The 62,254-nt window shown below is 54.1% G+C and overlaps 1 protein-coding gene across 4 annotated transcripts; it reads right to left on the bottom strand.

Moving 5' to 3' along the window:
• Positions 1–36,809: 36,809 nt before the first annotated feature.
• On the bottom strand, positions 36,810–61,158 carry CSF2RB (colony stimulating factor 2 receptor subunit beta). Of its 4 annotated transcripts, none has more exons than XM_030320545.1 (14): positions 61,061–61,158; positions 54,370–54,613; positions 53,074–53,197; positions 50,046–50,239; positions 46,685–46,836; positions 46,434–46,602; positions 45,707–45,842; positions 45,375–45,532; positions 44,087–44,226; positions 42,932–43,094; positions 41,751–41,871; positions 41,487–41,544; positions 40,497–40,600; positions 36,810–39,897 (listed from the first exon to the last, which is right to left on the bottom strand). In XM_030320545.1, the coding sequence occupies exons 2-14, from the start codon at positions 54,443–54,445 to the stop codon at positions 38,793–38,795; spliced, it is 2,700 nt and encodes an 899-aa protein (XP_030176405.1). In that variant the 5' UTR covers positions 54,446–54,613; positions 61,061–61,158; the 3' UTR covers positions 36,810–38,792. The 4 variants fall into 4 exon arrangements, with proteins under 4 accessions (XP_030176405.1, XP_030176407.1, XP_030176406.1 ...); XM_030320547.1 differs by having other exon boundaries at positions 41,751–41,841; positions 61,061–61,157; XM_030320546.1 differs by lacking the exon at positions 61,061–61,158 and adding an exon at positions 56,407–58,704.
• Positions 61,159–62,254: the final 1,096 nt, after the last annotated feature.

Here is a 62,254-nt window from a genome sequence, read left to right as displayed (position 1 = left end):
TGCCGCGTGCTGGGAATGTCCAGGCTCCAGGCACATCTGTCCTCCCCATGCAGACGACCCATCCCAGTTGGCAAACAGTCCCTCACTCCCTCTGACGCCTCCTGTGTCCTAATCTGGTCACAGTGCCGACAATATCGGGCTTCCTAGGTTCAAAGCTCAGCTCTGCCACTCCCTGGGTGTGGCCTCAGGCAAGATCCTTCACCTCTCTCGGCCTCGGTCACCTCTTTGGCACCGTGGGGATAATAATGATGCTGTGGCCCTCAGTGGGTCAGTGACAGGATTCTGAAGTGCCGCGTGAAGCCGCTTGGCCTGGGGCTCCAAGTGAGTAGCTGGTAGGCCATTAGTTTTCCTTCCAGCGCGGGTGGTGGCAGCACCAGGGGGACAGGGTCGGTTGGAGATCCGGACATCTTACAGGGCTGCTAAGGGACAGCCACAGTCATGTCTGTTTGGGGGCAAGAACTATTAGCTCATTTCACAGGTGCATTGGAAAGTTTGCCCAAGACCTCTCAGTACAGGAGGTAGATCAGAGCTCACACCCACGGTTTTCTTCTGCCTCCAAAGCCCCAGTCTTTCAGGTCCCCTCCCCACCGGGACCCTGTTCCCAAGGGCTAACGGATTGCTCAGATGAGGGTCCGCTCCACGGCCATCGTGCAGGGGGCTTCTCTCTGCCCCCACGTTCGAGTTCGGCCTCACTGCCACAGACCTCTGTCTGGCCCTCTTCTTTCCTCCCTCTGTCACGCCAGGCCCTCTCCAGCGTCCCCAGGGCCTGGCAGACCTCCTCACTTGGCTCCGATCCCTGTCACCCAAGGAACCAGACAGCCACTGGAAGCCTTCCTGGCTTTTTCTTTGAGCCTGGAGGAGGGGTGGTGCTGGGGGAGGGAGAGAGAATACAGCTCAGCTTGTCCTCTGCTCCAGATCTCAGGGTCCCTGCCTTCCATTCGTCTCTGTAACAATAATCACCCATCGGCACACACACCCTTGTGGGGTAATGTCCACACAAAGGGAAAAGAATAGTATAAAAAGCCTCCGGGCGCCCATCACCAGCCCGAGAGACACAGCCTTGGCAGGGCTTGTGCTGGAGCCGCTCCCACCAGCTTGCACCAGCTCACAAGAGTCCCTTGTTAAATTTCCCTTAACTGATTGGCATCGCAGTGCTATTTTACTATTTTATTTATCTATACTCCGGAAATTGGCTAGGGCCGTCCAGTTGGGCTTCACCTTCAGCACCAACTCCCGGTGAGCTTTGCCCGTGTGTCCCTTTCGTTTCCACTCACTCTGTCTGCCTTACGCTAGCTGTTCCAAGTTGTGGTTGAACAAGAGCGAGGGAGAGGAGGGGGCGCCCGGCTGGCTCGTTCAGTTAAGCGCCCGGCTCTTGATTTCAGCTCAGGTCATGATCTCACGGTTCGTGGGTTCGAGCCCCGCATCGAGCTCTGTGCTGACCGTGAGGAGCCTGCTTGGGATTCTCTCTCTCTGTCCCTCCACCACTCATGCTTTCTCTCTCAAAATAAATAAATAAATAAACTCAAGAGAGAGAGAGAGAGAGAGGACGTCAGAAAGGCAAAGAGCTGGGTGGGGAAGGCCGCCAGAAAGTCTTTCCTCTTGAGGGGTTGGGAAGCCAGGGGAGGGTCTCAAGCAGGAGAATGGCATGTTTTGACTTAGGTTGAAGGACCATTCTAGTTGCTGTTGAGAACTGTGGCAGGGTTGCTGGGGCAGAAACAGGGAGACCGGTGAGGAATTGACTATAAAGATCCAGGTGGGGCAGATGATGGTGGCTTGGTCGAGGGAGTAGGGCTGGGACCCTGCACAACTCGGGAGGCACCATTGTGCAATATGGCGGCCCAGGGAGGCCAGGCTGAAGGTGGCCTGATGTACTAGGTGCCTGGGTATCTGTGCAAGCTAGAGCATGCGGAATATGTCAATAAATGGATTTGGGGTGTAGGAGAGAGGAATGAAGGTGGATTCCAAGGTTTTTGATCTGAAAAGCTGGGAGGATGGAATTACTATTTCCTGAGAGATAGAGTTCCAGAAAGACTGGGTTGAAGACATCCTACCCCGTGTGAGTCTTAAAGAAAATCTCTTACAGAGTCTTCTAAAATATTTAGTTTTGCTTTTCACACTTGGGTCCCTAATCCCCCTGGAGTTGATTTCTGTTGTCAGTGAGAAGTAGGGATTCCTGCTTAATTCTTCCTTTATGTGGATTACCAATTCTCCCAATACCTTTTACTGAATAGTCCCGCCTTTCCCCCCCAGTGACCCACAGTGGTTCCACTGGTGTCCACCAAGCTTCCACATGTGCAGGGGTCAGTTTCCAGGCCCTCCGTCCTGCCCACTGTCCAATGTTATGCTTTTAATGACCAAGGATGAGAGGTATTCCGGTATCTGGTTGGGCAGGTATCAGCCCCCCTCTCCATCACGACTACCAGGATTAAAGCCTTGGCTAGTCTAGGTCCTTGATTCCTCCACAGAGATTTTAGAAGCAGCTTGTCTATTTCTACAAAAAACAAACAAAACAAAAGCCCTTTTGAGATCTTAGCTGGAAGTATGTCGAATCTATAGCCTCAAATTAGGGGCAATCATCTGCTTTATGATAAGGTTCCCCCACTCTGTGCTGCATTCTAGTTAATTTCCTTGTCTATATCTTCCCACTGGCCATTTTGTCTTAGCTGCATTTAATCTACTATTTTCCCTGTCCCCTGAATGTGCCTTTAAACATTCAGATGCTAATTTTCAAACTTAGAAGAAGAGAGAACAATGAAATGGCTACATGTCGCACTCAGAACCCAGCTTTGACAATTCTTAACACGTGGCCAATATTGTTCCATTGTTTCTCCCACCCACCCGTCGGCCTGCCCTGCGTTATTTCAAAGCTAATCCCAGACCTCTTGTCATCCACTGAACTTAATTTTCAATTACTATGTTTCATTTTCTGAGGTCCCATTTGCTTCTTTTCCTAATCTATTCTTTCTGGGTAGTTTCTTATTCTTTGCTTATTCTTTTTGTCTCTCGTGACTTGAAACATTAAATTCATGTATTTCCCATCCTGTGACCGATCATTTGAATCCTTGCTATCTTTGGGATTTGGTCCTCTGTTTGGTGTTTCTGCTGACTTTTGATCATGGTAACTTATTTCTTTTGTGTGTGTGTGTGGTTTAACTGTACGCATAGAAATACATTTTCTGAAAAATGGACATATTGATTGCCCCATGCCAGATGCTCCAATGAATCTCCAGTAATGTGTTCTTCCCAATCTTGCAGGAAAATGTTATTCCTTTGGATAGAGGAAGAGGCCAAAGCTCTGAGAGGTTAAACACTGGCCTGAAGTCACACTCCATGAATGGCAGAGCTGGTGTTTGAACCCAGGCCTGCCTCCTCACACCCCTACCTTCCACAGTCCACCATCCACTGGGGAAACTGACATCCAGGTATGAAACCCTGAGTGCCTGACCTCCGTTGACTTGAGGCTTCTGGGGATTTCTTTATGGGGTTCCACAGGGGCCTCCAAGGAGACGACGAGCCTTATGAAGGCCTCCTACACCCCAGAGGTGATTGAGAAATCAGTGAGGGACATAGATCACAGGCATGGCAGGAAGACGGATGATCTGGGTATGTGCGGGGCTGCGGTGAGGGAGGCGGGCGCTCCCCTACCTGGGCAGGGTGTGTTGGCCCCAAGGTTGGGAGAGAAGCCACAGCAACAGGTAGAGCTCTGGGGCGGGCCTGGAAGAGGCATGGATCACCGCTGGGGCCCCGGGGCACTCCAGAGATCTTCTGGATGATCTGAGCTGGCTCCTTCCCTGCTCTCTGCAGGCCGGTGGCACCAGAAAAATGCTATGAATATGAACTTACAGAAAGCACTGGATGAGAAATACGGAGAGAAGGGCAAAAGCAGAAGCTCAAAGTACTAGATACAACCGAGAAGAGGTGCCTTCCACTCCGAGAAATGGCAAAGAATAAAGAAAGGCACCCGTCTGAATGTTCTCTTTGTGATGCCTCCCTTTCATGTTGGGGTGGGGGCTGATGTGCGGTGCTGGAGAGGCCAGCTGAGGGAGGAGAGAAGCCCGGAGGGCCCAAACTCACCCCAGACCTTCCCCTTAGACAGGCACCCCTTCCCTCCTAATTCCCGGGCAGGATGTGGGAGCCGAGCGGTAGGCACCCATACCCTGTGGGAGGGGCCTCACAGTGGTCCCTGCGGGAACTGAACCTTGGATTGCATCCCTAGCTGAACCCCGATTACTTCCAGACACCCATTCCTCCCCCAGGAGCCCCTGGACTTGAGAAGAATCAGACATGCCCCTCCTCCGAGGCAGGGGTGGGTTTGATTGATCTCAGGGTAAGTCTTACCCCTCCCCCTACACACACAAACTGATTGGTTCAGAAATGGGCGTATGACTCAGTTTGGGCCAATGAGAAGCAAGGAGAGGCGGGAGCGCCCGGAGCCCTCTGGGAAATTCTTTTCTCAGCCCCGGGAGAGCTGGGGGAGCATCCCTCTCTCGCGCTGCCGTGTAGAGGGAGGAAGACGCAGGGCAGACCGCAGCTGGCAGACAGTCTGGGAGCGGGGTGGGGGGGAATCGAAGACGCCGCGGCACAATGTGGGTTGTCCGCGATCTCGCTGAGCTGCCCCATCCCCCTGGCCGGAAGCCGCCGCCTCTGGGCTTCTTACCGTTGGAGCCTGGGCAACTTTGCATTGTTTAAGCCAAAGTCATCCTTAACCAGTCACGATCCCCGGAGGACCTGAATTGGGTTCCCAAGGAAGAGTCCCCCCCCCCCCCCGAGATGGGGTTGCAGGTTAGACAGTCACGTCTGCCAGCTGATCCTGAAGTTTTTTTTTTTTGTTTGTTTGTTTTTTTTTTTTTTTTACCTGGTGGGTCCCCAAGCCAGCAGCTCACCCCACCCCGCCTGTCACTAACGTGCACTCTCTACACCTGTCCCACTGGGCCATTACTTGCTGTGTTCCAGACCACCCTCAAACCTAGAGGCTTAAAACGACAAGGCTCATCTGTTTGCTTGGGATTGTGCAGTTTGGCTCATTTCTGCTCCGCGTGGCACCTGCTGCGAGATGGCGGTTTCTCTCCCGAGCCTGGGGCCTCAGCAGGGATGGGCGCCGTCGCTGGGGGCCACCCTCCTTGTGGCCAGCTTCGGCTTCCTCTTGACATGGTGACTGCGTTCCAAGCAGCAGCCTTCCAAGAAGACAAGACCCTGATGTGTAAGAGCTTATCGCGTCTTGCACAGGCTTGTTAAGGTCCCTGTGGTCAAAAGGACATATGGTCCAGCCCAGACTCGTAGTAGGAGACTGTGCAGGAGTATTGGTATAGACAGGAGAGGTTCAGGGGGATTCACCACGATACCAGACTGCCTCAGTGATCGTCATGCTTTGGACGAATGCAAAGCAGATCCCTGCCAGGAGGAGCGGGGCCGCAAAAGGGAGAGACTTCTTCAGGATCAGATTGGACCAAGGTGTTGTACCGAAAGTGAACTTGACTTGATTTAATATGATTGGGTACCTAATGATGTGCGCGGTGCTGGGTTCGGCTCAACCTCTTTGCCGGGTACCGAATTTCTACAAGGCACTGCTCTCGTGCTGGAAAACCAGACTTCGTTTTTACTGAGTCGCGACTATCTGCCCACCACATGTGGCAGCTGAAAAATACGAGCCATCCCGAGTGTTGCGACGATAGCGGACCCCATACGATTTTGACAGAGAAATTATGACGTGCCAGGTGCCTATGATTATATGTCAAGTGTTTTACACACATGATCTTTTTCATCCCGACACCAGTCCTCAGAGCGATCATCTTTATGAAAAAAGGAGGCTTGGAGAGGCCAAGTAAATTGTCTGAACTCAACAGGAAGCTGGAGACAGACACGTTAGTATATGGACGCTTAGCAGTTTTACACAGGGCAGCAAGAAGTCCATACGGGGCAGAGGAAGCACAAAGGAGAGCTTGGGATGGGATGGGGCTGGTGGTCACGGAGGGCTTCACAGAGGAGGTAGCTCTTGAGTCTTGGCACATGAACAGGTACGTTAAGGTGGACTGGAAGAGGGGCGCCTGGGTGGCTCAGTCGGTTGGGCGGCTGACTTCCGCTCAGGTCACGATCTCGCGGTTTGTGAGTTCGAGCCCGGCGTTGGGCTCTGTGCTGACAGCTCGGAGCCTGGAGCCTGCTTCGCATTCTGTGTCTTCCTCTCTCTCTCTCTCTGCCCCTCCCCCACTCATGTTCTGTCTGTCTGTCTGTCTCTCTCAAAAATAAACATTAAAAAAATTTTTTTTAAATAAAAAAAGGTGGACTGGAAGAACCACAGGGTTCGAGACAGAGGGCACAGTGTGAATAGAAACCCAGCACGGCGTACTGGGTCGCCCACACACGCTGGGTGTCTTATTAACCTTGGACAGTAGGGCTCCCAAGGTGGGGCACAGAGGCCAGATGGGAAAGGCAGACGGAGAAATCTGTGCCCGGATGGGGTTGTGCCCTGGGGGGAGGGGGGCTCGGATGTGAGACCCAGCCCCTTCCTCCATTAGCTCACAGTCTAGCCAGGTCAGAAGGGTTAATAATGACTGAAGAAACCAGACAGAAGAATATCGCCAGGGATCAGAGAGATACGCACAAAAAGTCCTTGGGTTGGCAAATATTAAAAAGCAAGTGTAGGGGCGCCTGGGTGTCTCGGTTGGTTGAGTGACCGACTGAGTCTTGATTTGGGCCCAGGTCATGATCCCAGGGTTGTGGGATTGAGCCCCGCATTGGGCGCCACACTGAGTGTGGAGCCTGCTTAAGATTCTCTCTCTCTCTCTCTCTCTCTCTCTCTCTCCCATAAATAAAATAAAATAAAATAAAATAAAATAAAATAAAATAAAATAAAAAGCAAGTGTAGGTGAGGTGGGACCCCTCATACACGCAATGAATTGTGAGCACAGAACAGCAAGGAAGAATTTAGCAACATTGAAGTTCTATCTTACAGCCTAGAAACTCCCATTTCTGTGTAGCCTGGAGAAGCTCTTACATGCACACAAGGAGCCCCACACAAAGACACCCATTGCTGCGTTGTGTGCACATTACATGTGCGCCAGCAGGAGAAATGGACAGATGGGGGGATCCATAGCAGGGGAAAGACATGACCCAGGTCGTCATACGCCAGCGTGGAAAGATCTCCCAGTATGTCTCCGTGGGTTTTGGAAACGACGGTCTGCAGGACGAGCCCTTCAGTATGACATACATCATTTGTGCGACCTTCAAAAGGTACACGCGGAACCGTGTGAGTCCTTGCGGACGGACTCAGCGAAGAGCAGGGGAGGTGGGTTGGAAGGATGCTGCGACTTTAGCTTCACATGGCATTGATTCAGCGCTTTTCAGATGCTTCGCTTTCTGGATAGCTTAACATTTTTTAAGCTTATTTTTCAGTAATCTCGACACCTGAGATGGGGCTCGAACTCACAACCCTGAGATCAACTGAGCCGGGCCAGGCACCCAGTTTTGCCTTCTGTAATTGCAAGAGACACCCTCCAAGAGAACGCACACGCTAGAAAGTGTGGCGGAGTAACTTAATGCTGGGGAGCTGATTTAAAGTCAAGCTGGCAATTTCAGTTTGGACACAAGCGAGACATTGTAACAGATTTCATGACCTTGCCTCAGTTAAAGATTTCACCTCAGATCAGGAAGAGGAACTCTTTGAAATTAAACATGGAATATTCTGGAGACAGAGAAGCTGTAATACCGGCAAGATCAGACATGCATGGGTTTTCTTAATTTTTTAAAAATTTATTTTTTACCTAAGGCATTTATCCCACTGGTGCTGTTTCCAACACTGCTCTTTGTGCTTCTGAGGCCCCTAGACGGTGGAATTCACAGTGATTCTTTAAAAAAGAATTTTTTTTTAATGTTTATTTATTTTTTGAGAGAGAGACGGAGCATGAGCGAGGGAGGGGCAGAGAGAGAGGGAGACACAGAATCCAAAGCAGGCTCCAGCTCTGAGCTCTCAGCACAGAGCCCGACGCGGGGCTCGAACCCATGAACTGTGAGATCATGACCCGAGCGAAGTCGGATGCTTAACTGACTGAGCCACCCAGTGTCCCCCATTCACAATGATTCTTAAGTTTCAAGGAGGTACGGGGACCAGGACTTACATTGCATTAATTCACATGGCGGAAAAGTTATCCATTCTCTAATCCTTGCCGTCTCATTTGCTCAGAGGGATTCAGAACCATCTTCATAATTTCTGTTCTATCCAAGTACAACCTGAAGGAGGACCTAAAAAAGCAAATTCTGAGGCTCTTCACTCCAGAGCCAGTCCAAGACCTCGTAGAGCTATTTTCTTAGTCCCGCCCGCCCCCTGGTGGCAGTTTCTCTAAATTGCAAGCCGAGTCCTTAGGCTTCATAAATCCAGGAACCTAGAGATCATCAAGTTTCTTCCATCTTTCTAACCACGCCTCTTTTGCCCCTACCCACAGCTCCATTCGCAGATGAGGAAACTGAGGCCCCGTTGAGTGGATATATGTCCAATCTGAAAGCGAGCCGTCCATGTGGCCAGCTTTGCAAATCCAAACCGTCAGAGGCGGCGCGGGGTGGCAGACAGAACCTTTCCCTTTCTCCCTCTGGGATTCACGGCCTCTGCGGCAAAGGAGGAGCCAGCAGGGACTGCGGCAAATGCAGAGGAAAATCCAAATGCGGGTTTGTAGTCCAGAGGCGACAAGAGACTTTGCAGCCGAGGTCTGTGTAAAGATCACCCGAGAAAATGCACGCCCAGGACGTGGCGTGTAATCAATGCTCGCTCTTTTCTTTCCATCAGGTTCAGGTTTTGGGGAACACAGCACCATGCTGATAGGTGTTCTGTAAAAAGTGTCCCCTTGTCACATGAGTTTGGGTTATGCTGGTTTAAATAACGCTAAACAGGTTTCTTTTGTGCAAGACTTCTTAGAACCTGGAATGCGCTAGAATTCATTGCGTCGCTCCAAATTACTGCAGGCAGGGTTCCCTGTTCCCCCTGGTGCCCGGCACAGAAGGAGCAAGCCACCGACACCTGTGACGATAATAATGATTTTATTAAAATTGCAGGTTCAGAAACCCGGGAAGTCAGCCCGGAAAGAGTAACCCTGTTTTGGGGGGGGGGGGGTGGTGGCGGTAAATGGACCGATGTGTGAACCGAGACGCTCATTGTCAAGGTTCCTGGAGAACTGTGGCCGCCTGTTCCGTCTGGCCAACCTTGCAGGCATCCGACCTGTCATCAGGTAATCAGTGGGAGACTGTCCTCGGGACAAGGGGGACGAGTTTTACGACCGGTGCTGCACAAGGCGGCTGAGTGAGGGCTAGCCCAGCCTTCTGCTCACTGGTCTGTATTGCTACCTTCCCTGGTTTACAAGGAAAAGGATGGTCCACCGCAGGCAATGGCCGGGAGGGAGGCCTGGGCCTCTCCTATTCCCAATCTCCTTCCAGTGGGCTGGTATTTGCTGAACACCTACTATGTGCCAGGTGTGTGGCACCATGGGAGAAACGGCTATGAGTTGTCCTTTGTGCAGAGGGCTCCCAGGCTGAGGTGTGATAATGGGGGACACAGATGAACCTATCAGCAGGGAGGGAGAGGGTCAGGACAGGACGAGGGGAGAAGGCGCAGCACGGGCGGGCCCCCAGGAGCTGTGATGTCCTGCTCCAGGCCACAGGACACTTAGGGTGAATATCGCTGGAGCCCTGGAGGAGGGGGTGAGGGTCCTGGTGGGGCAGAACATTCCAGATCTGAGGGAAGGGGATTTGTGACTGCCGGCCTTGCGGAGGTCCGAAGTGAAGGGTTCCACTGCTGCTTATTTGCCTCTGTTAAAAAGAAAACGCCAGGCCCAAAATGGAGTCACTTACGCCAAGTCACCAAGGGGGGAGGGGGAGGGGACGCTTCATACTTCACTTAACGCCGTTCCAGCCTCCCCCGGGGGCTCTTCTGGTCAGCACCGATGAGGTCATCAGTCATAGGGCCTCTCCATCCCCCGGAAGGAAGATGTCATCTGCGCACCTGCTCTGCTCCCTCAGGGAAGGTGACCTTGTCTGAACTTTTCTTTCTCTTTTGCCAATTGCCCCCGCCCTGTTTCCGCCTATAAAGCCCTTCCGTTTTGTACAGCTCGCCAGAGCTCCCCTCCATCCGGGATGCCGGCTGATCTGTGAATAAAGCCAATGAGATCTTGAGATTTACTCAGCTGAAATTTTGTGAGGTTTATTTATTTATTTTTGAGAGATAGGAAGAGAGAGAGAGAGAGAGAGCAGGGGAGGGGCAGAGAGAGAGAGAGGGAGACAGAGGATCTGAAGCGGGCTCCGGGCTGTCAGCACAGAGTCCGACGCGGGGCTTGAACTCACGAACCGTGAGAGCATGACCTCTTCGGACGCTTACCTGGCTGAGCCATCCAGGCGCCCCTCATTTTGTTTTTTAACAGGCCCCAGCTCAGTCCCAGAGCTCGTTCCCTCTGGTTCTCTAGGCTCTCAAGCCCTTGTGATTGTACGGTTCTTCCTTCGCTTTCTCTCCACCTCTGGCTCCTAATGGATTTCCCCTAGGTTCTGTTTTGCCTTTCAGTTGAGTCTGTTTCACCCCAGTACCCAGGGTAACTCCCCATTCCCTGGCCCCTTTGCAAATGTCCAGCACAGAGAAGTTGAGTCACTGGGGAGACCGTATCTCCCCCGACTGGAGACTCACACCGCAGGTGGCTCCACTGGGAATAGTAACCGGCACTGATGGCTTTCCTTGTGTTGACTCCCTCACGGCACCCCTGCAGCCTACGTAGGGGCCTTTACTGTCCCCATTTTACAGATCCAGAAGTGGAGGCACAGAGAGGTCCAGTGATTCGCCCCAGGTCACACAGCGAGTAAGTGCCAGAGCTGAGATTTGAATCCGGGTGGTCTAAGCCTGAAGTCGATGCCCTTGGCCACTAGGGCACAGGGCCCGACTCAGTGCTCTGAGCAAGGGTAAACAGTGGCTTTCTCAGAATGAGTACGAGGCTTCCGGAGTGTGCGTATAAGGAATCCAGACGAGGAAGTTCACGCAGAGATTTTCAGTATTTGCTGCTGGTCTCTAAATTCTTCCCGACAGTGACGTGCCAGCGATGTTTTAAAGCTGGGGAAGGAGGAGGAAAACTTGAAGAGCCTGTGGTTTGAGCGAGCGCCAGGCAGTGTCTGCGAAGAAAACTCACCCTGGGGGGGGCGTTTGGGGGCGACCAGACTGTGAACTGGGAGTCTCTAGACCACGGGCTCCCTCCCTAAACAAGAGCATGGGGCACGAAGTCTGGAAGCCGTCGAGGGACCCCGTGCCTTCTTATTTAACGCATCGGGAAACTGAGGCACACAATAGCCAGTGAAGTGGTATCTCAGTGACCTCGTGACTCTTGCCCGCTCGGCTCGGGTCTGGCAGCGCTGGGACCCGGGTCTCAGGGGTCTCCCTCCAGGTGCCGGCTCAGCCACCGAATGGCTGTGAGGTGCTGGGCAAGCTACTTAAACCTGCTCCCGGTCTTGGGGTCCTCATCTGTGATGGGACAGAGAGCCTCCCGCCCAGGGCGGCTGTAAGGGTCAGAAGTGTCCCTGAGTGTGGCGCCCTGTGGTCGCGCCTGGCACAGAGGAGGCGCCCGATAAATGCTGTTGTCTTATTCTTGCCCACATGCCCTTGCTCCCCAGAAATCATTAAAGACGAAAGAAGCGGGGCCCCTGGGTGGCTCAGTCGGTTGGGCGTCTGACTCCGGCTCAGGTCATGATCCCGCGGTCCGTGGCTTCGAGCCCCGCGTCGGGCCCTGTGCTGACAGCTCGGAGCCTGGAGCCTGTTCCAGATTCCGTGACTTCCTCTCTCTCTCTGCCCCTCCCCTGCTCGCCCTCTGTCTCTGTCTCTCTCTCTCTCTCAAAAATAAAGAAACATTAAAAAAATTTTTTTTTAAAAAAAAGAAGCAAAGAAAGGAGAAAAGGAAGAAACCCTTTCAGTTGGGAAGCAGAAAAGCCAAGAGAGAGGACGGGAAGGATGCCCGTAGGGTCAGAAATCGGATCCCCAGGCCCCCTTTCTCTGGAGTGTGAACCAGGCTTTGCCTACAGGAGACACATAAACACATTACCCACATACCGGGCAGTCCTCGTCCGTCGTCAGCTGGCCGAGCAGAGAGACATTGGAAACAAACAAAAAACCCAACACAAAACACCTCAAGAACAGTCCCTGGGAGCAGAGCCCTGATGGCGGGCATGAGCCTTGGAGGCGGCCTCAGAGTTTGGGGCGAGGATCTTACGAAGCCCCTTCCCGGGAGAGGCCGGTGGGGAAGGGAGAGAGAAGGAAGCCAATGAACAAAGTGTATGTTATCTGGTAAGTTACGGCTCCGACGACTGGAAGGAGCTTCATTCTCCCCAAGGAGCTCTGGATGCCGTGTGGACCCCAGACGTCAGAATCATCCCACCAGAGGTCGTGGGATGGGAGCCCTTCCCAGGGCGCAGGCTCCCTGGCACTTGCAGCCTTCGGCAGGTCCCTGGGAGGCCACGCAGACCTGGGGGCGGAAGTCAGGTCAAGGGCCCGGAATGGGAAAGGGGGCGGGGGTGTGGCGTCAGAGGTGAACAAAGCCAGACATCAGTTAACAGGGGAAAACACAGACTTTGAAAGGGAGATCGGGGGTGTAGGGAAGAGCTCAAATGACAAGTTACAAAGGGCTGGTCAGCGTAAATGCCACCAGGCCAGCTTGTCTGCTGGGAAGATGGGATCCGGTCCTCCCACAGAGACTCGGGGGACAGAGGCTTCTCCTTCCAGATGACTGCATTTCAAAGGAATGGCTTTCAGGTCCCAGAGAAAGACACTCTTGGGCCATAAGAGATCCAGAGAGGTATCCAAGGGGCCACAGAAAGACCTACAAGTCCAAGTTCTTTTTAGTGAATGCCCCGAGAAAATGAGCAGAGGGCCCTATGGTCAGGTGTTGGCTAGAACAGTAAGTTCTGGCGGCCCTGAGCTTGCCCGGGCTGGCATTTCGGTGGGAGCCTGGGCTCAGCCTGGGGACACGGACTGATGCTGCTAGAAGCCACGTGAGAGCTTGGTCAGGTCTCCTAGTGCAGGGGTTTGGATGGAGTTGTTATATGCTGCGAGTTCTTTCTGTTCTAGAACACCTGTTAGGGGTCGTGTCATGGATGTTCCCCCGGCAGCCTCAGCTGGAGACCTGAGGCTCTCGTGACCCAGAACACAAAATCCTGCTCTCTCTCTCTCTGTCACACACACACACACACACACACACACACACACACCATGCTCAAACGTACACAGAATCACCTAAGAAAACGTGTACTTGCATCACACACACGCTTGTACAGGCAGGTACCCATCAACACGATGCATAGTGCAAATGCACATAGTTGTGCACACACACACGCAAATGCACGGCATACGAAAGCATCGCTAACATGCGCACATCCAAATACAAGTGTGCAAGCAGGGGTGGCTTCTTGGGGACACAACCTAGAATCGGAAGGGCCCCACCCCTGGGGTAGGGCTCCACGGGTCTGGTTTTGAAACGCTTTACCAATGCACACACAGGGGTTCTGTCTTGCTCCGTCCTCCGGTCTGGTCTTTTCACAGGAATTTCCCACAAAGTTCCATCCTCAGCCCCGAAACCAGTTGTCATAAAATGAAACCCGAACACTGAAGCTGGAGGGGCCGTCCCCGCAGATCTGGGTTGAGGTGATGTCCGTCATTGGCCTCAGGGTGGCAGCACCGAGCTGTCAGGAAGGAAGAGGTGTCTGCGTGGGGGTGGTGGGGACAGCAAGGGAGCGGGGTGTCCCTGGGGACGCTCCCAGCATCTGCCCTTCTCCAGAGAGCACGGACGGTTCCCGAAGCAACCCCTATTTTCATCCAATTCACGTCTTCCCCTTGATTGTAAAGATTTTTTTTTTCTTTTTTTGTGGTCCCTCAAAACTTTCTGATTACAAATGCAACACGTTTTATTACAGAAAATAACACACACGCAAAAGCAAACATCACGCATAGCCTGAAACCCTTTGGTTCTTCCTGTTTTAAGGCTGTGAAAGGAAGTGACAGTAACTCATAACCTGTGAGATCGTGGCCTGAGCCGAAAGCATGAGTCGGACCCTTAACCCACTGAGCCACCAGGGGGCCCCATGAGGCGGATTTATTTTCTCCCATGGTGGCATCCTCATGAGCTATGTGGTCTCTCCCCTTCACATCCCTTAACGATGTCTTGGGCAAATTCTCTAGACCTCTGTCATTTAAAAAAGTTTTTTAACGTTTATTTATTTTTGAGACACAGAGAGAGACAGAGCACGAGCAGGGGAGGGGCAGAGAGAGAGGGAGACACAGAATCTGAAACAGGCTCCAGGCTCCGAGCTGTCAGCACAGGGCCCGACGCGGGGCTTGAACTCACGGACCGTGAGATCATGACCTGAGCCGAAGTCAGATGCCCAACCGACTGAGCCACCCAGGCGCCCCTCGCTGTCTGTTATTTAAAGGCCACGTCTGCCCAGTCTTATTCTTGCTCCCTGAAGGCTCGAACCCTTGCAGGGAGAACCAGACAGGGAGGGTCTTGGTCCCTTGGTTCCCCTCACCGCTCTCCTCACGCTTCCAGCTTCTCTGACCTCTTAGGGTGGGAGGGCCGGAGAAGGGTGTACCTCTTTACCGGTGTGTGGGGTACACAGACGGATGGTTGGTCTCTGGGACTCGTGGCTGCTTCTCGGGCCGGCCCTGACCCGCTGTTGGGGCCCTCTCTTGGAGTAGGGGTGCATGCTCTGTGGGTACATCTCCACGACACGGGGTCCCGCCGAGAGGATACAAGGGACTCAGTGAGTCCCCATCCCACCTCTGGTCCCGTCCTCTCTCTTAGAATACCCCAGGGCCTCTGCCTGCTGGGGCGTCCTCACCCAGTGGTCTGCCCCCGTGGGTGGGTTCTGGGTGGCCACCTCAATCCCTTCCTAGAGTCTAGGTGGACGTTATCCACCAGACAGGGGGTACAGACAGCCCCACTGCACCCACCACCGTCTCTGGTTCTCTTTCCTCCTTGTTGGCGGTTCAGAAGGCAGAGCCGCAAGGTCCCCACCATCTAACTGGGGTGCGACACGTCAGTCTCCCTGTCCCGCAGGCACCCCCAGCCTCAACCAGTGGCTCTCCTGGAGGCATCCTCAGCCGGCTTGCAGTGGTGGGAAGCAACCCCCCTTCCCCACAGGGAGAGAGGGGGGAAGAGCCACAGCTTTTCCAGGTGGCCAAGCACTCCCCCCATGACGATCTTTCCATCCCCCCCCCCCGGTGTTTCTGGGAGGAGGGCGGCAGGCGGGGGAGGGGATGCCAGAGTGCATCGCGTCGCGGATGATTTGGAGTTGCAGAACCCAGAGAGGACATCTGGCCGCCATCGCTGGTGACTCTTTTCGGATGTGAGGTCCTTGATATCTCTCTGTCTACATTTGGGGGAACGAGATGGGATCATATACGAGAGTCAACTTGAAACAGACTGAAGACTTAAATGTGAGACCTGAAATTAGAAAACTGGAAGAAAACATAAAGGAAAAGCGCTTGACGTCGGTTGTGGCGACCATTTTTTGGATCTGATACCAGAAGCACAGGAAACAGAAGCAAAACTAAACGGGGGGGGGGTGCCCGGGGGGCTCAGTTGGTTGAGAGCCTGACTCAGGTCATGATCTCACCCCACTGAGCATAGAGGCTGCTTCAGATTCCCTCTCTCTCTCTCTCTGCTTCTCTCCCTCTCCCCCTCTCGTGCGCTCTCTCTAAAATAAAATAAATACAAAATAAAATAAATAAAAATAAACAGGTGGGACTACATCAAACTGAAAAGCTTCTGCACAGCAAAGGAAACCGTCAACAGAATGAAAACACAACCCACAAATGGGAGAGGATGTTTGCAAATTTTGCAGCTGATAAGGGACTAATATCCAACATATATAAGGAACTGTTACAACTCGGGAGCAAAGCCAAACAAACAAAAAACCAAAACACCCTCCCCCCCCCAAATAACCCAATATAAATAACAAAAACCAATATATAGATTTCACTCCATATATGTTCCAATAAGTAATTATACATGTGAGTGTGTGTGAAAAGGAAAAAGAAGGAAACAAAAAGAAGGAAATTCTGCCATTTTTGATTATGGGATTATGCTGCCAGGAGGACATTATGCTATGCGACATAAGCCAGAAGACGCAGAAAGACAAGTATTCTATGATCTTGCTCATACGTGGAGTCTACAAGAGCGGAACTTCTAGAACCAGAGGGGAGAGCGGTGGCCAGGAGCTGAGGGGTCAGGGCGGGGAGTGGGGGGGGGAACGAAGAGAGATACAAACTTGTCAAAGAGTACAAACTTGCAGTTAGAAGAGGACTAAGGTCTGGGCACCCAATGAATAGGACGGTGATTGTAGTTAGTAACACTTTCTTGTAGACCTGAAATTTGCTAAGAGCGTAAATCACAGTGTTCTCACCACAGGCAGGCGCACCCACACACAGAAACTACACGAGGCCACGGATGTGTTAACGAACCCGATTGTGGTGATCATTCCATCATGGGCACACATATTGAAGCATCAGTATTTCCACACCTTAAAGACCACCGTGTGCAAGCTGATTCGGTGCGTTTCTTATTTGTCAGTCACAGGTTAATCAAGCTGGGGCAGGACGCAGACGTTGGTGTGATGAGACGCGGCGAGGCTTCCTGAGGATGGAAAAGCCCGATCCCGGCAGTCATCTGGGGGCACGGAGCTGTAGCACGGATGTGCAGCTGCACAAGACGAAAATATTATCTCATGAGCACGCAGAGTGCTCAGAGAGGAGACGTCTTTAGAACAAGTTCCTAACAGGACGTAATTTGCGATGATGTGCCGCGCTTGGGAACTGACAACACCAGCTGGAGCTTTCAGGTGACCCCTCCCCCCCCACCTCCCGCAACCTCCGTAGAGACGCTGGGGGGGGGGGTCAGGGGCAGGTGCAATTCACCGTTGGAGGACAGAAGCTACGAGACGCTTGGCATCAGCAGCCCCAGAACCCCTTGTTCTCTTTCGTCTGTCTCTGTCGTTTTCCATCAAACAAACCACGTGCTGTAGAGACCCCTGGAAATGTCATTCCTGCTTCGGTGGTGAGAGGGACCCCAGCCTCCTTGAAAGGCTCCGTAGTGGTTCTTCTCTGCAGGCCGGGGACCACAGTGGAAGATGCCGTCTTGGAGATACGCTCCCTGCATTCAGTAGGGGTGGGGGCGGGGAGGGACGGTGGGACTCAGGTGCAGTGGAGGCCGAGAGAAAGAACTTGAAAGGTGGCTGTGGTCAGCACGATGGGAAGCGGAGATGAAACATGAAAAGCATGGCGTGGCCTAAGCGATCTTTAGCAGGAGTTAATGGTGCACTTAGGACTGATACAGCTGGGCGACTCTCAGGGTTTTCGTCTGCATAAGTGACAAAATTCTTAGCGGACAGAGATGGCACGTGGGCCACGTCTCTAGGATGTCCTGCTCCTTTGACCAGTTCCTAGAAGCGAGCCAGCTCACGGACCCAGAGCCCCTCGAGGAAGGACTCTGCCACATTGCCAAAAATGCATATGGTGAGAGCTTTTCCTTGCCTTCTCCACAGGCACTGTGCGCTGGGGAAAGGGAGGTACCCAGACATTCTGAAGGTTACCTGCTCCAGAAACAAGGCTACAGTTGGGGCTGCCCTGTCGTACTGGCCCCAAAACTCCGTTCCTGTCCCTGCAGCGTTGGGCTTTGCTGGCTTAGAGATCGTAGTTCCCAGGAGAAGAATGGTTCTAACGGGAAATCAAACAGGGGTTCTGTCGACCCGGAAGCGGAGACTGCCACCTGGCCTTTCGGGGGGAATCTCATACCAACTGAACCCACAGGCAAGAAGGCAGGCACTGTCCCCTCGGAGTGATTGGTGGTGATACCAGGGGGAAGAAGATTGTTATCACACAATGCAGACCGGAAGAGGAGGGACCCAGGGTATTGTCCACAATGCCCCTCAATGTTACACGCCCAGGGTGGCTCAGTCGGTTAAGCGTCCGACTTCGGCTCAGGTCACGATCTCACGGTCTGTGAGTTCGAGCCCCGCGTCGGGCTCTGGGCTGACGGCTCGGAGCCTGGAGCCTGCTTCGGATTCTGTGTCTCCCCTTCTCTCTGCCCCTCCCTGCTCACGCTCTGTCTCTCTCTGTCTCTCAATAACAAATAAACGTTAAAAAATTAAAAAAAAAAGAGAGAGAGAGAGAGAACGGCTTGGGGTCACCCTGCTAGGTGAAGAACCGTGTGCCCAAAGGGCTGGCCGAGAGCAAGGAAAACACAGAATGGGTGATGGAAAAGCAAACGGACGTTACTAATTCCCGTTATGCTCACATGGCCAGTTGCAGAAAGGAGGACTGTGCAGCCGTTTTTCAGTCCCCCCTCCCCCCTTTTTAAAGGAAACGATACTTCATTTTATTGCTCATGGAAATACTAAGACAGAGTGTTCTGATATGCACCTGCAGGCACAAATGCAAGTCAGTTTTGATTGACATGCATTTCTTTTTAAGGGATTCCCCAGGGACAGCTTCAGTTCCAACGAAACACTTGCCTCGTTCAGGGGGAGGCGGCTCTTAAAACATTGGCGCCTTGCTGTTGGAAGTGTTTTTCTCTTTTAAAAAAAAAATCTTTCCTTTTTCCGCTCCTCTCTGTCTAACACAAAGTATTTTTGATCCCACATTTATGTGATTGGATATTTAAGGGAGTTGTGACTGAGCTAAGAAAGGATCCGGGATAAATGGGACTTTGGGGGAGAGAGTGAGCGCGGCTCCGTTGGATCGACAGACCGTTGGCTCCTGGTACGTGGAGGCATGACGTCCTCACTGCCTGTTTTTGGAAGTGAAACACGGGTAAAAAGGATATGTGTGGACCCAGGCGGACTGTGCCCGGCCGTCTGAATCACCTTGGCGTCACCTCCAATGCCACTGAGGTGTCTTGCTCCGGCTAGAGAGGTCAGGAACTACAACTCCCAGAATCCCTTTCTCGGGGGTGGGGTCAGGTTTGCCCCTGAGCCACACGAGATTGAAGACAAGGCCTTGCTCTTTGGAAGCAGATGTGAGTCACAGTTTCCGGGAGAACTCTCAGAAGCCATCCCCTTGGTGTTTGAGGCTGGGATCTTCGGTTATAGCTTCTGTGACCATCGCTGTCTCTGCTCTTGCATAAAGTATAAAAGCCTCCAATTCTTGTATTTAATCTTTCACGCTCAAAATGCATATTTTGGGTTCCGTTTTCCTGACTGGACCCCGGAAAGCTTGCTCGTACTGAATACCTACCATAGCATAACTTCGTGTGCTTTTATGCTAAAGATAATCTTTTTTTTTCAAGATTTTTTTTAAATGTTTTATTTATTTTTGAGAGAGAGAGAGAGAGAGAGAGAGAGTGAGAGCAGGGGAGGGGCAGAGAGAGAGGGAGACACAGACTCAGAAGCAGGCTCCACATTCCGAGCCATCAGCACAGAGCCCGATGCGGGGCTTGAACCCACGAACTACGAGACCGTGCCCTGAGCCAAAGTCTGATGCTTAACCGACTGAGCCACCCAGGCACGCCTTTGCTAAAGATATTCTTTGATTGGCTGTAAATCTTCTCCTCCCCAGCAGTGAGGTGGTCAAGGAAAGAAGGTGGAGGCAGGGGAAAAAAAAAAACCAAAAAACCTCTCAATCTGCTACGTTTTTATCAGCCTTTTGTATTTCTTCTGTAAGTTGCCTGCTCATCTATTGTCTTCTAGATTTTTGCCCTTAAAAAACAAAGATTTTATTTTTAAGTAATCTCTACATGCAACTCAGGACTCGAATTCAGATCCCTGAGATCAAGAGTCATTCGCTCTACCAACTGAGCCAGCCGGGCCCTCCTAGATTTTTTTCCCTTTTGTTTTTAAATTTATTTTGTATTCTTTTATTAAAACATTTTTAACCTTATTTATTTATTTTGAGAGAGTGAGAGAGAGAGAGAGAGAGAGGTAGGGAAGGGCAGAGAGAGAGGGAGATAGAATCCCAAGCAAGTTCCGCATTGTCGATACAGAGCCCGGTGCAGGGCTCGAACTCAAAAACCGTGAGATTGTGACCTGAGCAGGAAGTCAGGAGTCAGACGCTTAACCAACGGAGCCACTCGGGCTCCCTGATGTTTTTCCTTTTTAATTTTATATTGCTTCTTTATTGTTTTGTGGGGATCCTTTCGATAACGTAATTGTGATCTTTTGTGGGCCACATCTATCGTGGAACATCGGGAAGGGGGATCCCCCTCCCCCAACACACACACACACACACACACACGCACACCCACTCTCTCACACACCCGCTCTCATCCACTGACACACTCACACCCACACTCATCCACTCAGGCACACTCACCTTCACTCACACACTTACTGTCACTCTCTCGCACACTCTAATTCACTCTCATGCTCACACACTCGCTCTCGTCCCCTCACACTCACTCGCACACTCACTCGCTGTCTCACACACATCTCGCTCACACATATACACTCCCTGATGTCCAGGGAGGAGAGGAATCCTAACCCCTCTCCCCGTCATCTCCCTCCATTCGCTCTTTTTCCCTGGGGAAGAAACGACGCAGAGTTCAGGGGAGCCCACGGAGGCCTCCAGTTCCCTGGGGACACCTGAAGCCCCAACTCCCCCAGGGATCTGTTCACGCGGTACAGAGTCCGGGTTCAGGGAAAGAGACGACTAGACCTCCCTTTCTATCTACCGTGTGTCATCAGAAGTTTTTCCATTTGCGTTATTGACCAACTTCCGGTCCTTCGCGAGGCTAACGCTTTGCTCTCCACTTGTCCGGATTCTTCATGCTGCCTTTGCTTTTTGGTTTTGTTTTAACTTCCTTCTCAGTGTCCTCCCCCACGACACACGATCGCGTTGGGGCAAAACTGGCCCAAAGCTGTTTTCTCTTAGGGTTTGGGTTTTTTTTTTTCCTTCAGCCTTTTTTCAACAAGCATTATTTAACCATTCGCAACATGTCGGAGAGAGTTTCTAGCACTGGGATACAATCATGTAACACCCCCACACGGATTCCCTTCCCTCGTGAACTGGACACACCAGTCATATTTAGAAGGACATCCCCATCGGAGGTTATAAAAACAGTTGCCCAGGTGGCCCGGTCGGTGAAGCGTCTGACTTCAGCTCAGGTCATGATCTCGGGGTTCGTGAGTACGAGCCCCGCGTCGGGCTCCGGGCGGACAGCTCGGAGCCTGGAGCCTGCTTCCGATTCTGGGTCTCCCTCTCTCTCTGACCCTCTTGCGCGCGCTCTCTCTCAAAAAGATAAGTAAAGATTAAAAATTAAAAAAAAAAATTAAAAACAGTTGTCTGTATTTTCTTCTAGTATTTTCACGGGGTTCCATATTTTTAGATTTTTAGCCGATTTGGAAATTATTTTTGCAGCTGCCGAGGCAGGAAACCTAACTTCCAAATGAGAGCTGACCATCTCAACAATTTGTGTGTGTGTGTACAATCGGTCTTTTCACTAGGATATGAAATGACATCCATTGTCTTATAGTCACTCCCCACGTACGCCTGGTTCTGTTCCAGACTCTGGCGGGAGGCGGCCTTCTAAAACGGTTCCCCGGGATGCCTGCCTCCTGCTGTTCCTGCCCTTGTGTGACCCCCTCCCCTGGAGGCTGGGCGGCGCCTGGGGACTTGCTTCCCACCCACAGAACACTGCACAAGTGGACAGGGTGTCCCTTCCGAGATTAGGTGATAAAAGGCCGCGACTTCCTCCCACCGGCTCTCTCTTGTTCTCTCTCAACTTGATAACTTTGGTGAAGCCGGCTAAGAAACGAATAGGTGGCCGGGTGGCCGGGTTCTGGCCAATAGTCCGGCAGGAACGGGGGCTCTGGGTCCAACAGTCCGCGGGGAGCTGAATTCCACCAGCAACCACTGAGTGACTTTGAAGGAAATCCTGGCTCGGTTGAATCTTAAGGTGACTGTGACCCCAGCTGACGCTTGACCGTGACCTTGCCTGAGCTGGAGGCTCTGGCTGAGCCATATCTGGTCTGACTCCGAGACCATGAGATAACAAATAACGCTGTCATAAGCCAGACATCCCCAGACTGTCCCCTGTCCTCTGCTCTAAGGGGGGGTTCTTCAATATCCGGGGCAGTCTTAGAGCCTGACTTTGTACCCCTTCTCCTCGGGATGATGGCAGCACCTGGGGTGGGCCCAGGAGACCCCCTGAGACAGCCAGATGGCGCGGTTCCCAGGCCCCATGTGACAGGCAATCACAAGTTTCTGCCATCTCACTTGAGATAATAACGTCAGCACTTCCCTTGTGTTTTTTTCCCCAGTTTTTTAAAAAAAAATTTTTTTAAGTTTATTTATTTTTGAGAGAGCGAGAGAGACAGAGCATGAGCAAAGGAAGGGCAGAGAGAGGGAGACACAGAATCAGAAGTGGCCTCCAGGCTCCGAACTGTCAGCACAGAGCCCGACGCGGGGCTCGAACCCACGAACCGTGAGATCATGACCTGAGCCGAAGTCGGATGCCCATCTGCCTGAGCCACCCAGGCGCCCCCCTACTTAATTATGTTTTATGTGCCCTCTTACCCTCATGCACGATCAATCATTAACTTTGCCTTTTTAGCCTTACTTTCTGTTTGCCCGCTGCTGGTAGAAACCTAATGGGGACAGGGCCGTAACATTTGTCTTGATCTATTGGATCCTAGCAGGTCCCCAATAGCGCCTCACTGTCTGGAAGAATACTTACATACAGACTATTTCAAGCCCCCCCACTGGAGTTTCAAGAAACCCTCCTCTTGAGTATTCACCTCCCTCCCCAAACATACATAAGCTGTCCCTCGGTTCAACAGGGCAAGGCAGCTTCTCACTGGGCGGCCCTTCGGGTAATAAAGCTTTCTTTGCTTCGAAACAGGTGTCTCAGCTATTGGCTTCCTGCACGTCTGAGTTCTGTAACCCTTCCTTCTTTTCCCTCCTTCCCTTCCCTTCCTTCCTTTGCTTTTCTTTCTTTAGCCCTTGTCTGTTTTTCTTAAGCGGCCGACGCCACGGGCTTCGCGTTCTTCCAGGAAAAGCTTGCTCATTTCCAAAGAAGGAGTTGTTACATCCTGTCTGCAAGTTGCTCACAGTTGTTTTCTCAAAATGATGTTTCAAGAGACTCTCTGTGGTTGGAATTCTGCTTACTTGCTGTTTCTATATGTGTATGCTTCTCCTAACCGTGAGCGGTATAAGAAAGTTAAGAGAGGAGATCCTAAGAGTTCTCATCACAAGGAGAATTTCCCCCCTTGTTTCTTTCCTTCTTCCTTCTTATTGTATCTGTATAAGAAATGGGTGTTCCCCGACCCTACTACCATGGTGATCGTTTCATGCTATGTGTAAATCAAGCCATCCTGTCGTTCACCTTAAACTTACACGGTGAAGTGTGTCAATTATTTCTTCTTAAAACTGGGGAAAACTGGGGAAAGGGGCGCCTGGGTGGCTCAGTCAGTTGAGCGTCTGATTATAAAAATAACCTATAAAAAATCTTTAAAAAAAAACATAAGTAGGGAACAAAACACAGCATGGAGGTAAGTTAATAATGCAACCAACACAACTATAGTTCTGTTTCAAAATACGTCCGGGAACCAACTGTCTTGCCTTGGAAGGAAGAAGGATTCACCTCTTCCCACCAGAAGAACAGAGTCCTGATACTTCGGTATCATGAAGTCTTCTTAGGTTCCATGCAGAGAGTTTTCCCAAGAAAACCTGGAAATGATCCACAAGATGGAATGTTAATGTGGATGAAGTCGTAACTAGGACTCTTTCGGCTTCCATCTTAGACAACATTTTGCACTGAGGATATGAAGGATTTCATGTATTACATAAAGATTATATCAATCATTTTATCCCGAGTGTTTAGAAGCTTTCGTGCTGATCTTGCCCATTTCACGTATTTAAAAGAGAAAACAACAGCATCTAATGTCCAAATGAGAAAAGTAGATGCCATCATGGGGATAGATAGAGAGAAAATTAATAGAATTATAAGAAATATTATGTGCAAATTTATGCCAATAGTTTGGAAAATCTCGCCGAAAGGCACAGCTATCGTGTAAAATATGCCACAACCAAGGGCGCTTGGGTGGCTCAGTCTGTTAAGCGTCCGACTTTGGGCTCAGGTCATGATCTCACGGTTCGTGGGTTCGAGCCCCGTGTCGGGCACTGTGCCGACAGCCCAGAGCCTGGAGCCTGCTTTGGATTCTGTGTCTCCCTCTCTCTCTGCCCCTCCCCCACTCATGCTCTGTTTCTCTCTGTCTCAAAAATAAATAAACATGAAAAAAACAATTTTTTAAAAATAAAATATACCACAACCAATTCAAGGAGAAATAGAAATGCTAGTGGAAAAGAGAAAAGAGAAAAATCTTTCTGATGCCCGTGTTCACTAGATGCTTGAATTCATACTCTGTTGCAGAAGCAGAAAACGTTAATACTCTGCCGCAGAAGACAGACACAGCTTTTGCTCTGGACACAGATGCTTGAGACGTGAATGCCAGGTGTCATTCAGGGAAAGAACGTATTTTTGAGGCACCTGGGTGGCTCTGTCAATTGAACATCCAACTCTTTCTTTTTTTTTTTTAGTTTTTTTTTTTTTAATGTTTACGTATTTACTTTTGAGAGAGAGAGAGAGAACACAAGCAGGGGAGGGACAGACAGAGGGAGGGAGATACAGAATCAGAAGCAGCCTGCAGGCTCTGAGCTGTCGGCACAGAGCTAGCGCAGGGCTTGAACCCAACGAACTGTGAGATCATGACCTGAGCTGAAGTCAGACGCTGAACCGACTGAGCCACCCAGGTGCCCCTTGAGCGTCTGGCTCTTGATTTCGCTTCAGGTCACGATCTCAGGGTTGTGGGATCAAGCCCCGTGTTGGGTTCAGTGCTGAGGGTGGAGCCTGCTTAAGATTCTCTCTCTCTCTTTCTCTCTCTCTCTGTCTCTCTCTCTCTCTCTCTCTCAAAAAAAGTATTTTTCAAAAACCAACATCTCCTTTTAAATGGTAAGGTACTAAAAACCAGAATCATGGTAGAAAAAAAGGGAAAAGCACACTTAATAATGAACCACGTATAAACCCATCAGCCCAGACACTTCAACACCCAAGTTCATTTGTGTTTTTAAGTTCTTTTAAGGCAAGTCACTTGTAAGCAATGGTTGATCCTTATGTTATTTAGCTGATCCTGGAGGAAGGGGCAAAGATAGAATGAATGCGTCCCCATTCATTCGGAGAAACTATCACATTCCTAAAATGTGGGGAGAGACCATACAAGCCCCACTTTGGACACCACACCTCGGATGGGGGAAGATCCTTTTCAGAATGCAGGTGTGTTAACCGTTAATCAAAAACAGGCTGACAGGCCAGGGTTTAAAACCAAGGAAAAACCCTCAAAGCCATTTTTGCTCTCCCTGAACTCAGTCCTGCCTCCCAGGAACAAATGAGAGCCTCTGATGCCAATAAGCATGTTCGTTTACTCTTTGTTCTTCATATTCAGCCCCTCTGAATAATTTCACTGTTTCTGATGCTGGTGAAACATTGCTCAGGCTAAATTATATAATTCCTGAAAATTGATGATGATTCAAAAATTATGTCGGTAGGCATAAAGGATTCAACCGCAGGCTCAGCAAATTTCTTAAAGAAGCACGAAATTCAGAGACTACGGAGCCTCAATGGATGATTGCAGCATTAAGGGAGGCATCCCTCCATTCCCTTTCTCCTGCCACAGAATTTTAAACTACGTGCTATTTGACAGCTTTTTTTTATACTGAAATCCAAAGTTTAAAGCCATGCTTGTTCATTACTATCCTTTAAAACTTTTTCTTCCATGTCCCCGGAATCTGATAAAGCCAGCACAAAAAAAGATCTGTAGATTAGCCTCACTTATAAATGCAGACACAAAATCATCAATAAGATATCGGCATATCAGGTATAGAAATGTTTTAAAGGAATATCTGACCGAGCAGAATTCATTCCAATAAAGCAGTGACAGTGCCCATCAGAAATCAATCAGCACAAAAAATTAAAGCAGGGACCCAAGTGAGTCCTGTGACACTAGAAGTCAGCCCATAATCCAGGGCCATCGTCTCCCTGGTGGGTTTGGGGTTCCGAGGGACTGTCCCACCACTGTGGCTCCCACGTCACCAAGCTGGGAATTGTCAAAGCAAAAATTGTACCAGGCGAAGTTAAACAGACACGGGCGACTTTATTCAAGATTGTTGTAATAGGGAGGAGAGACTAACACTGAGTCAGCACTGAACTCAGTGTTGGTTCTACTGAACCAAGAGCAGTGGTGGTTGGGGGGAGCTGTGTATTAGTGCTGGTGGGAGAGGGAGACCATTAGGCCATCTGTGCTTGCCAATTGGCTTTACCCAAAGGAAAAGCAGACTTGCTTCTATCTTGATGGCAGGAAGTGGTATTACAACTCAGAGCAAGGCGCCCGCCCAAGGTAGGCTCCGACCTTCAACAGAGATGGTGAGAGTGAGACGCCATCTTCCTTGATGATTACCCTTCAAGGCATAATCTCCCAGGCCCTTAAAAAAGACAGTTCTATGCTGTAAAACTGGAGTCTTTTTAAAAAGATCTACATATATCTCAAAGGGGCAGAGAAAGAATTTCCACGTTTTCTAGAGAAAACTCTCTAAGGAAAGGAAGGCGAGAGCCTAGAGTCAAGAAGAAGCCGGTCTAGGGTTTAGTCGAGACGAGGGGAGTGATGAAAAGTTCTCTAATCTGGAAGCGAAAAGAGTGCTAGCCATGACTTTATCCACATTAACATTCCACCCTGGTGGGTCATTATCAGGTTCTCTTGGGAAACCTCTACATGGAACCTAAGACCTCAGGGTACCAAAGTATCAAGACATTCTCTGCTGGTGGGAAGAGGCCAATCTCTCTCCCTCTCTCCCTTCCTTTTTGTCCTTCTGTCCTTCTTTCAACTGTTGTCTGCTTTTCTTTTTTTTTTTTAATTTTTTTTTAACGTTTATTTATTTTTGAGACAGAGAGAGACAGAGCATGAAGGGGGGAGGGGCAGAGAGAGAAGGAGACACAGAATCGGAAGCAGGCTCCAGGCTCCGAGCCATCAGCCCAGAGCCTGACGCGGGGCTCGAACTCACAGACCGCGAGATCGTGACCTGGCTGAAGTCGGACGCTTAACCGACTGCGCCACCCAGGCGCCCCTGTTGTCTGCTTTTCTTAAGCAGCCCCTGCCCAGGGCTCCACATCCTTCCAAGGAAAGCTTGCTCATCTCTAATAAGGAGGCATGACATCATATCCATGGGTTCCCTGTTCAGAGCTGCTGTCTCAAAATTATGTTTAAAGCCCTCTGTGCTTGGAATCCCGCCTGCTTGCTCGTTAGATGTGCATATGTGTCCCTTAAGAATTAGAGAAGAGTGATTGCATCATTACCCAAGTGAGACGAAAGGAGCTTGTCATTGCCTGTCACGCGGGCCCCGAGAACTGCTCCATCTGGCTGTCGCAGGGGGTCTCCCGGGACACGGGCGAATCCCACTGGTGCTGCCACCGTCCCCAGGAGAAGGGGTGTAAAGCCAGGCTTCCCCAGAGGTTGGAGAATCCCACCTTCGAGCAGAAGACTGGGAATGGCGCCGGGATGCCTGGATCGTGCCTGGCAACATAACAAATGGGAAATGAGGAGGAACATTCTTTGCTCGATCCCAGTTTTTTGGTGTTGGGTAACTGCTGGTAGTTCATGGAGATCACCAAGAATCAAAGTCCAGAGAGGGCAGGCGTTCCCAACCACGGCCAGCCCCATGGCACCCAGGAACAACAGAGGCTGCCCACCTTGGCCTCCAGCCCTCTTTGCAAAGGCACATCCTGGCCGGGGGGCGGGGGGGTGTCTGCCTGCCTCTGGTCATGGAGCGACCAGCCCTTGTCCCGATCAGAGCCTGGTGCCACCCACACCTGGCTGCCCAGCCCCTCACCGTGTGGCGTGACATGGAATGATATCCTGCTGTTATTAAGTGGCCGTCCAGCAAGGTTTCCACGGACTGTGGGTGAGCTGGACGGCCCAGCTCAGCACCCGGTCTAGTTTGCCTCTGGACTTGCTCACGACAAACTGACATGTTTCTGTGACTTCCACAAATCGGATCTGACTTCCTGGAGTCCGGTCAGCTTCGGGGCCCCCGGAAACAGATGCTCTGGGCCCAGGGAGCGACGGCCAGATACGGATCACGCCCGTGAAGTCACCGAGATAAACACCGCTCTGTAAGACCTCTCGGGAGTGACATTAGCAGTTTCCATTTGTGACTGTGGCTAGAGTGGGTCCCTACCTCTCAGTCAAAAACTTATCAGGCCAGGATACAGAACACTGTGGTGGCCAAGGCAGGTTCCCAAAGTCATCGTAGCAACCAGGATTGGTCCGGGATGAAGTTTTCTGCTGTCCTTTGCTGGAATAAGAAACCCACAGAAAATGAGGGAAATGTAAGGGCCACCTGTCTTGTGGAAACGGACCATCCTGTTATCGGCGATGAGAAACATGCCTACTTCCTTTGTATTTAAAAAAAAATTTTTTTTAATGTTTATTTTTGACAGAGAGAGAGAGAGACAGAGCATGAGAGGGGGAGGGTCAGAGAGAGGGAGACACAGAATCCGAAGCAGGCTCCAGGCTCCGAGCTGTCAGCACAGAGCCCGACGCGGGGCTCGAGCCCACAGACTGAGAGATCGCGCCCTGAGCCGAAGCCGGACGCCCAACCGACTGAGCCACCCAGGCGCCCCTCTACTTCCTTTGTATTAAAAAGACCTTTTCAAAAATATAAAATGATGTGGGTGGTAAAAATTGTTGTTGATTTAAAAATAAAAAGTTAATATTCTTCTTTTCTCGGTTCCCCCCTCTCCCCTTCGCTCATCGATATCGATGAAAACTCAGTGTCTCGAAACCGCACACACAGGGGTTGGAGGCTAAGCAGTGAACAGCAACAGAGGGGGAGGACGTGTGTCCACTGGTGAGTTGGGGGCACCGAGGGGAGGCCTCTGGTAGGAAGGGGGTCCCACATCCAGCTCGTGGGGTGTGGGACAGGAAGGGCATTTGGGAGCTGGGAAGGGGCAGAACAAGACAGGTCTGTCTCTGCAGGTTTTTAGAACAGAGGTTCCGGCGCGGGGAAGAAGGCAGGAGGTCAGCCGTCGCGGGCTGACACAAGGTGGCCCTAGATCTCAGGAAGAAGACAGGACCCCGGGATGAAAACAGATGCTCACGGACACCGGGAACGGCCGTGTCCCTGTGCATCGCCCCTGCTTTGGGCCAGGGCTGGTTCTGGGGCTCAGGATGTATCTCAGCCTCCAGCCGGGCAGTCAGGGAGGGACCCAGGTGGCTCAGTCAGGGGACAGGTGGACCCAGGAGCAGGAGACAGACAGGTCACCACTGAGCACGAGAGGGACCTGGACAGACAGATACTGTGAATGTGGCTCAGGGCATGTTGCTGCTTGTGATCCAGGGACGGCGAGCAGAGGTGCCGACGGAGGAGGCTGGAGAGGAGGGTGTGGAGCGCCAGGCTCGGAGAAGGTGGCCTGAGCTGGGGCCCTGCACGGTCGCGGGGAGCCTGGGGGTTGGCTCTGGTTGGCGGGGAGCTGGCAGAGGGATGGGAGGAAGCCTGAGGCCAAGGCGAGCTCCTTCCCCATCCTGGAAACCGCGCCCCCCTGCCCCCCGGCCCAGATCACCACCATGGCAGGGACCTATCCTGGCCCCACGGGGTGCCCAGCCTCTGCACCCCAAATTCCTAGTTTCAGACTCATAGACCTGGGGGGCCAGCGTGAGAACCCAGCTTTCCCTGGACTGTGGTGAGTCCAGACTCTGACTGCTTCCTCTCCTTGATGTAATTTGGTTGTTTGGAGTTAATAGTTTTGAACGAGGCACAGGAAATGCTAAGCGTGTGGCTTGAGAGATTAGAGGGGGGGTTGCTTGGACCTCAGGGCTGCCCCAGGCGAAGAGGGGCCTGGGGAGATAAGGGGTTGGGGTTTGGTGTGGACGTGGGGGCGTCGAGTGGGTCCAAGATGTAGGGAGCCGTCAGGTCCTGGCCTGCCCGATCCCCAGGATCAAGGCAGTGGGCACACCTGTCACCCCAACTGTCTCCTTCCTGACGGAAGAGCCAATGCTGACCCACTGCCGGGTCTTTTCGAGGCTCCCGAGGAGGGAGGGGCTCTGGGTTGAGGGCTGTGGCGGGCACAGTGGACCCCCAGCCGGGGTAAAAGCCCATCAGTGTGATGCCTGGACCACTTCCCTGGGCGTGATCGACTTTGGGGACCTTTGCCTCGATGCCGCAAGTCGCATCACTCTTTTTCTATGTGTGGTCCTCCATTTAACAGCCTTTTCATCTTAAAAGGGGATAAGATTGGGGCGCCTGGCTGGCTCAGTCGGCTGGGCGTGCGACTTCGGCTCGGGTCATGATCTCGCGGTTCGTGTGAGTTCGAGCCCCGCGTCGGGCCCTGTGACGACAGCTCAGAGCCTGGAGCCTGTCTCGGATTCTGGGTCTCCCTCTCTCTCTGCCCCTCCCCGGCCCGCCCTCTGTCTCTGCTTCTTAAAAATGAATAAACGTTAAAAATTTTTTTTTTTTTTTAAAAAAGAGGATAAAATCACGCAGGAGTAAAATGAACACAACGTGAAGGGTTTTATGTAACTCGTCATCAATGAGGACACCAAGCAAATGTCACGCTCAGTTCATCGCATCCGGTTAAAGCTGATGCAGTATTCTAGCAAGCCGGGGGCAAGAAATAAATTGGACTATAGCCATTTATTCATAAACCAGATGTATCAGGTCCCGGTTTTCACTCTGCCTCCTGGGCTGTCTGTCTCTTTTATATGAAGGTGGGAGGGTTGTATAAATATATGCCGAAGGACTGTCAGAGCCTTACTGGCAATCTCTACTGCCCAACTCTGTTTCAAGATGATGGCATGGCTCTTACCCCTTCATTCCCAGCTCAGGGTGGAGGGGTTTGGGGAGGTACGTCTCCATCTGGCCCACTGGGTGAGGGTTTGCTGGTCTATTTGGAGCTTTTGGATGTCCTGGGTGTTGTGGGGAGGCGGTGACCCCACTTGGGAACCGGACCGTCACCATGGAAGCCTCCAGGCACAGGTGACAGGTGAACCCCTGTCCTGCGCAGGCGAGGCTGGGGGTCTGGGGTAGCACAGCTCCCTCCTTGGGTCCCCAGCCCTGGCCGCTCCTAAGCACCACGTTCAAGGACAGGCTTAGGCTTCCAGACCCCAACTCAGGACCTCTTCCCCAGGCTCCCACCACACCCCCTAGGGTGTACAGACACGAAAGCCCTTTCCTCCCTGGGCTTCTCCTCGCCTTCAAGGTTGCCCCACATCCGCAGAAACAGCCCAAGGCCTCTGGGCCGTGTGAGTACCCTCATCTCACTGAATCTTCACTGCCGCATTATGAGGTAGGGCAACAGCTAGGAATGTTCCCATTTTACGGATGAGACGTTGAGACTCAGAAGGGGTGAAGTGACTTGTTCAGGGCCACACGGCTCTGTACAGAGCGGGAGTCGCCGCCCTCCCCGCCGCGTGACTGCAAAGCCAGCTCCCCTGCCCCAGGTCCAGGTACGATTCCAGTCACGGGCTCCCAAGGGGCTGCTTTTCATAAGCGCAGTCCCCCCACCGGCGAGGGAGGTTGTCAGTCTTCTGAGCCCGACCGACCCCTCCCTCTGTCTTCTCATCTGCCTTTGAGCGGAACGAGTGTATGAGGTCTTCCCTTCCCGTGACCACCGTTTGGGTCCCGGTGTCCCCTCTGCCCCGTGACCCCCCTCCCCCTTGATGAAAGGCATGTGGCTTGGGGGAGGGGTGGCGGGGCCTCCTGTCTGGTTCCCCATTTGGGGCTCCGGCCGTCCCTGCCCACGAGTTGTCAGGTGTCCTGCTCTTCTCTGACCTTAGCGGGGTCCGTGGCCGTGGGCAAGGCCTCGAATTAAAGGGCGTCAGGGGGCCGGGCTGAGGGATGCTAACTTCGAGGCGTCTCTGGAACGCCTGAGGGGGAGGTGTCCTGTAGGCAGCTGGCTCCGGGGCTGTGGGGTTTGGAGGAGGGAAGTGAATCTGGAGGAACACGTGGGAGAGATAAGAGATGTGGGAAGGCCCGAGAACCCGGAGACGAGCACGACGCGGGAGGGGGCTGCGAAAGGGGAGCACAACCCCGCGCCGTAGGGAGGACCGGGGACGGCCAGTCGGAGGGGGCGCTGGGGAGCTGAGAGGTGGAAGAGAGGGAGAGGTGTCTACGGCTCCGGGACAGGCCGAGTCTGGCTGCCGCGTCTGAGGATCAAAGTGAGTCCAGGGGCAGGCTGGTCAGCGACGCGAGGTCCCCGGGTGACGCTGGCGAGAGATGATGCTGGGGCGTGGTGGGCGGGAGCCAGACTGTGCCGACAGGAAGTGGGCTCTTGGGCAAAGCGTGGCTGCAGGAGGAAAGTGGCCCCGGCTGGGTGAGGGCGGGCACGGTTTCGAAGGTGGAAGAGAGTCGACTGTGTCTTCAGGTCTGAGGAAGCAGACCAGACAAAGAGGGGATCCGCCGATGGGCTGGGGGATACGGGAGGGGGGGGGCGCTGGTGTTCTAAGAGGGTCCCATCGTGAGAAACAAGGGTGCCCTGAGGTTGGGCCTGGAGAGGCCCTGCGGAGAAGGTTCCAGCATTGCTTAGGTGTGACCAACCATGTGACCGCCCCAGAGCTGACTTCCCCTCCACCCAGCAAAGCGATGTGTCTGAAGAACCTGTGGCCCCTCGGCCTGGAACAAACCACCCGTGTTTGTGCCCGAAAGCAGCAAGCACTTGTCAGCAGCTGTCACCGTCGGGTGGGTGGTTCTGTTCCACAAAGCCGAGGGGGGACGTCCCTGTGGCGGCAGTTAGCTGGGAGCTGGGCTGGGGCAGGAACGCCGGGGATGGCCGCGCTGGTGTCACAGGGACACCTCCTTCCTCTCCGCGTGGCCGCTCGTCCTCCAGGCCTTCTGTCCCCGCAAGACCTCGATGGCTGGACAGCCTGGGCTTCTTGCCCTCGGGCTGACCGGGGGAGCCAGCAAGCTCCAGCCCTGGCCCGCCTGCCCTTCCCACTCCTCACTCGGCTGCATTCTGCTGGCTGACCCAAGTCCCAGGGGAGAAGAAATACCTCCCACCTCTTAATAAGAGGTTCCACAAAGTCACGGCCCAGAGGGGCATGCGGCTGGGAGGGACAGTGGCCATCATCTTTGGAAACAACTGGCCACGGCATTCATTTTCTCTCTCTCTTTTTTTAAATGTTTATTTATTTTTGAGAGAGAGAGAGAGAGAGAGAGAGAGAGAGAATCCCAAGCAGGCTCCACGCTGTCAGCGTAGAACCCAATGTGGGCTCAATCTCACGAACCATGAAATCATGAGACCTGACCTGAAATCGAGAGTCAGGGGCGCCTGGGTGGCTCGGTCAGTTAAGCGTCCGACTTCGGCTCAGGTCATGATCTCACGGTCCGTGAGTTCGAGCCCCACGTCGGGCTCTGTGCTGACGGCTCAGAGCCTGGAGCCTGCTTCGGATTCTGTGTCTCCCTCTCTCTCTCTGCCCCTCCCCCGTTCATGCTCTGTCTCTCTCTGTCTCAAAAATAAATAAACGTTTAAAAAAATTAAAAAAAAAAGAAATCGAGAGTCAGATGCTTCACTGTCTGAGCCACCCAGGCGCCCCAGCATTTGGTATTTCTTATTTCCAGATCGGCACTTTATCCTGTTTTTTTTTTTTTTTTTTTTACAACTCGTTTTGTAGCACAAGTACCCCAAACCACATGAAACGGTTTAGCTTAATAAATTGTCACAAGGTGAATACCCTTATCATTGCCCCCCACCCCGCGGACAGGAGAGACATCTCACCAGCCACGCAGGGCCCTCCACATACTGCTCCCAGGCCAGCCACCCCCCGCCCCCAACCAGCACCCTGACTTCTCGGGCACCACCCATCAGCCACGGTGTGTCTGAACAGCACGCATATTTTGCCTCTTTTAGCCTGTGTTCCTACCTACCTGCTTCTCTCTTCTCTCCTTGCAACGTATTTCCTTACGCGCTTCTCATGCTGGAACTGAATCCGTCCGTTGAAGTATAAATACGTATTTATTATTTTGAGAGCAAAACGCTGCACTAATGAATGATTGTGAAAGCTATTAATTTTATGAAGAAAATCGTAACTAAGAGCTTTACAGGTTAAAAAGGGACATAGACTGATGGTTCGTACAAGTATTAAGACAGCGTGTTTGGGGCGCGTGGGTGGCTCAGTCGGTGAAGCGTCCGACTTCGGCTCGGGTGATGATCTCGTGGTTGGTGAGTTCGAGCCCTGCAGCAGGCTCGGTGCTGACAGCTCAGAGCCTGGAGCCCACTTCGGATTCTGTGTCTCCCTCTCTCTCTGCCCCTCCCCTGCTCACGCTCTGTCTCTCTCTGTCTCAAAAAGAAATAAAAACATTTAAAAAAATTAAAAAAGAGGGGCGCCTGGGTGGCGCAGTCGGTTAAGCATCCGACTTCAGCCAGGTCACGATCTCGCGGTCCGTGGGTTCGAGCCCCGCGTCGGGCTCCGGGCTGATGGCTCAGAGCCTGGAGCCTGTTTCCGATTCTGTGTCTCCCTCTCTCTCTGCCCCTCCCCCGTTCATGCTCTGTCTCTCTCTGTCCCAAAAAAATAAATAAAAACGTTGAAAAAAAAATTAAAAAAAAAAATTAAAAAAGAAAAGACAGCGTGTTTGCTTGATAATTTCTGGAGGACTATTACAGATAGAGCTTATTAGATTTAAATAACAGTAAAAGGTGGAAAACAGAGATTTCGTTATATGACAATTCTAATCTCTGTAGAAATTCGAGAGTGTTAGCATTCCTCACACAGGACAGAATCTCTTTGAAGGATGCGGTTTCATTTTTGAATTCCTTTTAGGCCACAGATCCTTCAAGCAAAGAACCTGTTGGAGATTTGCTCACATCTTGGGAGAGCGAATTAGAAGCAAAACGCCATGCCCAGATTTCCCAGAGGGTGAAGTTCAAAATGCAGCGCGAGCGGGTGTCTTTGAGGCAGACGACGTAAAGGGGAAGAAGAGGGCGGGGAGGACGGAGAGCTGGGATTACAGGGACTCCAGGCAGAGCTGGTTCTATTCTTTCACTCTCAACACAGGAGGCTTGACGCGAATCCCTTAGGATGCTACTCCTCGGTCGGTCGGTCGTTTCGAGTCTTTGGAGGCTAAGATTGAAACAAAAATCTTGCGGAAACCATGGTCCCGGGGCGCCGGCCCGGAAGTTGCAGATGAGGCTTTCAGGATAAGCCTAAGCCATCAATCCTGAGTACGGAGTTCTTTTTGGAAACAGATTGCCAGGAACTTTGACCTGACCTATGTTCTCCTGTGCACCGGAAGGTCAGGGTCACCTCCGAACGGCTGGTTGAACAGGAATGTGCGTTGAGGATCATGGGGCGTCAGAGGGGACACCCAGAGTGACCTGACATCAGCAGTGTTGAGGGCCTGTTGTTAGTGCCTAGCACTTAAAGCTTGGAGACTCACATTTATAATAAAGTTGTAGTGAGGTTTGGCTTCTGGTGAATAGCTTTTCAATTTCTTCTTGGATCCTAGAAACTTGTTCTAGCATGGCGATGCTCGACTCGGACCCTGGGGGTCCTCAGGACCCTGGGCTCTGCTTCTGGGGAACGTCAGCAGAGCGGCGAGGGCAGGAGGGAACTCCAGGCCCGCAGGGGCCAGGCTCAGGGCACAGACTGGCAGATGCCATCTGGTCCCCACATTTTACAGCCTGGGAGGCTTCAAAGTGAGGCTAAAGACAGCAAGAGGCACCCCAGGGTGACACAGCCAGGTGGAGGCCCAGTCAAGGTGGGAGCTCTCGAGCTCGGCTCTGGTCCCGGTGAGGGCTTCCTGGGGCGAGGGCGGCCACCCAACGGCCCAAGTTCGCACTGCAGCCTTGGGGCCCAGCGAACAGATCATGGCCCCTTCCTGCGACACGTTGGGTCCTGTTTCCAACCATCATTCTTTTGGCTCGGCATCTATTGTGAGCTCATTATCTGTGAATCCACCCGGACTCACCTCCACGCACCTGCTCGACTATAAGGAGACCCCAGGTTGGCTTTCCTGCATGGGGATGGTTCCATCTCTGTGTCCCGCCCAAGTGTTCAAACACTCAATCCTTTCCCCCCTTTCCATCCGGTTCCCCTTCCTGACATGTCATATTCTACCAAGGAGGCTGCGTGTTCTGATATGGGGCAGCTCCCCGCCTGACCCCAACCCCACCAAAACCAGGACTGCACTTTCTCAGAGAGAAACTGAGAGAGACATCGAAAGCCAGCCAGGCAAATGGGAGGGCGATGAAGTTGGGTTAGAGAGTCACCCACTCCAGAGCGGTAAATGGATTGCACCCCGAATCCACTTCCTGGAGTTTAAATGTTTTTTCTTTAAATGTTTATTTATTTATTTTTGAGAGAGAGAGAGAGAAAGAGAGAGAGAGAGAAAGCAGGGGAGGGGCAGGGAGAGAGGGAGAGAGAGAATTCCAAGCAGGCTCCGCACTGTCAACACGGAGCCCGATGTGGGGCTCGAACCCACAAACCGTGAGATCGTGACCTGAGGCGAAACGAAGAGTCGGACACTTCGCCCACTGAGCCAGCCTGGCGCCCCTCACGGAGTTTATTTAGCCGGGAGGTCTCTCCCCTCCGGGCTGGCTCGTAACAATTCTGGGGACAGGAGGTCTCGGCTTAGAGCCCAGCTCCCTCCGGGGCTGTCCGAGGACCTCCACCCTGCTGGCACTGCATTCCTGGTCTGTCTACACTGTCCCCAAACTCGCCGTGGTGTCTCAAAGACCCACGGCCCTTCTGTTTCACAGAATTTACCCTCGTTAATGCAACTGTGGTTTCAAACCGCACCCCTCCCCTGACAATTCCAACACATACGCACAAGCGAAGAGTTTTGGTTTACAGCGAACACATTTTATTGCAATTTTTTTTTTTCAGCTAACAGTATCTGCACATCTCGAAATTCACATCTTGGACTTCTTTCTAACCCACGCAGGCCTGACTGCAGTGTTCATCTGTAACACAGGATTCCGCGTTAGAATATCCTGAAGTCTTGTTGTTAATTTCACCATTGGTGAATTATATACGCTGTTTAGAATTCCTTTCCCCCTGACCACAAACACTTTTGTGATGAACAGGGATTTGGGAATAAAGGTTACAAGACATCGGGTTGGCCGCTTGTTTAAAAAACATTATGAAGCTAGAACATTCCAAGTATCTCAGGCACTTTCTAGATCATAAAAGTAGCATTTCGGTCGGATGGGCGAAGAACGGGTGTTTCGGCAAACGATGGAAAAACACCCAGGCCACTCGTTTGGTGCAAACATACAGGCAGTTCTCCCCTTCGCACGCATCCACTCCAAAGTCATTACGATTTGATGCGAAAAGCTTGAAACTCAGAAAGTAATGGTGAAAATATAAATTAGGACAAACGTGATTTCGAAGTGGCGAAGGCTTTTGTAAATTTGACGTCATAAGTGGAGCCGGCGACTCTAACCCGAAATGCGGAAAAATCGACATCGTGTACGTCTACGGGCCTCCCATACGAAATGAAAAGACACACTACAAACTAGGGGGAAAAAATGTGCACCGTCCGTGAAAGATCGCATGTAAACAGTTTTAAGAACTTAATCAGAAAAGGATGAACACCCAACAGAGCAAAGTCCTTAGTGGGCTTAGCCCCATAAAACAAAATAGGAGTGCCCAAGAAATACGAAAACATGTGCAACCTGATAGCTATCAAATAATGCAAATTTAAATGATTTAATGCCTTTTTTGTTTTTGCATATCAGAAAGGCACAGATTTTTGAGAAGCCATAATCCTCCATGGAGGTCCAGACATAGATCAAAAGCCCCTCGTCCATGGCCAGCGGGGGTGGGGACTGTAAGGTCTTTCTGGAGGGAGGGCAGGAGGGCCACGTTGACTATAAGCCCCAAAGCGTACAAGGATTTGATCGTTTTCCTTTTTTTCCTTTGCTGAACAGTTTTTCCCAACATTTCTAGAGTCTATGTGGGTTCAGGACTCCCCTCTGCTTCTGAATTTCTGCAGGCCCCACCAGCCCGGGTGTAGAAGGGAGACCGCTGTGGCCAGCAGGCAGCTGGGACATTCCTCACTTGGGCGGGTGGCCTCTACTCGAGGCAGGGGCCTGCATCCCGACCTCCCCAGTCATAGCGGTGGGCCCAGCAGGGGCTCCCACGGGCTCAGAACAACTCTTCTCTTGCCCCATGGCTTGGTGTGACAGTCATCAGTGCTGGTATTTTGCCACAGTGCCTGGGGCCGCAGTGCCAGCCATAAGCAGGCGGGTCCTACACTGCTCTTCCCCCCCTCCCCCCTCCCCCAGGACCCTCACGGGGTGGGGGGTCTCTTCCCTCCCCATGGGGGAAACGCATTCGCACCTACCGGGGCCAGGCTGCAGACACAAGTCCTTAACACAACCGTACATGTCAACGTCAGAACAGGCTCTGACCGAGACGTGCCCTCTCAGGATGGGCTTAGCTCGGACCTCAAGCTCACTCGAATGATAAGTCAGTGGAAAAAGAAAGAAGACAATGGCAAAAGCAAGGAAATCTGGGAAAAAAAAAAAAGTGGGCAAACGGAATGAGTATAGAGAGAGCGCTAACAGTCTGGAGTTTAAGATTAAGTTAACAGGACAGAAAAATGTGTGTGTGTGTGTGTGTGTCTGAGAGAGAGATTGGGAGGCGGCGGGGGCAGAATTCCTTGGCCGAAGGTCAAGTGAGAAGGTAGGAGGTCGACTAACTTCCGGGTCATCTGTTCCAACACGGAAGCTTCTCCTGGGCTTTGCGGAAGGGACTGTGGGAGGGGCCGGGAGGTGGCGGGAGGGCAGGTGGACCACCCCCTCGGGATCTGGGGTGGCTCAGCACACCTCCCCCGGCCTGCTGACATCCCAGGGGGGCAGCGACAAGTAGTCCTGCTGTTTTAGGGCTTTGAAATGCCTGACGGCCGGCACCTGGGGAATGGCGGGGCGCAGGGCCTTCTTGGCCTGGAACATGTGGTCGTGGTCCCCGATCTCAGGACAGGGTCCTGGGGAAGAGGGTGAGAGAGGGCCAGGTCCCAGGCCAGGCAGGAAGCAGTAGTCGCCCACTTGCTGCAGGACCAGGAGCCCCTCGGGGTGTGGGGGGCTGGGGGCCGCCTCCCCTGGGCTCAGGATGGGGCTGCTGGCTGCAGGAGGGGCAGGACTGCCCAGAGGGGACCTGGGGGGCTGGCCTGGGGTCAGAGGGATGTCCACATAGCCCTCGATTTCTGGCTTCGTGGGGGCTGGGACGCTACAGAGCCTACGGGCCGGTCCAAGACTGAGGCCGTGGTTCCGGTCTGAGGGCAGGTCCAGGGGGTGGACCTTGGAGGCAGATGGCAGCCCCGGGGGCCAGGGAAGTGCCAGGTCTGCGGTGGTGACGTAGCCAGAGGCCGTGACGCCGTCCTCAGGGTCCCCAGAGCCAGTGGGCAGAGCCGTGAGGGCCCTGTCCTTTGGGCCCTGACCGCCCACCGTCAGCCTGTATACAGGAGAGGCAAGGCCTGCCCCTGACTCCGGTGAGGGGTTCCCTTCGGCCTCCGGGCCGGGGTTCCTCTCCAAATCCTTGGCCCGGCCCTGTGCCATCACCTGGGCCAGTGGAACCAGCTGCACCTGTCCTCCCGCGGGCAGACACAGGTACTCCAGGGACCCCGGAGGCTGTGGCTTCTGGCTCACGCCCCTCTGTGGGGGCTCCGGGGGGCCCGTCACGTCAGGCAGGGAGTGGCTGCGGGGTAGGCCCAGGTAGGGGCCGTTGAAGTCGAAGCCGGAGACCCGGCTCTCGGGCCTGCCCGCGGGGGCCGACGGGCCTGGTTGGGGGCTGGGGGGCCGCTCCGTGCACGGGTCCGAAGTGGCTGAAGCTGTGTCAGGCTCACATGGTGATCTGTGCACATCTTTCGGGTCCTCTGTGGTGAGAGGTGACACTTCGCTGTGCCTGCAGTCTGCAGGAAACACCCTGCGGGGAGAACGGGCACAGGGACGTTGGGGTCCCCTGGGCAGCCACTTCAGCTCATGCTGGGGCTAGGGGCCGGGGTCGGGGGGAGGTCTGGCCCCACCCGGAGCTCAGGGAGAGCACAGAGCAGGGCAAGGTCAGGGAGCGGGCCTGGAGAGGACATCGGGTGGCCCTCGTGGGTCTCGCCCCCCCAGCCTCCATGTTCTTGTTCAAGCTCTTCCCCTGCCAGGTGTGGTCCCCTCACCCCAGGTTCCTTGATATCCACCCAGCTTCGGGGACCAGGGCTCGGTCATGCCCTCGTCCCTTCATCCCCCACCGTGCCATCAGCACCCCAGTGTGGGGTCTGCCTGGCCAGTAGGGCAGGGAGAGGTCATTGCTCCGGTCTTCCGCGTCTGGTCAAGTCCAAGGTATGGCCCTCCCTAACCTGGGAACCAGGAAAGTCTTCCGGATGTCTGACGGGTATGTCTTTTGCTTTAGAGCCACCGACCCCCACGGATCTCTCTATACTGAGCCACAGGCCAGAGGCCACCTCCTCTGAGCCTCCAGCGTGCACGATGGGGCCACCCTCCCACCTCCTAGGGACCCCGTGCCCAGACACTCACCCCTCCATTTCAGGGAAGTAGCTGCCTCTCGGCCCCTTGTGCAAGGGGCTCCTGATGGTGAGTACCGCCATGCTGCCTGGGAGCCCGAGTCCGGCACTCCCGTTCTGGAAAGAGAAAGGACACTTGTGCCGTGGCTGTGTGGGAGCCCGAGAAGCTGAAGGTGGGGGGTGGGGGTGGGGCGAGGAGGCCAGGGCATGACAGGGGATACAGCGAGCCCCCCAGACACGGAAGGAGTCTCAGCAAGGTCAGGACCAGCCAGGGCCCCCTGACACCAGGAAGGAGAAGCCCAGAGAGGGGCTGGGACTTCCCATGGGCCCTCGAGCGTCTGAGGATGGGGACCCTCTTCTTGCGAGTTCACTAATCTGGGGTGTCACTGCCTCCACACTCACACCCTACTTTCCCCCACAGTAGCCAGGAGGACCCCCCCGCCACCGGGCAAGCTGGCCCTGCTGGACCAAAGGGCTCCTGTGACCCATGTGCCACCGCCTGCCTTGCGTCCATCTCAGCATCTGGGATGTGCCCCCGGCCTCGCTGCCTGCCCCCCTCGGCTCCTTTTATGAGGGGGGTCCCGTGCCCATCCTCCACAGGCCTTCTGTCTGCGGTGGCCTTTCCCACCTGGCCCCACCCTGGCTCCTTCAAAGCTCAGCTCTGCTGTCCCATCCTCAGGGAAGCCATTCTGCCTCTTGTGAGCCCACCTGCCCCCGCGGAACTGAGCCCCTCCCCGAGGCCACCCCGACTCCCGCCTCCGGCTCCGGCTCCGAGGGAGCCCTGCACCCTGGGCCAGCCCTGGGAGCCTGCAGGTGCCCAGAGGATTGCAGAGCTGAACCTGCCGGGGCTGGCCTGCCTCTTAGAGCTTCCTGGCACCTTCCCGGGCCACCTCGGCATCACACTCAAAGCCACAGGAAAGGCGGGGAAGACATAGGGACGGGGACGTGGCTGCAGGAGTGAGGCGCCCCTACCACCCTGGCCGCCTTCGCGGTCCGCTCCTACCTGGAACAGGTGGCTCTTGCTGGGGTTTGGGATTTTCTCCTCCCACTTCCGGTTCAGCCTAGAGAGACACCAGGGAGGTGACCGCTGCCAGAGGCCCCATGCTCACGTGCAGAGAGGAAACTGAGGCCCAGGGAGAAGGTGGGAGGTGGCCAGGGCTTCCCAGGGAGCGGTGCGGAGCGGGGACTAGAGGGAGCCAGTTGTGGGGTCCCTGGCACCCCCTGGGCTCCTGAGTACCCCCCCCCACCCATCATAGAGTCCCCTTACCTGTACCCATAGATGCCACAGAAGCGCAGGACAGGGAGCAAGGCCAGCGTGGTGAACACCAGGATGAGAGCCAGGACCCACGTGGGCAGGACTTCCGGGAAGGAAAAAGGAACATGAGCATCTGGGGAGGGACAGAGCTGGAGGCTTAGGAGGTGGGGAGGAGCGGAGGCCAGGTCGGTGCCCCCAGACCCTGCTCCGTGCAGGCGCGGCGCTCCAGAAACTCACTGCTTTGGCGTGCAGGGTGGGGGGTGGGGAGGCCAGACATAGGCGAAGAAGAGGGCATTGGTCTGACCTCCCCCACCCCCATGTTCAAGTGCTGGGAAGGACACAGAGGGTTAGATTCTTTCCAGCAGCAGAAGGAGTTATGGGGGTGGGGGGTGGGGCCGTGACTCCAGTCCATGGCAATCACAGGGGACTTCCTGTAGGAGGCAGCATATAAGCTTGAGCATCGAGGCACAGGGAGGCTTGGAGAGGCGGAGATGGGGAAGGCCGTGCTAGTATAGGAATCAGCAGGTACAAAGGCCCATCAGGAGCCCCAACTTCCTGCCTGCCCGGCAGCCTTGAGCCCTTCACAGGCTGGGCCCCTCCAGGACTTTCTTGGTCTCTTCCCTTAGGCCTGGTGTCCAGTCCTCCTTTCCGCTTGATTGTGGCCCTCTCCCTGCGACTCCCCCCCCACCCCGGCAAGGCTGGCTGCTGCTGGGGTCCCTGCTGCTAATACCTCCTCGGTCCTCTCTCTGCCACCACCTCCTGGACCTAGTCTGGTACTCGTCTCCTGGTGGCCGCTATGGCCAACGGTGAGAGACATTGGAAGCAGCAATGGGGGAGATTAAGAAATCAGACCGAACCCTTCCAATCCCAGGCCCCAGCCCATCGCTCCTGATGTTTGCTACCATGGTAACTGGAAACGCATGCTGAGTGGTCACTAGGTGATGGCTGTCACCAAGGCTAATGGAACAAACCGTGGGCCATATCAATAGAGGGCTAAGCGCCGGTCTGAGGGAGGACCCCTCTTCTCTGCTCTCAGGACCTCACCTGCCACATAGGCGTCGCTTTGCAGTGACTAGTGACACGTGGAGGAAAGGACACTCGGGTGGAGTGGGGTCACACCCCTGTGTTCACATCACGCTTGTCCTCTGCCCAGCTGGGCTGTACCCGGAAGGGGGGGCAGCTGGGACACCTACCCCACTCCGTGTCCCAGAAGGTCTCCTCACTCCACTGGCTCCAGACCCCGTTGTAGCCGCTGGGGGTGGGCCTGACCCTCACTCTCGCCTGGTACCTGGTGAAGGGCTCCAGCGGTGGCAGTGACATGACGTGGGAGTTCTGGAGGGTCTCCGTCTTGCTCTCCTGTGGGCACAGGCGAGTGAGCAGGTCTGCTGAGGCTGAGGCTACTTGCCTGGTGCGGGGTCGGGGGAGGCACAGCCGCAACCCCCTCCCACCTCAGCGCCCCAGCTTTTCTGTCCCGTCAGGCCCCGGCTGCAGCCGCATCCCCAGATCTGAGTCCTCCCTGCCCCCCATGGAGGGCTCTGCCCCAGGGCGCACAGAGGCAGAGCACTCTGGACGGGACAAGGGCTGCACCCCTGCGACATAGGACAACACCGAGGCCCAGAAATCCTGAGGACACAGCGTGTGCCACCCTCACTCTAAACCGCCCTGCCCACCCCCGAGCTCCTCGGGGACAGCCTGGACCCCGGTTATGGCCTGCCCAGGAACGCAGGGCAGCATCACTGGACCCCAAGACGGGGTTTGCGAGCTGGGGCCCCACTCCCAGCTCCACCGCTGACGGCGCCCCTCCTGGCTTCCGTTTCCCCGCTTCCGGACCTGAAGGTCTGGGGCGGGCTCTGAGGTTGCCGACTGGGGCTGCGGGGAGCCTGGGTGCTGCACACACAGCCCGGGGGCCATCTGGGGGTGGGGGCCAGAGACCGAACCCTGGGCCGGGGCCCCGCCTGCTTTATCAGAGCAGCTCCGCTCTCAGCAGCTGCACATCTGCGTTCCAGAGATTTCTCTGAAGAAGAATCCCCTCCTGACCTTTGAAAACCCTTCACCCAGCTGCCTCTCAGCCCTCTGAGTCCCGACGCCTACATCCCCTTGGCAAGTCAGGGTCCCATCGTCAATCTGGGCCATGTCACATCACCCCTGTGAACTTTAGCACCTCCGCCACGGGATAGGACAAGGACCAACTAACTGACCACACAGGGCCGCGACCGCGAAGTCTCAGCGGCTTCCTCTGACCGGTCACCTGCTGGGAGCCAGGCCCCTGGCAGGTCGGCGCCCCCCTGCGTGTTTTCTCCCATCCCCCCTACCCCAATCCAGGCCCCTTCCCGGGCATAGGCCCTCACCTTCCATGAGTCTGCGTCTTTCTTGTACTGGATCTGGAAGGTGTGACCTATGTGTTTGTAAAGCATCTCCTCTGTTGTCCAGGACAGGGCGTAGCCATCTCTGCTCTTGGTCACATTGAGGGTCGGGGGAGCCATCTGGACTGGAGGGAGGGAAACCTTTAGGGAATGCTGTTCCTAGCATTCCTCCAATGGAACGTTCTTTTCATCCCATGCTCGTCACAGGCGCTCTCTCTCCCGGTCCACCCCTTCTCGGGGTCCTTGCACCTCACTTTGCCACACTATCCACTTTGATCCGAGCGGCCCTCCTCTTGGGAGATGCTGAGATAGGCTCGTTTTGTAGGGAGGTGAGCCAAAGCACGGGCTACGCCCAGCATTTACGTAAAAACAGAAACACTATTAATTCGTCCTAGTCTAGAGAATTAACTATGTCGCAGGTATCGTCATACATGCTCAGTCTGCGCGAATCTCTCACTCGATTCTAACAGCAACCCAACGTGGTAGGTACTATTAACTCGTCACATTTCACAGACGGGGAAACTGAGCCCCGGAACGATTAGGTAACTTGCCAAGGCCAGGCAGCTAACGAGTGGTGGAGGAAAAGATGACAACCCGGCGTCCCCGGAGTGAGTGGTGGATTCCAACCCGGGTGAGCAAGACAGATTGGCTATGGCCTCCCCCCCACACTGAAGTCTGGATGGAAGAGCCTGGGTCCTCAGGAAGCAACGCAGGAGGTTCCTTTGCATGGGATTCTTGCTGCATAAGAGGAGTCGTGGATATTGACCCGCAAGGAGCTACCATTTATTTGCGCATGTTCTAGCCCCCAATTGAAGAAGTAACTCACAGCTCAACTATTCTGAAGCCTGAAAATATCAGTGCGCGGAGGACTTTGGAAATCGGAGAGCGAAAAACCCAATCAGGGGACGAAAGGGAGAGTCTGGGGGGGAGGTCTAGGGGGGTACAGTTGGCAGAAGGGGCTTCAGAGGAGCTGCGGGGTTGGACAGGAACGCAGAGCTCAAGAAATCGGAGAAAACAGGCTTTAGAGATGTGCTCCTGGGAACTATCAGTGGAACCTTCCTTTGTGTTATTTGCCCTTGTCATCACGGTATCCTTGCTTCTTGAGAACGTCAAGGTTAGAATGACTTTTGTTCACTTGGCTCGCTGGGCCGCGTTTCGTGGACAGTGACCAACGTGAAGACTGGGCCACAGGGAGTCCTGAGTTTGCGTGGGTTACGCAACGAGACAGGACTGTGGCAAGGGGGCCTGCGCACAAGGCTTGGGGCGAACTCACTGTGGTCTGAGCTCTTTATAAACTTCTCCTCCTCCTTCACCCGAACAGAGATGGCGTACTGGCTGTGGTTCCTGGGGTCAGGCACGGGAATCTGGCATCGGTGCTGGACCAAGAGGCTGGGGAGCTGTTCCTTCAGCACCGGGGAGCACTCCTCCTCCCTGAGGATCACGGTGCAGGTGAGGGCGAGGGAGGCAGAGGCCACGGGAGGGAGGCAACCTCGGGATGAGCCATGGCTTCCACTGGGGCATCTCAGGGTCAGGGGGAGGTCTGAAGGACACAGGTGGTGATGAGGGGAGGGAAGGGTGGGTTGGGGGGGAGGAGAGGACGCTCACCTTGCACTGGCGCTGGGCTTGTAGAAGAGGGTGAAGGAGACTGAGCTGGCCACCTCGGACCACACTTCCCAGGAGCAGCTGAGCACGGCGGCCCCATCGAACAAGCACTGGAGGTTCTGGGGCTGGGCCTTGTCCCCTGGGAAGGGAGACACTTCCTTTTATCCTCCCCTCCTCCATTACTTCCTTCGTTCTCAGTGGGACCTACCGTGAGCCTCAAATCAGAGAGATCGTGGGGCTTTGGGACCAGAAAAACTAGGGCTTAGCATTAGCCTGAACCTGCCCGAGGTGTGTCCGCAGGTCAGAGAGTGAAATCTGCGAACCCTCTTACCCCCTTGTGCACCCTGGGGAGAGCGTCTGGTTTCAGTGTTGGTGGTGGGGAGAGGGGGGGGAGACGCAACACGATGATGTTGACTTGTCCACACCCAGCATAGCGCTCACGGAAACACAGCTGCTCAGAATGCCACGGCCACCGCCCGTGATGCTTATCCCTGTAACGTGGGCGCAGAAAGTGAGCAGAAGAGGCTGGGGCCCAGCCGTGGGTGGGACGCAGCCACTGTGTCTGGAGAGCCACAGTAGGGATGGAGTCCGCCCTGGGTATTGATCCTGAACACAGGCTACAGAAGATCTGTGGAATCCCGCAGAATGGACCCCTGGACTCTTTCTGTCCGGAAGCTGAATGAGCCGCCCTCCCCTCAGGAGGGCATTGCCCCAATTTTGGCTTTGTTACCTGTCTGGGAGTGCCAGAGAACCTCCAGGCTCCACTGGCTGGGCCGCCCCGAGAGCCCTGAGCTGGGGGCCAGGCGGGCGCGCACTCGGGCCACATAGGTGCTGCTGGGAAGGAGGTGCTCTGGCCCCAGGACAGCCTGGGAGGAGTTGCAGTAGAGGGTAGGGGCATCCTGCGGGGAGGGAGGGGTTAATGGAACAGGTGCCAGCTGGGCCAGGTCCCTCGGCTGGGGCAGAGCCGGCCATGGCCCCTACCTCCCAGGAGTCCTGAAGCCGCTTGTAGACCACCTCGTACTCCAGGTTTGACAGCCAGTGGCTCTGGGAACCCGGAGGGGCCACCCTCCAGGTCAGCAGGAAACGGTCCCCGACAGCGGTGATCTGGAGGTCCTTGGGTGCAGGGGCCTGCACTGGAGGAAGGGGCGGTCAAGGGCTCAGAAGGGGCTGGATAACTATAGGGCGGCACGTTTTGTGGGGGGGGACTGGGGCCCCAGGCTGAGTGCCGTCCTACCCGCTGAGCAGCCTTGGACAAGACCCCTTTCCTCTGTGGGCCTCAGGCCCTTCTCCTGCCAAACTGTGGGGGTTCACTGTGAACGTGAATGAAAGCTGCGCAGATTTCTGGGCGTATATCATACAAGCTCCGTGAAAGGTGCTGCCAGTGAAGTTCCTCCGAATGGAGCCTCGGGTCCCCTCTGCCCACCTCGCGGCCTGTTCGGCCCCTTCCCAGCAGAGGGCGCTGTGGCTCACATTACTCCCCGCGATGCTGTCCATCCTCCTCCTCTTTCCACCTGCCCAGGATCCTGCTCCTCTCAGAGCCCAGCATAAATGTCTCCTTTTCTAGAACTTTCTTGGATGCCCCCGTCCCCTTGGGCAGAATCCCTTGCCCCCTTCCTGTCTCACCACAGCCCGTTGTATGGGCCTTAGAGCCCTGGGGCATTTATGTGTCTCCTTTTCTGCCTTTCCAAGTAGTCAAGAGCTTATGGGTGGCCGGGTTCGGCCCTCCACACCCTTCCCTACCCCCATGGCCTGCGATTAGTGGTTCAGTGAATTTGGGGGACAAAGTGAATGAAGGATGAATGAATCCACGAATAAATACATGTAGGCAACCTTCACAGACTCTTCAAGAAGGCATTCCGTCAACCAACAGCAAACGTGTCTGTTGGGCGAGCATAGTCATTAACGAATGGCACGGCTCCCGCCTTCCCGAAGCTTCTGTGTCTGAATGCTGAGGGATGACCTTGAAACACAATCCAATGAGTCCGACCGGGACGTGGCATATGAGAGCATGTCCGAGCTGGAGCCTCTAGAAAATCTTAAGCCCCGAGTGGCAGATACAGGGCGCCCCCTCTCCGCAGCCACAGCAGACATCACTAATCAATCACTGCACTCCTAGCCCCTGAGCCCCCCGGCGAGTGGGAATCCCTTTCGGCACAGAGCTCTAGAAGCTGCTCCCAACTGAAACGACTGGGAGCCTGAGCGCAAACCTGTTCCTCCAACCTGAGAGATCGTAGTCCACTAGCTCATTTCACAGATGGAGAAACGGACAGAGGAAGGAAAATTCCCCAGATCTCCACTCGTGGGAGCCTCAGAGCAGCTCCAACGCACACACCTGTCCCTCCTCAGCACCAGAAGCTTCCCTGATCCATTGCCAAAATGGCTTGGGGTTGGAGCTGAGCTCCCTGCTGAACACAGGCTCTAGGAGACAAACGTCACACTCCCCTCCCTGTTTCTAAGTTGTCCCCATGTCCAGCATATCACCTTCCCTGTGACCAGGCCATATGCTTCACAGGGGCAGGGACACTGACCGGCTTGTTCACTGCTGTGCTGGTGGATGTGGGTGCTCAGAGAGGGAGCAGATGAACGAGTGAAGGGCACGTGTGTCCTAAGTATGATTTGTATGCCCCCCCTGCCCCCCGCTCCCATGCCCTGGCCGCGTTCCAGTAGAATGCTCGTCATTTCTCCGTGGGATGAGCGCCTCAGGTTGCATTCTGGGCCCCAGCCTCCTGCCCCCTCCTGCCCCCTGCCGTCTACCCTGTGCGTCACCCACCTCGGGCATCCTCACACCTGATCAAGTCATGCGCCTTCGATGGCTCTCCATCACCTAGACGTTGGCCCCTAAGCCCCTTTGCAGGGCCCAGCAGCGTCCTCAGGTCAGGCCCCTGCCTGCACCTGCCCCTCTCCGTCTTCCTCACGCTGTCTGGCCCTTTTGATGGTGATGCTTCTGGGCTACAGTCTCTCGCGGTTGCCCCAACCCGCCTTGCCCTCCCCAGTCTCCCAGCCTTGGCACACGCTGTTTCCTCTAGGAATGTTCTTCCTGCTCTGTCCTCTTACCCACCCTTCAGCTCTCCCTGCCAAGCTCTTTCCCCCCCGCCCCGGGGAAGCCTGTCCTGACCCCCCGGCCCCCAGGCTCCTTGCCCACTGCCCCTCAGCATGTGGCACACGGCACCCACTTCTGGTTCAACCTCCGGTGTTTCCTGGCCTCTCAACCCGCATGCTCTGAGCCCCACGGGGATGGGGCCCTTTCTCATCCATCAAACGCGTTTAGAGACACTGTTGCAGGTGAATCGGCCATGGCCTAACCAATCCCCTCCTCCGGGCAACGGCTTTGTGCTGCCGTGATGAGAACAGGCAGGAAGCGAAGGCGGGAGTCCCCTCTCCGTGTGACGCTTGCACCTACAGTGGGGCCTGCCCAGCGTTCGGGACCCCGGATGCTAAAGTCACACACGTGTATCTGAGGGGCCTTGGGCAAGTTCCTGTTCTCCGAGCCTCGGTTTCAACATCAGTGACATGGGGTGAAAAAGAAAACAGGGGTGCGCGACACCACCCGTCGTCGTAATGGTTACGTAATATTGGGCAGTGTTTCCTAAAAGCCAGCCATCCGTAGGGTTCTTACCGCATCAATTTCAACTTTAAAAGGTGATGCCCTCGAACATCTCTCGTGTAGGTTCATTGTGAGCACAGATAAAAATTGAATTAATGACGCTGAAGCGTTGGTTATGTTTCTGGGTAACACACAGGCGAACGAAGCCTAGCTAGGTCATCGACACCCACCCAGGACCATTGGCTTTTTGGGGCCGCTGTGGACACACGGGCCATGCTCACTGGAAGCCACTCAGGGAGGGCAGGGAGGTGATGACCTCCATCTCCAGGGCAGGAAGCCCTGGGCAGAGCTGATCCATCACTGGCTTGACTGCTCAGGGCTGGCGCTTTGGAAAAGTCATGTGGCCTCTCTGGGCTTTAACTGCCTCATCTATAAAATGGGTTGTTGCAGACATTGGGTGAGGCTATATCGGTGATGGGTGTTCTCAAGCTAGGAAGTTTCTACCCGAATAGGGAGGATGGTTCTCCTAGAAGGGCAGCCTTCACTGCTGGAAGGCAGTATCTTGGCGGGTGCTGGAGTAGTCAGGGCCCAGGGAGGTGCCACCGGCCGGGGGCTCCGCCCCTTGGACCTGCTCCAATGCCTCGGTTGTCGGGAGGCCGCACCCTCCTCTCTCAAGAGACCAGAGCCACCCCCTCCCCCCCTTGAAGACTCTGGCTTCCTGGCCCTTCTGCCGTCTCACCACCCCCGGGGTCCACTGTCCTCCCGGGACCACCGCCATCCGGGAACCCCAGGCCTTACCATTCTGGTCCAGAGTCACGGTGAGCTGGGCGCCCAGAGGCCTGTCTGGTCGGAATGAGAAGTAGTCTTTGTCGGCGAGGACAAAAATCTTGTAGGGAATGACACATCTTCTGGGCACGCAGCCGGCACAGGGGTGGTCCAATGACAAGCCCGTGTCATTACTGAGATCACAGGACACTGGCACTGGGGGGTTCCTGCCGGCAGAGAACATGGTGAGCCCAGAGTGAAGAAGCATCACGCGTTCAACAAAGGTCCTGAGCGGTCACCATGTGCGAGGCTCTGTCCGGGGCCAGGGTGCTGCCATCCTGGTGGAGGGGGACACGCACGGAAGAACTGGATAAAATACGTCACATGTCAGATGGAGCAAACTTTACACGGACAGATACAGCAGGGAGATACGGAAGCCAGAAGGGGTGGGGTGGGGGGGTGCAATCTGAAACAGGGGAGACAGGGAAGGCCTCGTGGCAAAGGTGACTTTTGGGCAGAGACTTGAAGGAAGTCAGGGAGGGAGCCATGCAAATTCTGGGGGAAAAGGTGAGTTCAGGTAAAGGGAACAGCTGGTGCAAAGGCCCTGGGGCAGGCACGGGCTTGGAGTGTTGTATGATTAAAAAAAAAAATTGTTTTTACATTTTTTTATATATATGAAATTTATTGACAAATTGGTTTCCATACAACACCCAGTGCTCATCCCAAAAGGTGCCCTCCTCAATACCCATCACCCACCCTCCCCTCCCTCCCACCCCCCATCAACCCTCAGTTTGTTCTCAGTTTTAACAGTCTCTTATGCTTTGGCTCTCTCCCACCCTAACCTCCTTTTTTTTTTTTTTTCCTTCCCCTCCCCCATGGATTTCTCTTAAGTTTCTCAGGATTCACATAAGAGTGAAACCATATGGTATCTGTCTTTCTCTGTATGGCTTATTTCACTTAGCATCACACTCTGTTTTTACATTTTTATTTATTTTTGAGAGACGGAGACAGCACAAGTGGGGGAGGGGCAGAGAGAAGAGGAGACACAGAATCGGAAGCAGGCTCCAGGCTCTGAGCTGTCAGCACAGAGCCCCATGCGGGGCTCGAACCCACAAACCATGAGATCGTGACCTGCCTGAGCCGAAGTCGCACGCTTAACCGACCGAGCCACCCAGGCGCCCCTGGAGTGTTGTAGGATTAGGCGGTCACCCAGAATGCATGGAGTGGCATCTGTGAGGGTGGGAGGTGAGGGAGACCAGTAGAGCAAGGTGACATGGCGCTTAAAAGGAAACTGAGGAATCTGGATGTCACTGAGCGTGGAGATAATTGAGTTATGAGCAGAGGGGTGACATGTCCTGACCCAAAGGCTTCCTCTGGCCGCTGGGCCGTGGATAGATAGGGGTGGATGGGGGCGGTAGTCTCGGAAGCTGAGAGACCAGATAGGAGGCTCCTGAAATAGCCAAGTGACGGGCTTGGGTCGTCAAGTGCGAACCCGTAGTTCGCACGGGTGGTGGTGTTAGCCTCGGCCAGATTCGCGTCCTGTTCGAAGATCGAGTCTGCAGCATTTGCTGACGGATTAGAGGCGGCGATGGGGAAGGGAAGGTGCTAAAGGAGGGAAGACAACAACGAACCTCCCAGCTGGTCAGCAGGAGCCTCTGGGAGCTCCCATTCAGTGAAGCGGGAGGTGGGGGGTGGGGTGAGCGGAATTTGGTTTAAATCGCTGGGGGTGGAAGACACCTTCGTCTACAGGCCACGTGGGGGGGGGGGCAAGTGCACCTGCAGGCCTAGAGCTGGGGGTGGGGTGGGGGGAGGCGCAGGGCTGGAGAGCACATGAGAGTCACCAGCGCGCAGCCTGGGGCTGGGTCTCTGCCACTGGGTCAGGTATGAAAGAGCGGAGATCCAAGGAGGAACCCCAGGGCATCTCACCCTTCAAGTTAGAGACGGAAGAAGGGAGCGAACAGGGAGACAGAGAAGGCGAGCTGGGGAGACACAGGAGAGGGGGGGTTGTGGCGGCCAGGAGAGGCAGGTGCTTTCACCACGGTCCGTGGGGCCGGTCTGTGTCAGGTGCCGCCCATGGTCAAGGAGGGAGGAGGCTGAGAGCGAGCATTGGGTTTAACAGCAGGGAGGGCTTGGCTGCCTCGGGCCCGAGCGGTCTGGGTGGCCCGGTGGGGCCAGTCATTCCAGGTTCAGAATAACCGGAAAGACCTTGGACGCTGCACGTCTGGCCAACTCTTTGGGGGAGGGTGGCCTCCAAGGGGAAGCAGAGGGTGGGCTCCACCGGAGGAGGTGGGGGTCAGAAGGCACCCCAGGGCCTCAGGCCTTGCTGGCGTCTGGTGGTGGCCGCGCTGTGTCAGCACAGGAGGAATCGGGCCACAGTTGAGGGCGGGCGGTGAAGGCGGGCGAGGAGGGCGGAGGAGATGGGAAGAAGGGGGCTCCCAGGGACAGAGCACTGGAGGCCGGTGCTGGGGGTGTGAGGGGCTGGCCTCCGGGGCGACGGGGGGGTCCCTCTGCACCTGTGATGCCAGCCATTTAATCATCCCCAGAATGGTGGGTCAGAACGTCACCAGATCCCAGAACGCTGTGCGGAATCTTCCTAAACTGCACGTCCCCCCGGAGACCATGCGAGGGCAACGGAGAAAACCCACACTCCGGAGGCCGCAGGGCCCCGGCTCCCGTTCGGCCCCACAGCTGCCCCGTGGACCGTGCCACCGCGGCCTCGGGTCGGCTCACCTGTGAACTGGGCGTCACACGCCTGCCCTGCTCACCTCGCAGTGAAGATAATCTAAAACTGACCTTTGCAGGGCGACTCTGTTAAACCGTGATGGAGGACGAGTATCACCACCTCTGTCGTCCACAGCGATGTTCACGTAGGAGCCTCTTCCCCCCCTCCAAACCCCGCGCCGGCCATCAGCACCCGGACCTGGCTGGCCGCCTAATGGGGCAGGAGCTCCTGGGCAGGGGCCTCCCTGTCCCTGCCCTCTGGCCAGCCCCCACCGGGGCACAGCCCCACTCAGCAGCCTCCCTGTGGGCCCTCTGACCCCTGAGCCCTGGTGACACTTACTCATTCAGCCTCCGGAAGAGAGTCAGGTTGATGAACTTCTGGGCATCCTGAGTGTCTGCCCACCTGCAGGTGATGTGGCTGTGGTAGTCATTATAACACTGTAGGGTCTGCAGTGGGATGGTCTCTGCCCGGGGAGAGGCAGAAAGGGGGTCACATCTGGATGTCCCTTGTCACCCTCCCCGTCCCCTCTGGAGTGCCGAGAGCTAGAGAGGGGTTTTCCGGAGTCCTGTAGGGGCCCCTGGCTGCTAGACAGAGCTCCCTAGGGACCCTGGGCAGCGCAGGGAGGACGGGGGTTATGGGGGTGTGAGGGCCCTAGCCGTGGGCCCCGCTGCCTGGGTAGAAACACAATATTCTAGGGGCGCCTGGGTGGCTCAGTCGGTGAAGCGTCCGACTTCGGCTCAGGTCATGATCTCGCGGTCTGCGGGTCCGAGCCCCGCGTCGGGCTCTGGGCCGACAGCCCGGAGCCTGGAGCCTGCTTCGGATTCTGGGTCTCCCTCTCTCTCGGCCCCTCCCCTGCTCATGCTCTGTCTCTCAAAAATAAATGTAAAAAACAAATTTAGAAACGCAATATTCTCATAGGGTCACAGCACATTTCCTGAGCCCCTGCTGTGCCCTTGCTCCGGCGCAGGGTCTCTCTCCCACCCCAGGAGAGACGCTTGCATCGGGCATGGGCCCGGCCCCTGGACCCCTTTTGGGACAGCCTGGGAAGAGTGGCAGCATGGCAGAGCCCTCTGGGACCTCCCTGTCCTGGTCTCTTGGTCAGCTGCAGGGTCTGACGGTGGGAAGAGAGAATGTGGTTCTCGGGGTTATCAGAGAAGCCATGCTCTCTGGGAGCCCTTGGGGAGGGGGGTTCGTGCGCCTTAAGAGCCAGAGGAACATCCCAGCAGGGCCTTCCGAGCAGGAGGAGGGTGCTGGGGCTGAAGCAGGGAGAGACCATCAGTCTGAGGGGCCCCGGGAAGAAAGGCACAGAGGAGGGGACCGGTCAAAGCCACCCGAGGCACAGAATATCTGGGGGATCAGAATTAAGGCTGGAACGACAGGCCCGGAGGGGAGACGCCTGGGATGCCACACTGAGAAGGTGGGCAGAGAAGCCACACGAGCAGAGATGGCCGTTCAGGAGGCTGGAGAAGAGTGAGAATCCAGGAGGGGGCGCGGGGCACCAGAGAAGATAGGGAGGGGGAGAATGAGGGAGGGTGGGAGGGGTCTGGGGCTTTCTGGGCACATGTGGGCGTGGCCTTGCTCAAGGGCCAGCTGTGAGGAGGGTCACAGGGAAGGGGAGGCAGCAACGGAGCTCACCTTGGGCCCCCGCCACACCGGGCCCCCAGAACAGAGCCAGCAAGGCAACAGGGAGGAGCCCCCGGGTCAGCACCATCTCTGGGTCAGCTCTGGACGAACGGGTGGCCGGCTCAGGTGGGCCCGGGACTGGGCAGGGGCTGGGGTCCTCAGTGACCCAGAGTCGTGTATGCTTGCTCAGCTGGAGGCCAGGCCAGACCCATGTCCCCGGCTCCTGTGAGCCCTCTCGCCTGCGAAGGCACTCCGCCTGCGGAAGGGACATCAGCTGAGAGTGAGTGACCCCCTTCCGTCCTGCACTCCCTGGACTTGACCCACGTTGCAGGGTGAAGCCGGGAGTGACGCACGGCCTCTGGCGCCCCCTGCCACCTCAGCCTGGCACCCGGGACAGTCCCTTCCCCTAAGCCTCAGTGCCTGGGGCGTGACTTTGAGGGAGATGCATTTAGTGGCTTCTGAAGAAGTGAGATTTTTCCCACCCCCACCCTCACCCCTCGGTCGTGCATCAGAAGCTCCTATGCAGTCCCCTGGCGATGGAAAAACCTCACAGGGAGGCCTGGTATCTGACTTGTTCTGAGCTCCCTGCCGGCCTCTGACCCGATCCGCTTTTAGGGGTGTGGGGGCCACACCCTCCCCTCCCCTGGGCGTGATCACAGCACACGCTCACTTATACTGCGCGCACACACACTCCGTTTACTGTCAACCCTCCCACACCACCCTCGGAATGCCTGTTCCCTTTTCTCTGCAGAAGGCCGGGGATTTCCTCTTTTCATTCTGTCTGGCCCTGGGAAGTACCCAGGAGAGGAGAACAGGGGACAGTGGTTCCTTTTCTCCCCCTAAGATTGTCTGAAATTTCACTCAAGAGGCACATGTGCACACACACGAAGCAGCAACTTTCTTACTGGGAAAAGCACGGCTCTGGGCTCAGCAGACCTGACCTTCAGCCCAGGCTCTGCTTCTCCCCCGCCAGCGGCCTGTGCTGACCCACCAGTGCTCCCTGAACCTTGTTCTCTGCGTCGGTAATGTGGGCACAAATACACGTATCTCACGCGAGAAGAACCCAATGCGGTGATGTTCATAGACAGGTTAGTCGGATAAAGGCTCCAGAAAGACGAGCAGGCTTGCTTGGAGCTGGTGGGGGGGCGGGGGGGGGGCCATATTCATCCCCTTCAGCTTCTGTAGCTGGAGGCCATGCCCTGCGGTAAGGGCTTGAGTCTATGTGTTTGCCTACCTGGGACTAGCCTAAACTTCCAGAGCTTCTATTTGGGTCTTACCACACGTAGAATACTACGTGTGCTAAGAGAGCAATTCCTCCTAAGATAAGTTATAGGTTTAACACAATTCCAAACAAAATTTACCAACGTGGCTTTTTGTAGGACCTCAGGAAAAAAAAAATCGCTCTGAGGACAGTTCCTGAGATTTTTTAGCAATAAGGAGGCTCTCCCCAGTAGCAAAATTTATTGTAAAGATCTGATGAGTAAGCGTGTTGCACACATACACAATACGTCAATGGACGTCCTGACCAGGCAATTCTATCCTGCCCAAGAATGTCCTATGTGAGGAAGGAGGAGTCGTGAATCAATGTGAAGGGATAGATAATAATAATAAAAAAAAACAAGGGCTAAGAGACAATGAATAACACTGTAAAACGTGTCCACCTAAATCTCTGTCCCACACCACACCCAAATATGGGGTTCATTAAAAATTTCAATGTAAGACGTTAAATCGTATTAAAGTTGCAAACCATGTGGCAGACGGTGTGTGCACTGCCCCCTGTTCCCTTGGTCACAGAAGCTCAGGCTTCAGCGGGGCTTGGAGCTACACAGAATAAAAGATTTTATTTCCTACACTCTTCTGTTGCTAGGTGTGGTCATGTCACTAAGTTGTCCAAGGAGATGTGAGCGGAAGCATCGGGTGTGCCTTCCAAAAAAAGGCTTCTTAAAGGGAGTTGGCCAAGGGAGGAGGGGCCCATTTCTTCCTTCTTCCAGCCTACAACTTGGAAGTGATGGCTGGAGCTCCGGAAGCCATTTTGGACCATAAGGTTACCTTGAGGATGGAACCACATACAACAGAAAGAGGGAAGCCTGGATCCTTCTTGTCACTCTGGAGCAACCACACCGGCCTGGGAGCGCCTGCCTCCGGACATCTTTTATGTGAGAACAAAGATAAACCTCCATATTGTTAAGCCACGGTTGTTTGAAGATTTTTCCATGCAACCAAAAAGATACAAATGGAAATAGAAGAAAACTTCACAGGGCTTAAAGGAGACAACAGTCCGCTAAAGGGAAGGACAAACTTAATTTTTAACAGTGCCATACTCAGTCACGTGCTGGTAAATTCTCGGTCATCCAAGAATAAAAGAATACTCCCAAAAGGTTCCAGTAGGAAACAAACATTATTTTCAGTGGAACAAGGGTCAGGTTGGCCAGATTTTCTTACAAGTGACCTTGAACTCTAAGTAGATAGCGATGTCTTGAAAACACTGAGGGAAAATATGTTTAAACCTAGAATCATTAAAAGTCAACCTTCCTTTGACGCTCATGGACAGAAAAACGCAACATTTGGAAATGTAGTAAAGACAAAGAACATTTTCAGATCTTTTCTAAGAAACACAATTGGCTCTGGGATATATTTCAGGGGGAAAAAAAAGAGTTCAAGAAAGATAGCATATGATACTGGAATCAGTGGTGAGAAAAGAAACCAAATAAGACTTACACTAAGTAGAGAAGAATTGTTACTTATAAAGTGAAAGTGAGTTATGTGATAACAATGCAGGTGGTTGGAAGGTGGGAGCTGGCTGTGAGGTGAGGGGGGAAAGCGGAGGAGAACTGAAAGCTTGTTAGGGTTCGTGTCTTGTTTTGGAGGCACAGAAGTGTGTTAATTACGCCCAAATGTTGATGGAAAATACACGTTATGTACATGTGTTAAAAAGGTAAGGGTTAAAAGCCACTAAGAGTGAGGGGTAAGCACAGGAGTAAAAGGCGGACAGGGAGAGGGAAGGGAGAAGGAGGAAGAGGGGAAAAAAGAGAAGAGAAAAACCAAACACCTTTTTACTCGAAACGAACATGCACACCAAAATTCCCAAACTCATGAAGAAATTTACTGGTAGGAATAAAAACTGGAAATGAAAAAACAAACAAACAAACAAACAAAGCAAACCATAAATTCATTCCAGACAAAAAGAATGTCATAGGGCAATCTGACAAAGACTTCTAGAAGAAGAATGCATCATGGCCACCTGGGGATTATTCCAGAAACAGACAAAGAGCCATGAAGCAATCTCTTCATGATTAAAAGAAACAGACCAACAGATTAAAGGGGGAAAGAAGGATCAGCTTATCTTGACAGATGCTTCCCAATATTCAGTAATACAAAAGCCATTCCCAATTAAACACACTGACAGGTGAACCTCGACAAATGAGGCGTTGAAGGGAACGCTGGTGTTTCTGGGCATCTACTACCAGTCAGTAGTGACGTCAGCGTCGAAGGAGAATGTGCGTGTCGTCCCCGTCAAGGGCACAAGCAGGGGAAGGCCACCCACTACTGCCATCTCCCCCAAATAATCTCTAAATTCAACGCAATCTCAGTCAAAACTCCAAAAGGGGTTTTAACAGGCTTGACAAACCGGTTCTAGATTATAACAAGCTGAACGTGAGAGACGGGTTCTATTAGCCAGAAAAATGACGAGGAGTATAATCGCAGACAGATGGACTAGAAAACAATAAGGAAAACAACCAAATAGGAATTTGGGAGGAAATCGCGGCATTTCTAATCACAGAGGAAAGGATGGGCCACATGCTCATAATTATGATGCCGAGACAATTAGCTGATAATTTTTTCAAGCTAGATAATTATTTTACACATTGCCTACCCCTCCAAATTCTGGGTGGATTAAAGTTCTAAAAGTCAAAACTAAAATGATAAAAAGCATTACAGGTACTTGTTTAACCTCAGGGGTTAACAAGACACCAAACCCAAATTGAACTTGGAAGGCAATTAACATGCTTTTGTATGAAAGTATCTTCCACATGGTAAAGAAAAAGGACAAGTGATGATCTGGAAACATAATTTAAACGGTATGCAAATAAATTGTTAGTGTACTTAATAAATGAGCTACTCCTATAGTAAATATGTAAAAGACAAAAACCCCGGGATATGGACAAAACATTCCTATACGTATCATAAAAGGAGCCCAGGTGGCCAATGAACATATGGAAGAGGAGTAACTTCACCCATAATCAGGGAAAGGAAAACTCCAAGCAAGAATCAGATAATTTTCCTCCATCCATTGCACACAGTTTCTAAATTTTTGTAATGTTTTTTTTTTTTAATTTATTTTTGAGACAGAGAGAGACAGACCATGAGCAGCGGAGGGGCAGAGAGAGAGGGAGACACAGAATCCAAAGCAGGCTCCAGGCTCTGAGCCATCAGCACAGAGCCTGATGCAGGGCTCCAACTCACAAACCCGTGAGATCGTGACCTGAGCTGAAGTTGGTGCTCAACCGACTGAGCCACCCAGGCGCCCCGGATACAGTCTAAAGACTGATCATTTTCCTAAAGAAAAATGAGCCTTTTATACACCCCTGTGGGGGTGTATGTTAATTCAGCTGCTTTGAGGATGATCTGACAATATTTATTACATTTTTGGATGCACAATCTCTTGCTCAGTAATTCTTCTAGGCATCTGGGCCGCAGAAACACCTCCACGGGTGTGGAAAAAATGGGGGGAAGAAAAACCCCAACAAAAAACAACAAAATGTCTATCAGTATGGGATTGTGTAACTTGTGGTGTGGCCCCTACTAATACATGCTGCCTTATTTTGTAGGGCTAATAAACGACTTAAATCGATATGTGTTATTGTGGAATGTCCCAAATGTAATATTAGGTGAAAATGTAAGTCACAGAACAATATGTGTATATATATATATACATATATATATATATACACACATATATATGTATATATATATATTTAATTTTTAAATGTTTATTTTTGAGAGAGACAGAGCATGAGAGGGGAGAGGCAGAGAGAGAGGGAGACCCAGAATCCGAAGCAGGCTCCAGGCTCCGAGCTGTCAGCACGGAGCCCGACGCGGGGCTCGAACCCACAGACCGCGAGATCACGACCTGAGCCAAAGTGGGACGCTTCACCGACTGAGCCACGCGGGCGCCCCGAGCAGTGTCTGCTTATACTCCTGTTTATGTACAAAGGAAAGCTATATACTTGCATCGCGCTTAGAAAATGTTTTGGAAGGACACATATGGTATAGAATAGGATGTGAGGCCGGGAGATAGGGATAGCTGGCGCTTTGTCTCTTATGCTACACAATTCCGGATCATTCTAATGGCTGATAAAGCGGATAGCCACGTATTCGCTTAGTATGAAACACGCTCATTAAACAACTGAGGGACTATTCTGTAGTGTTTGGTGTGTATCACACGACATGAGTGAAGCTGGCGAATGAAAAAAAGGCGGGGCCGAGAGCTAACGGGAAAGGTTTCACTCGTGATAAAACTATTAGGAAGCATGAAAGACGAGAGGTAGAGAAAATCAGGACCCGGTGATACGAAATTTGTAGCAGGATCCCTAAGACTCAAAACTGTACATTGGCAACTTGTCGCCGGGACCCGTCTGGCGGGGCTGCACAGGCTGCCACCCCGGTGGGGACCTTGGAAGCCCTCGCGCTCCCATCCACAGGGCAAGTGCACGCACCTGCACACATCCTGAGGTAGATAACCCCTTAGACGCAATCCCCCCCCATCCCCCACCAGCTCACAGACTTGGGTGCGGAACACCCACACCTGTGCCTGAACCCAACTGAGCAACGGAGGCTCAGGGTGGGGTGTTGAGAGTAAAACCACATTCTTCGAGAGAGACCGAGCCCTTTCTCGTCTTCCAAAGGGAGCTTCCAAAGCCACACCAAGCTCTGGGCCGGAGCATGACAAAGTTCCAGGTTCCCCCCTCGCCTCCCAGTCTCTCTGCACCCCTGCATCCCCACGGACACCCATGGAAACGCACACACACCCTCACTCTCCAGGTCTCCTTTTCTAAACCAGGACGGCAGAGGGGCACCTGGGTGGCTCCGTTGGCTAAGCGGCCAGCTTCGGCTCAGGTCACGATCTCGCGGTTGGCGGGTTTGAGCCCCGCGTCGGGCTCTGGGCCAACAGCCCGGAGCCTGGAGCCTGCTTCGGATTCCGGGTCTCCCTCTCTCTCGGCCCCTCCCCTGCTCACTCGCTCTCTCTCAAAAATAGATAAACATTAAAAAAATATATATGAAACCAGGATGTCAGGGACGATTGATGTGTTCTTCCCGCTCCAGAGACAAGGAGGCAGAAACCGGTTCACTGCCACTAACACCTCGGCGACACTTTAGCGGCAAAGCCAAGAGGGACGCCACGCAGGTAGGTGTGTGACCACCGCCTCCCCGGGAGTCCTCCCTGCCAGGACGGCTGGATCCCGAACGGGAGGCCCTCGCCCTGTTCACACAACACTCAAGGAAGCAGGCACTGCTGGCTGTCTGCTCAGCCCCCGGCTGCCCGAGGAGCCTGGCCAATCTTCCCAAGAGACCAAGCCCTGACCCCCCGCCGAGTCCCCTAGCGCGCCCGCCCACCCCACACCCCCCGCCTCTCCCCGTTCTCCGTCCACAGCCTGGGCCTCCCCCACCGCTCCCCAGCCCGCCCCTGAAAGCCAGGCCGTACCTCTTCGTGGTGGGACAGCAAAGCCTTCTGCTGGAGTGTCCAGGCGACAGGGAGCCTGTCACGCTTCCTATTTATGCTGACGTCGTCGTTAGGAAACAGAAGCAGAAAGAGGAAGCGACACCGGCCAGGCCTGTGTCTGCACAAGTGACTCCTCACAACATTGCCCAGCTTCTTAGAACTGTGGACACCGAGATACCGATTTTTTTTTCCCTCTGGGCCTCGCTGACTTTGTCAGTGCTGTTCCCTGTGCCAGCAGCGCCCCCCCTGGACACACCCGCGCATCCTCGGTCAGCTCGGCGACCAGTGGCTTCGTGCCGCCCCCCCCCCCGGGGGAGGCGGGGGGCGGTGGCTGCGATAACCAGAGCAGGGGACAGCCCAGAGCCAGACGGAGCTGGGCCGGCTCCCACCTGTACTCCTGCTCAGAGTGTAACTTCATGCGAGTTACTGGCGTGTGACCTTGCCGGGCCTCGGGACCGCCCCCCCAGCAACCCCGTTACTCCCCCGTGAGCATCTACAGACACTCAAGGGCTCTGGAGAGAACCAAATGAGATGCTGCCGACAACCCCCGAGGGTTAGCCCGTAGTGTTTTGATTCCCCCTGGTGACCTGTTTTGCACCTCCCCATCCTGTCCCGCAGTCCTCAGTGCGCAGGGCGGTCTTTCCCCGCCCCCCTCCCAGAATCCTGCGTGTGGCCCGCATTTCTCTCCCCGTCGCCCGGCAGGTGCCCCCGGGCACAGAGGAGGGTCTTGGCGACTGTACGTGGGCTAAACGGACGAACAACCCTGAGCACAGCAGGGCTGGGGCAAAGGCACAGTGAGCGAGGCACGTCCCCGGGCGCAAAATTTAAGGGGCACCCGAACACTCAGTAGCTACGATGAATAACATTTTTGTGCGACGTTGTGAAAAACTGGTGCAAAAATCCCGCAACAAAGTGTGAGATTTTAGTCTGTTTATTTGAGAGAGAGAGGGCTGGACGCCCGTGGTGAGGACCCGGGTTCCTGGTTGACGAGCTGTATGCGACTTGTAGGCCCAGAGGCCTGTGGGGAGAGCCGCCCTCGCACACCAGACTCGGGGTACACTGTGTCTTCTCTGAGGGGGCCTCTGGGGGAGCCGCGGTCAAGGACTCAGGGCCCCTGGCGGGCCGCGATCTTTCACATATCTGCATCGGAGGCCTCTGGGAGAGGCCCTCTTCAAA

The sequence above is a fragment of the Lynx canadensis genome, chromosome B4 (assembly GCF_007474595.2).
Source record: "Lynx canadensis isolate LIC74 chromosome B4, mLynCan4.pri.v2, whole genome shotgun sequence".
Taxonomy (NCBI): Eukaryota; Metazoa; Chordata; class Mammalia; order Carnivora; family Felidae; genus Lynx; species Lynx canadensis.
This window is presented reverse-complemented; position numbering and strand designations above follow the sequence as displayed.

What these genes read in the sequence shown, in the direction of transcription:
- CSF2RB (XM_030320545.1), bottom strand. Translation starts at nt 54,445, where the DNA reads ATGGTGCTGACCCGGGGGCTCCTCCCTGTTGCCTTGCTGGCTCTGTTC. An exon ending in CGGTGTGGCGGGGGCCCAAG is followed by an intron (nt 53,198 to 54,369) that starts GTGAGCTCCGTT and finishes CTCCCCGGGCAG; the next exon opens with AGACCATCCCACTGCAGACC. An exon ending in TACTTCCCTGAAATGGAGGG is followed by an intron (nt 39,898 to 40,496) that starts GTGAGTGTCTGG and finishes TTCTCCCCGCAG; the next exon opens with GGTGTTTCCTGCAGACTGCA.